General features: G+C 40.3%; 5 protein-coding genes and 2 long non-coding RNA genes across 7 annotated transcripts; 2 read left to right on the top strand and 5 right to left on the bottom strand.

Annotated features, from left to right (window-relative positions):
• The first annotated feature begins 18,478 nt into the window (after positions 1–18,478).
• Positions 18,479–19,404, top strand: LOC117184912 (uncharacterized). Its single transcript, XR_004470376.1, has 3 exons — positions 18,479–18,748; positions 18,813–19,009; positions 19,135–19,404. It is a non-coding gene; the product is annotated as an uncharacterized lncRNA (long non-coding RNA).
• An 11,738-nt stretch (positions 19,405–31,142) lies between these two features.
• On the top strand, positions 31,143–31,790 carry LOC117185022 (uncharacterized). The gene is made up of 3 exons (XM_033384470.1): positions 31,143–31,365; positions 31,425–31,584; positions 31,649–31,790. Exons 1-3 carry the CDS (start codon positions 31,144–31,146, stop codon positions 31,774–31,776), a joined length of 510 nt encoding a protein of 169 aa, XP_033240361.1. The 5' UTR covers position 31,143; the 3' UTR covers positions 31,777–31,790.
• A 2,399-nt stretch (positions 31,791–34,189) lies between these two features.
• LOC117185004 (E3 ubiquitin-protein ligase COP1-like) lies at positions 34,190–35,408 on the bottom strand. The gene is made up of 2 exons (XM_033384382.1): positions 35,238–35,408; positions 34,190–35,162 (listed from the first exon to the last, which is right to left on the bottom strand). Exon 2 carries the CDS (start codon positions 34,856–34,858, stop codon positions 34,229–34,231), a length of 630 nt encoding a protein of 209 aa, XP_033240273.1. The 5' UTR covers positions 34,859–35,162; positions 35,238–35,408; the 3' UTR covers positions 34,190–34,228.
• Positions 35,409–39,575: 4,167 nt separating this feature from the next.
• LOC6899401 (E3 ubiquitin-protein ligase COP1-like) lies at positions 39,576–40,205 on the bottom strand. The gene has a single exon (XM_002136091.1). The coding sequence runs from the start codon at positions 40,203–40,205 to the stop codon at positions 39,576–39,578; it is 630 nt and encodes a 209-aa protein (XP_002136127.1).
• Positions 40,206–44,876: 4,671 nt separating this feature from the next.
• LOC117185065 (E3 ubiquitin-protein ligase COP1-like) lies at positions 44,877–45,506 on the bottom strand. Its single transcript, XM_033384772.1, has one exon. The coding sequence runs from the start codon at positions 45,504–45,506 to the stop codon at positions 44,877–44,879; it is 630 nt and encodes a 209-aa protein (XP_033240663.1).
• Positions 45,507–50,551: 5,045 nt separating this feature from the next.
• LOC6899402 (E3 ubiquitin-protein ligase COP1-like) lies at positions 50,552–51,181 on the bottom strand. The gene has a single exon (XM_002136092.1). The coding sequence runs from the start codon at positions 51,179–51,181 to the stop codon at positions 50,552–50,554; it is 630 nt and encodes a 209-aa protein (XP_002136128.1).
• Positions 51,182–61,773: 10,592 nt separating this feature from the next.
• Positions 61,774–62,866, bottom strand: LOC117184873 (uncharacterized). The gene is made up of 3 exons (XR_004470339.1): positions 62,558–62,866; positions 62,338–62,493; positions 61,774–62,273 (listed from the first exon to the last, which is right to left on the bottom strand). It is a non-coding gene; the product is annotated as an uncharacterized lncRNA (long non-coding RNA).
• Positions 62,867–72,089: the final 9,223 nt, after the last annotated feature.

Genomic DNA, 72,089 nt, shown 5'->3' with positions numbered 1-72,089 from the left:
TTTTCGTTCTGCTTGCGTTTATTTCTTGCGTTCCTCTTTGCGGTCTTCTTCCCGCTTGAAACGTTTCTAAAGCGGCTGCCGATATGAATGCGAGAAACAACGGCAATTGGCAGTGGACTGTGCCACTAACCATACAGTATACAAAATTGCAATGCAATTTTTGCCGTTAATGGCAACCTCCCTTTCCCTCTGACCGGGAGTTCTCAGCGGCTGCTAACATATTAAGTCAAAAACGTAATAGACTTACTCCTGCGCGACTAAGTCGCATTTTGTTTTTGCAAAGCATTCACAAAACTTTTTTTAAATATTAGTTATCTTTGATCTACAATGAAATGTAAAAGACTGCTATGAAAGCATAAGCTATTTTTTGTATGTTAAATATTTTTCTTGTGTTGTTATACATAATAATAGCGCTATGAAAGCACCAGTAAAAAACACTAAAATAACATAAAATATTCGTTTAATAATCGTTTTTGTAATAATAATGTAATCATAATAATAATAATAATTTAATAATTTTATAAAAATAATTATTTCATTAAAATTTATATCACTAATTTAAACCTAAAGAAGAGATCTGTAAATTAATAAGACTGATTAATATTTGAAAAAAAGAAACAAAGTGAATCAAGCACACACCTCTTTTTTATCCGTCATTGTCTCAGTAGACATGCTGCTGCGCAGCTGCGACTGCGCAATCGTCTTATCTACTGACGTCATCGCAGGCATAACGGATACATAGGCTATTTCTACATACATAAACAGAACGCACAAGTAAAGAAAATGGCTGCACTGCGGCAGCGGTCGTCAGCGGAGCTTCGGGTATTGCGTCCACGCAAAATACATGCATGCACACATATGTAAATATGTACATATAACCACTAACGACACAGAATATATGTAGATGTGCCAGTACATACTACGAAGCGTCAAACGAAGGGTTACCAGCTTGAGCATCCCAGAGACTTCGGCTCTGGCGTTCGGGTACGGACGCGTCATCATGAGCCAAACGCATGTTCTCTCTGCAGAGAGAACATCTTTGCATGTGTTAGTACACACGCAATATGTTTCGACAAAAATATGTGATTGTATGCTTTTTTTAATTTTCTTTTAACTCTCTCAGGTCTGGTTCTGTTTTGCCTCCAGCATGTTTTAGTGTATGGGTGCACATGCATTCTCACGTACTTTGCGTGTGTGTGTTTAGTATTGCTGGCCGCTAGAACTGAAATTTGAGTTTGGTTCTTGTTTTGGGTCTTTTGATGAAGTGACCTACCACCACAAAATAAATGAAGACTGGGCAAGGGGTAGGGGTATGGTACACTAGGGCGCGGGAAATGAAATAAAAGCTGTTATTTGTTTGATTAATACCACAAAATATAAAATATTACAATAATAGAATTGCACATTTATTTCCTTATTTTAAACAGGTTAATTATAAATTATTAAAATTATGTAAACGCCGTCGGTTCTCGACTTTTTTGTTTATTATAACTAAAACAATGATTTATCTAAATATACAATATAAGAAAAAATATATATCCATATGTATACTAAAATAAATATGCATAAATATATACAGTCAAGGAAAAAAGTCAACATACAGCACCGATTTTTCAATATTTCGGGTTTTCGCAATGAAAATTAAAAAAGTTGGTATGCCATTATTTAGGACACTTAAAGTTATTATTATTTCAGAAAAAAACTTAAACAAATATTATGTATACTAAAGTTACAACGAAAAAACATAAAATGTTCACGGAAAAAAGTGTACATACAGCCTCTATGCTTTTGTATTATAGTCTCAAAGTCATCTTAATATTAATACTTTTTATACTTTTAATATTTGGTTGGTCCACCATTGGCATCTATTACAGCCTGTAGTCGTCGGGGCATCGATGCCACCAAATTTTCGGTTGTTGTGGGTGGAACTTCGGCCCAAGCTCGAATGAGGGAGGTTTTGAGGCTTTCCCGACTGCTGATGTTATACTTCCGTACCAATCTTTCTAAAATGTCCCAAAGATGTTCGATTGGGTTAAGATCTGGCGATTGGGGTGGTGAATGAAGCTGTCTTGGGGCATAATACAGCAACCAATCACGCACAACCTATGCGGTGTGCTTTGGATCGTTGTCCTGTTGGAAGATCCAACTGCTTCCCAGGCTCAATGTATCCACCGATGTTTCCAAATTTTCTTCCAATATCTTCTTATACTGGAAGCGATCCATATTCCCTTCCACAAACACCAAATGACCTACTCCAGGCGACGCCATAGCGCCCCAAACCATTACACTACCACCTCCATGCTTGACGGTGGGTATCATGTTTATAGGGTCAAGAGCGGTGTTTGCCTTTCTCCAAACTCTGGAACGGCCATCACTTCCGAAAATGTTGTATTTACTTTCAACTGTAAATAAAACGCTTTTCCAAAAGTTTGAATCCTTATTTAAGTGCGCTTTGGCGAATTCCAGGCGCAAAATCCGATTCTTTTCTGAAATAAATGGTTTCTTTCGTGGAACTCGGCTTTTGAAACCATCCTTGCGCAAAAAATTGGCAATTGTTTTTGGGTGCACAATGACTCCTGAACACTTTTCGATGTGTTCCGCCAATTTTGGAGCACTTATTTTTGGATTTTTATTGACTTCCTTGAGGATGCTTCTCTCGTCGCGACTTGATAGCTTTTTGGCCTTCCAGATCTCATCTTATTTTCCGTGGAATTGTTGTTGTTGTTGTACCGAATGATGGTCTGGACGGTGGATCGACTTAATTAAACTATATCCGAGATTTCGCCATATGATTTATTATCATTACGAAGGCTAATAATTAAATTGCGAACAGAAGACAGTATTTCCTTCCTTTTTTCCATTTTTTTCCCAAAAAAAGAGTAGCAATAATACTTTTTTCCAGCCGGTAAACACACTTGATACGCAATGAAGCTAGGCGTCAAAATAGTCGGGGATTTCCCTTTTTATATCCGATACTCAAAATGAGTATTGGGGTATATTAGATTTGTGGTAAAAGTGGATGTGTGTAACGTCCAGAAGGAATCGTTTCCGACCCCATAAAGTATATATATTCTTGATCAGCATCAATAGCCGAGTCGATTGAGCCATGTCTGTCTGTCCGTCTGTCCGTCCCCTTCAGCGCCTAGTGCTCAAAGACTGTAAGAGCTAGAGCAACGATGTTTTGGATCCAGACTTCTGTGATATGTCACTGTTACAAGAATATTTCAAAACTGTGCCCCGCCCACTTCCGCCCCCACAAAGGGCGAAAATCTGTGGCATCCACAATTCCGACGATACGAAAAAACTAAAAACGCAGAATCGTATATGATGACTATATATTCTAGAGTGCAAAGTCTGAACCAGATCGTATAATTATTATAGCCAGAATCAAGAAAACAATTTCATTCTTTCTCGCTCTGTCTCTCTCTAACACACAGGTTTCATGGTCGGTTTTGCTAATTGCAAAATATGAGTTCAAGGATCTCAGAACCTATAAGAGCCAGAGACACCAAATTTGGTATCCACACTCCTGTGATATCGGATCTTTACCATTTTGTGTCAAAATTTCGCCACCACAAAAGACGAAAATCTGTTGCATCCACAATATTGCACATTCGAGAAAACTAAAAACACAGAATCATAGATAATGATCATATCTATCAGGATGCTGAATCTGGATCAGATTGAATAATTTGTACAGCCAAAAGGAACAAATCAATTTGCAGTGGCTACGCAGCGCCCGACGTCACGCTCAGACTGATTTTCTGTCTCTCTCGCACGCACTCTTTGTCGTGTCGTTCAATATTAGCGGCGTCTGCCGGAGGAGAGCCATACTGACTTAGTATCGGGTATAAATGTAGAGTTGCGGTGTACGCAGCAACTCACAACGTTCCCCCTCGTTTTATTTTGTGTAGTAAAAAGATTAACTTAGATTAGTGAATTAAGTTTAATTTGCTTTTGTCCCTTCGACATTCCGTCCTGGGAGTATGGGAAGAATTCTTAAGTTACCCGGTCAAAATCGCCGTCTTTCAAAGAAAATCTTTCCTTAAATCCCGCTGTAAAACAAATAATCATGTTTATTATTGTTGAGAGATTATCCGCGTAGTTGTAAATCAATGTTCGTGTATATTACAAGTGCCCTATTCATATGCACATGATTGTATTGCACCGCTTAAGGAACTACTTTTACGCGCATAGCTGTGTTGTTATTGCTTGTGTCCAAAACATAGCTGTAATGTACTCACACGTATAGCTAAAGCCCGCAACTGCACACGCATACATCTATGTGTACCGTTTTGCATTAGGCCGTCGCAACGCATCATCTTTCAATTCCCTTTTGGCTCGACTTATTTTGTGGAGTGGAAGTTTTTAGGACATTTATATCGTAACATTCGGGAATTTTTAGCCACTCCTCGTTTATACACAGAATCAAATTACTTTTTCAGTTAGGGCGTCGTTTGGCCCACAAATTCTTCTATGGTTGTGAGCGGTTGGCAAGGCAGAACTACTTTGGGTTTGCGGATCTCACCACAAACCTTCGCCTTAATGGAGCCAATTTCTGAACGATGAGCCACTATTTCCGCTGTGTTTCGGTCCAGTTTATTAATCAGGATGTCCAATTTTTGGTCCAGTTTATTCATTTTTCCTATGATAGCTGTAATTAGAAATAATTTTTGAACATTTATTTGGGCAGATGAAGAAATTTTCTTACATGACTGCTGGGTGTCTGGAACATACTCATTTAGTTGTGCAATATTTCCAGAATCCATGTTAAATAAGTTGGTATAATGGTTCATCCTTTCTGGAATTAGTGAATTAATGGAAAATAAATGTGCACATCAGTATCTAATATGTGAATGATTTTTCCGGAAATTGTTTCTATTGGATGCTGCACTACACTTAAGTCGTAATTAATATTCTTTGAAGAAAATATGCCGACAAGGGTAGAGTTTATTGGGAAAATAAAAAAAAGGTTCAAGATCAACAACTAATCGGCTATGCAACGTACTATTTTGAATGTCACAAATTTTAAATATTTTGTATGAAGTGCTATCTTTAATATAGTAAAAACTATTTGATTCTTTCAAATCGAAAAATAAATCGTTGTAGGAAATTTTATTTGTGACATTTTAAAAATCTTATGTTTTCGTTTTAGGTACAACTTTCAAAATACTTCGCTCTACTATACGATTATACAATTGCTCTATTACAAAATCGGAATTTTTTACCATATTTTTTAAACAATCCTAGAAAATTTTCAAATGGAAAAGAGCTTATTGTCTCTAAAGAGCCGAAGGCTAGGGACTGTGTGCTTAAATGTGTTAGGCAATGAAAATTAAATGTAAGCATGGAAAATATATATAATGAGGGAATTTGTTTTACAAAATCATTGAGTAAACTGGAAGCAAGTGAATTTTTGGTGATAAAATATTCTTTATGAAGAAGAAGTCGTATTCCTAGGCTGAGCAATAAAAAGTGATGATAGCGGGCTGTGTCTAAAGAGTTTTTCAAAACAATGGGTCCAGTATACAACAAAAATGTTCGGAATTCTGTGGCCTTAAATCTTTCAAGATCATCAAGGGATCTTGGCTTTCTATTAAATTCTCTAGGTATAAACTTTCGAAACGATATCAATTTGGAACTTATTAAGTTGATGGTATGCCGATCCAAAGAAAATTGGTGTCCTTTAACCCTTACTAATGCCACTAGTAATGTTTTCATAATGCCAAGACAAACTACATGCATATAATCAAAGGGAAACTGATTGACCATATCAATTGGCAAGTTTTCTAAAACTAATTTCTCCTGTAAGTTGTGATGTTTTGGCTGTAAGCGATTTCTGAAACTATAATCTGTTCGAGGTACGTTCTCCGACACTTTAAAAACTATTCGCCTTTGAAAGCATTTGCCCTTTTGAGTGCATTTGTTGCAAGAATAAAATCCAGAGTGATGTTTAACACCCAAAATATATGCACGAGCCGGTGCATCGCAAACAATGGATCTAATGCTAATATGAAGCTTTCTACTTTGAAAAATTATGCCATCCTCAATCAATTCTAATAACTTGTTTACAAAATTCTTCTAAGTAAATATTGGGATCGCTGGGCTTGGAATTCCCTACATATATCCCAGCTACAAGAATTGGCTTTGTGCCATTGACATTAATTAAAATGGGCCAGGCTTGTTTAAGTGAACTTTTATATAATGGAAGTCCGTCCACATTAATATTTAAGCTAACGTTTGCAGATTCATACAAAAAACTACTAAGAAAATCAGTTAGCGCGTCTTTTACACCGTAGTGCACATAGCTTCCTGGAGCCACAGTCCTTTTAATAACCCCACGTGGCGTGCATTTCAAAGTTCGAACATCTCGTGGTAGCCCTGGAATTTTTTCGGACAAAAGCTGGAGCAAATCATTAGCTGGTCTCTTGCTAATATTATTTTCGGACATCCACTGACCTAGGCGCACATTAAAACTGGTTGATTCGAAATTCTGAACTAAAACATTTGAAAAATCATTACATGGCTCTGGAAAACTAAAGTCTGCTGCATTTTCTTCGATGTACTTTTATTGATATGCTTCGATTCGCAAATATATTTCCTGCTTTTACGCTTAAATGGCATTTTTTATTAATATTAGTACTCCCCTGTGTATAGTTCCAGTCAGTTCCAGCGAAAATTGTTATACATATTCGTTGACGCAAGTCACCTGATGCACAAGAAGATGGCTAGAAAAAAATATATGTATACACAGAATGTGTAAATTGTTGTCTTTTTGGGGTCTTATACTGCTCCCAAACTCAAATTTTGTGCACTATACTATACTATTAAATAAATAATAATTTACTTACCGATTTTTCGTTTTTTTCACTATTTTTTTGATTTTACTCCACGTTTACGTCCTTCTGCTGCGGTTTTTAATCACAAAATAACACCAAAGACTATACAATACCAATGAGCGACCAAAAAGCTGTTCCATGGCGGGTTCTAACATTAGAACCCAAAAGGCACGAGGGAGCGCGCGGGGTTTCAATTCCCTTTTCGACTGTACTTCGTCTCTACCGCGACCCCGCTGCCCTTCGGTTTCGTCTGTTCGGCAATTCTAGACTCTCGAGCCTCAGCACCGTCGAAGCGGTGGTCGCGGATCGCCAATGTCTTTGGAGCGGCACAGTGGGAAAATTCGATAGGAAAATTCTCTATTAGAATTTATCTAAAGCACTCATACAATTTTTTTACTATTTCGGCTGAGTCCCCACTGTGCCGCGCCAAAGACATCAGCGACCACGCTGCCCTACGGTTTCGGCACGCAGACGATTCATATTTTGTTTTTGTATTCTTTCTCTCGAGACACACCGACTCGACGCTGACCGGGCAGCAGTAATTTTGAAAACCCTCATGCAATATACGAATGTAATAAACTTTAATATTTACATATGTGCATATGTATGTACATAAGATATTTTATAATTGAATTAGAAAATGTATGGGTATTGTCCATGAGAGTATTCAAGGTGCGACCCGCATCTAAATTTGTACTTTGCAGATTCCCGTCGGAAAGCGCGCGATTGACAATTGATTTGAAATATATGTAAAACCAATTCCATTTATATTTATGCATATTTATTTAAGTATATATATATTTTTTCTTATATTGTATATTTAGATATGTACATCATTGTTTTAGTTATAATAAACAAAAATATAAATATAATATAATATAAATATAAATATAAACAAAACGTCGAGAACCGACGGCGTTTGCATAATTTGTATAATTTATAATCAACCTGCTTAAGATAAGGAAATAAATGTGCAATTATATTATTATATATAGTCGAGAATAAATAATCAACCTGTTTAAAATAAGGAAATAAATGTGTAATTATATTATTGTAATATTTTATATTTTGTGGTATTAATCAAACAAATAACAGCTTTTATTTCATTTCCCGCGCCCTAGTGTACCATACCCCCACCCCCTGCCCTTTCTTCATTTATTTTGTGGGGGTAAGTTCATCAAAAGACCCGAAACAAGAACCAAACTCAAATTTCAGTTCTAGCGGCCAGCAATACTAAACACACACACGCAAAGTACGTGAGAATGCATGTGCACCCATACACTAAAACATGTTGGAGGCAAAACAGAACCAGACCTGAGAGAGTTAAAAGAAAATTGAAAAAAGCATACAATCACATATTTCTGTCGAAACATATTGTGTGTGTACTAACACATGCAAAGATGTTCTCTCTGCGTTTGGCTCATGATGTCATGATGACGCGTCAGTACCCGAACGCCAGAGCCGAAGTCTTCATTGACCCCGGTAAATAAGACGAATGCGCAGTAGCAGCGACGCAGCAGAATGGCTACTGCGACTCTGCAGCCTATAAAAGACGTGCGCTTAGTTCATTTTGCGACTTTTTTCTCAAATTTTTCCAACCTTCGGATCCGAAAAGTCCATCCTCACCAGTTTTCTGGAGGCATCTGCTTAAAAATCCCGTTGAAGCGCTTCTTGCGTTGCGCATGCGCGCCTTGGACACCGTGTCGCACTTCATATTTGTCAGTTTATTAAGCCTGTACTGGTACTCATGCGAGTTGCGGTGGAATGCCTCCTAAAATCTCATCTAGAGCCCACCATGTTTTTCGTGAACCTAGGTGCGACTCGTCTGTGATTGGAACCTGTTGAACACAAGTATTCGCAAATATATGTATTTATGTATAAGGATAACTAACCACACGAATATACAAATAATGGAATGCAGTAGCTGTCACGTTGATTGCACTCCAAATAGGCAAAGCAGGCCTTTACCATCGGTATTTGATCGGTGGTGGTGTACACAATGATCGGTTCTCCTTCACAGACCGCTGGAATTCCATCAATGAATTTTTTATACAGTTTCCCCATTTTCGTGCCCAAGGCATTCGGGGGCAAGGGTAACTTATGGGTATCCAGCGAATGTTGCCTGGCCTGGTGGCTTTGCCCAAAGATGAGTTGCCCCGGATCAATTAGGGATCAACTGTACTCCGCACTGATGCCTTCCTTGAGAGAGTAACGGCAGGTGGTATACTCAGCGGGGACGTACACACTCCCAGTGTTGGCGAAATAGTTAAAGGCAACAATATTGTACTCCTGCTGCTGGAGATCAAGTACACTTTTTGCCCCAGAGATTATGCGTTCAATGTGGCGCTGCATTTCGCGTGTTTCTTCTTTCCGCGGATCGCATTTCTCCACCATGCACATAATAAGCGATGGTTTTTACCTAAAAATCATGCATTTTATAAGTGATGATTTTTTGGCTTAAATCATCGCTTATAAAATGCATGATTTTTAGGTAAAAATCATCGCTTATTATGTGCATGATATTTAGGCAAAAATCATGCATTTAATACGCGATGATTTAAGCCAAAAAATCATCACTTATTAAGTGCATGATTTTTCCCGAAAAATCATCGCTTATTAAATGCATGATTTTTCGGCAATGCTCGATGACAATGTCATCGATTATGCCCTAGGACATCTCCATGTTAATGTCATCAGCTCAGTGTATGGCCGGTCATCAACTATGTCATCGGGGGTAGTGACGCTGTCATCGACGTGTCAGCAGCTGAGTCATTAATGACCGGTACTGCAGGGTATGTACGTATGCACTTACATATGTGAATTTATGTATGTATGTTGTTGTCAGTCTCTTGGATATTCTTCACTGTTTTAATTAATTAATTATTTGTTGCCATTTTAGCTTTTTTTAAGCTAGATTTTGTTTATTTTTAAATCGAATAGCTTGAAAAGTATTTGCATTGCTTACAGCGAGATATCTAGCTTATTTCAAATTTCTTTTAGCTTATTTTAACTTAAAAAAATTTAGTACAAAACCATTTTTGTTTCTGATTTGATTGTAATATTTTTTAATTTGTATCGATAAATCGGACAAAAATCATATATGTTGTTCGTATTTTGGTATATCGTCCAATTTTGTGTATAAATGTAAGGTAATTATTACCTTATAATTACTGATAAGTTTCAATCACACTTCAGTATTGTACATGTTTGCACATTTACATACAAAAAATACGCAATTTGCCAACTGACCCCACAAAAGCGTACTGCTGTTTTTGTAAGCAACAATAGGAGCCAAGTTGAAATTACGGCAGCATGCTGTCATCCAGCATGCTTGCGTCCAATGTAAGCATGGCACAAGCTAACAAAATACCTTTTGTTAGAAAGTCTTCAAAAACAGAGGAGCAAATGCCTGCATTTTGTTTGTACATTGCTGAGCATTTGGGGTAACGGCTTTCCTTTTGTGCTGCAGCATTTGTAGTTGGACGATCAGTGGCCTCTCCAGTGACAGAGCTCGAGTTTATTAGCTTCAATCTTTTGATCCTGACACAACATTTGCGAACATCGGGTAATTTCGGTAAACGCCAGGATTTGTTGCTGTGTGGAAAAAGAACAAAACCAATACCTTCAATGGCTTGAGCTTCAGTATCCTTAGACTCCCCCCGCTGGGGGGACAGGTTTATCCGGACGAGCATCGTTAGAAGATTGCCCCAACTGCAGACCCAAGCCACGGTTTGCATTGTCCTTCTTTTTTATTCCGCGCCCGCGTCCACGAGAATGCCCAGAATTTGGTGGTAAGTCCTCCATCTTCTTCTTGCCATCCTCGTGGGTGAGCCGTTTTGTCTCCACCTTTTTTTTTTTGCTTCGTGTGCACCCATACATTCAATTATTCAAATAGCATCAGCATCAGATCTCTGAAAACGAAAGAAGCATACAAACACACTTTTTTGTCGAAACTTATTGTGTGTGTACTCGTTGTTTGGCTCATGATGACGCATCAGTACCCGAACGCCAGAGCCGAAGTCTTCATTGACGCCGGTAAATAAGACGAATGCGCAGTAGCAGCGACGCAGCGACGCAGCAGAATGGCTACTGCGACTCTGCAGCCTATAAAAGACGTGCGCTTAGTTCATTTTGCGACTTTTTTCTTAAATTTTTCCAACCTTCGGGTCTGCATCATCGGCACACTTTCTGTGCCACACTCGGAACACCAGTCTTCAGTCTCATGGCCTCGACGCATGATTCGTGGTGTCTGAAAAGTCCATCCTCACCAGTTTTCTGGGGGCATGCGCCTGGGACACCGTGTCGCACTGCATATTTGTCAGTTTATTAAGCCACTCCCTCGCGTATTGGTACTCATCCGAGTTGCGGTGGAATGCCTCCTACGGTTTGCGGCTGCGGTACGCCTATTCCTGCGATATACAACCATTTTTAAGGCTAAAAATCGATCTTTCAATTTTTTAAAGCCATTCTCTCTTTTTTTTTTGGTCAGCCATTAACTCATAATATTTGTTTCTATAATATTTCTCGTTTTGCTCTCTTTTTAAGCAATTTTCACAGAACTTGATATCAATCGATTCTTTATTTTCTAATGAAACATTATCAGGCGCTTCTGTAACGCACTGTTGCTCTAGTTCGTTTGACATTATATTATGCACATCTGCCAGTTTAATTCTCTTAGCCTGCAAAAATGTTCCTATTGGTTCATTGTCTTGTTTATTTTCTGAAAATTCGTAATCATTGCAAAGATCTGCATTGAATGCAGTTCATAAGGTATTTTCAGACAAGTTTAATGTTGGAACTGCATTCGCCTTTAATTTACACACTCCTAAATACTTAACATCAAAATGTCGGTCACAAATTCGTGCAGTTTTTTTCTTTCAGCAAATTGCTATCCAAACCACAAACCTCAACCCATTTATTAAACATTAACAAATTTTGTGGAAATTTAAATAATCTAACAGGGAAATCGGACGAACTATTTCTATACCCACTGAGACAAGAAGAAATAATGAATTTTCTACCGGTTTTTCGGTTATCTTTTTGATTAGCAAACGACATAGTATTTTATAATAATCCAACTATGTAGGTTAATAATAATATTTATAATAGTATATTAATTTTAATATAATGGCTAATATAATGCACTTCACTGCGCACTGACTTTACACACACACAAAAAAAAAATGTATGCTGTGCCCTGCACAATATTTGTAGAAGACGTAATGTCTTAATCGAGGAGGATGTTCGATTTGACGACCCTCTATACACTGAAAATGAATTCGACGACACTGAAAATAATGGATCATCTATACGCGATGAAATAGCTCAGGCCATTCCTTATTAAAATGCAAAATTTTTCATTTTTTCTTCTTTATGTCATTCGATATTCTTTATAACTAATAAAGCTAAGTTTCACAAAAAAACTAATAGGAAACTAATTATTTAGCAAATTTGTCCAAAATTTGGATAAATTTGTCTACAAGTGCCTTTTGGACCTCGAGCTTCTCCTTCTCTAACGATTCCATTCGTTCGAAATGTTCCGAAATTTTCTTGGAAATTGCCGACATTTCATCCAGCTGAGCAGCGCAGAGATCGTTGAGGTCCATGGTCTGCGCTGGTCTAGTTCGACGGTGCTTCGGCATGGGCTTCTCATTCTCTGAGGGTTCCTCCTCAATGGGGTCTTCCATCACGCACTTAACCCCAGTGTCGGCCGCCTTGGTCGTACGGGGGGGAAGTCCATACGCTAGCCCACCTACTCCTTCCACCATTTCGTAGAGGCCACATAGCTTGGCCACTTCCTCCTCCAGTTCCCCAAGCGATTTCTGAGCGAAGGGCCCTCCACCTGTAGCTCGAGTTTCTGATTTGTTTTTCGCCATCTTCTTGCGGATGTTTGTTTTCCAATCTGCCCAAACCTGAAATTGTAGAATTGAATATAGTAGTGTGCTACCTTTTGTTGTGCAACACATACCTTTTTCCAACCCAATGCGTCCTTGATTGGCGGCCCAACAGCATTGAGAGCGCCGCAAAGCTCTGCCCACTTGGCATCGACAACAACTCGGTCGCCCTTCACAAATCCTTTTGCCAAGTCCGGGTTGTCTTTCATAAAACCCACCAGGATTTCATCTTGAAGAGATGATTTATGCTTTCCCCTGGATATAAAGAACAAAGCGGTAATTTTGAAATACAAAATTAATTTGCTGCACTTACATTTTGAAGTCCGACTTCAGCCGGACTTCAGCCGATCCAGTCCCTGTATCTAAAGTTATGGCATCTATAAATTGTAAAATACAAATATAATAGGCATACAAAAAAACAAAAAAAAAAATAATCCTACCAATCAAAACTCCATAAAAGTTTTCAACATTTTTTAGCGCAGTCTTGCCCTGCACCCCGTCCACGTTATAGGCCAACACAACTTCATTGGCCAAAACAATTTTCAAATTTTTTGAGACGACGCTCGGTAGCAAAACGGTTTTTATTGCATCAATCTGTAAAAAGAACACTTTTAAAATAGGAATGAAATTGTGATTTAAAACATATTTACGTATATCTCTCTATTTGTGCTGTTTATTCGCATGTCCAGCTCTTGAAGTCCCTGCACTGTTAAAACAGGGAAACATTTTGCGACTGTTTGCCCCTGTCCTTGCTGCCTGACTGGACTTTTTAAAGTACCAGCCTGCTCTGCGACTGCTTCAACCAGCACAGGCATTTGTTGAATCGATGTATTTTGTTGATCTGAAAACCAATGTACAATTTAGTTCATAGTTCATATTTCAAGTTAAAAGAAATCATACTCCGTAAAGTGCGCATTTCAGTTAGAAGGGCAGTAATTGTTCCCTCCATGCTCTCCACAGCAGCCGTCATTGTTCCCTCCATGCGCTCCACAGCAGCCGTCACTGAGGCCTCAATGCGCTCCACAGCAGCCGTCACCAAACTAGCACAATTGCAATTTGGTTTGTTCTCTGAACTGTAAAATTTTGATAATTTCGGTGTACTTTAATTTTTAAATATATATTTAAAGACTTACCACTTGTGGTGAAAGTGAGACGTTAAATTTTTCGCGAAGGACTTTCAGACATTTTTATTTTCTGATGAAATGTGAATACAAAAAATTAAATTATGAAGGAATCTTTAAAACTCTATTTTTTTGTTTTTTTTCACACCGTTGTGAAGGGCATGCCCGATTCATGCATAGCACGAGTGCTTAGCGTGCCTACGGACTAAAAATCTCCTTTTGAAATTTTAATAGAGTTTCAAAGATCATTTTTAAACGAGGGGGAACGTTGTGAGCCGCGGCCTTTGACCCGGTACTCAGTCAGTATATACATACGTGAGCTTATGATCTACATACATGTATGTAAGTTATAAAATATATTTTATACATAAACGTCGCTCTAATTAGCTCCCAATTTAATACATTAAATTGGTACCCAGGGAACACCACGGGGAGGCCATCACGATGCAATGGGGTCAATCTAGCCAAAATATAATCTTGGGGACCTACGAGTCGACTTGAGCTGCTTTTAAAAGCATTTTTAAGCTCCATATTCCCCAAAAATTAAAAAAAGGATTCCAATCCTTTATAAAAAATATCTAAACTAACAAGAATACCTATATACATACATAGAAATGATTAATAATAAAACTATTTCAACCTAAACTTAATTAACAAAATAATAAAACGGATAAAAATGAAAAAGGTTTAACAAAGGTAAAGATTAAAGAATTAATATAATTCAGAATACGGCTAAATAATACAAAATATTAAATATTTACACTAATGCCTGATTACCAAAAAAGTTTAGTCTTCTGCCTCTCTAACATTAACTAAAATTCCACTATGATAACTATAGATAGTCTCAAAGGTGCGCGCGGTGGCCCTGCTATCGGAAATGTTTGAAAACGCCCAGTCAATATGCGTATCGCAATTGGTTGTGGACGAGTTCAAATATAACAATGACCTACAATTCCTTTCTGAAAGGAATTCATAAATTTTCTTACAGCAACCTGAAAGGGAACGAAGGCATAAATTAAAATCTCCTAACACTACGGAATTTCTATCTAAAAATGGATGCAGTTGAAATAAGACCTCAAATTCTGCTTCGAACTTTCGCAACGGATACGTGGGGGTTCTCTAAATAACAATAAAACCGACAGATTTGTACTTAAACAAAGCATACTCGAACACTGGAGATGCTAAGTTCCCGGAATCCGCATAATATCGATTACTTTCAATAATACTACAATGATTCAAAAGTTCATTCCTAACGAATATTAGAATGCCTCTTTTCGGTCTAGCTCCGCTGGCTACGGACTGGCAATCTAACCGCACTGCTGTGGAAAAGCCAGGAATATTATAAGCTTCATTAGAGTATGTGGAAGCCTCAACGAAGCACAAAATAGAAGATTTGAGCATTAGCTGATCAGAACAGACATCGATAAAATGGCAGTGCAAGCTTTCCGTATTATGGAAGAAAATATTTAATTCGGACGGATTGAGTAAACAATCGAAGTGGGTGTGAAGTAACTTAGCGGAACGCAGGTTCTCCATCTCTTTCGCGACAGGACAGTCCCGCTTGGGACTCGAAGGAATGAGTGGTCCAACGATATAAAGTCCGTTCGCACTGGTGGCCCTACTACAAGCTACATACAATGCTTCTCTTTGCATATTGGATGAAGTGTGGACGACCACTTTGCTGTATGTTGCTCCCTGACTCTTATGAATAGTTATAGCTTCAGCAGCTACAATCGGAAACTGTTTTCGGTCAATAGTAACTTGTTCGTTTTGATGGTATTGAAAACTTTTTGTAGTTTTCTGAACTGGGGTCCAAGAAGATTCGTTACTATGGCTGCGCTTTGACCGTGCGTTAACTCCTACGCTTTCCTCGAGAAAATGTATCCAAAGAAGTTCGGGAGTATTGGATGAGCTGAGATCTATCTGCATTAAAACACCAGTGGCTCCGTTAACAAGACCATCTGATGTATCTACATTGACTGTCATCATATATTTAGCCGTGGTTTTGAGAACCAATGAAGTGCACAAGCCTTGTGTATTCGAAGTTTTGAAACTCTTAACAGAGTCCAGATATTTTGTTTTGATGTCTGGGTTAAGATGCTCGGCTTTGATGGAGTCTAAAGCTATTGAAGTATATTCTGCAGTCATAATCGATGATAGCTTCTCCTTATTGTACTTATCTGTCTCGCTATTGCTATAAAATAAGTGGATCGCATCTCTTGGTGCTTCACTGCCGTGAACTATTCGGTTCCTAAGCAATTGAATATCTTCTGACGTCATTACGGCCGATGCCATGTTATTTAGTGCGGTTGCAAAAGGTTGGTCATCTCGCTGTCGCATTATCTCTGTAAGTTCGAAAAACTTGAAGCCATCCCAGAGACTAGAGCCAACTATCGCACTGTATGGATTATGCGCTCCTGATGAGGATTTGAATATCCAACGATCACCTACTGGACATAACTGCCTTAGATCGCCAAACACGATAACAGAAATGCCACCGAAAGGACTCTCGGGCCTTGAAAATATTTGTTTTAGACGCATATCCAAATATGAAAACATTTTTTCGTCAATTATAAGAATTTTAAGATCAATAAATCTTGAACGCAAGGTATTTAACAAATCTGGACCCAATTGTTTAAAAGCATGGTTGGATTGATTGAGAGGTAAAGAAAACATTGAGTGAAGTGTGGCACCTCCAATACCAAATGCAGCTTTTCCTGTGGGAGCACACAGCAGAACTTTAACAGTTTCTGGGTTAGATCCTGGTCTACGATTAAACTCCTGGGAAATGGTCTGAAAAATGGTAGATATGGTTCTACTCTTGCCGACGCCTGCGCCGCCACCTACAAACTCATAAAAAAGTGCCTTATTTCTCACATTATGCAGAACATGGGTGAGATAGGTTTTTTGCTTCAAATTAAGCGATCTAATCAAATTAGCTAAAATATTAAGGGAAACAATAGGAGGAAGCTTAATTAATCGAATACTTCTATCTTGATCCGCTGCCTGGTCATTCAAGTTCAAAACATTTATCTGGGAACTTATTTCTGGAATCGCTAAAGCCCTAAACTCCTCAGCAATTGCCTCATCAACTACCTCTTCACCTTCCTCCCTATTCTCTTGGGCTTCCATGGCCCTCCTAAGCGCGTCTTCCAAATCTCCTAATGCATTGAATTTTTGGAAATTTGAATTTACCAACTCCTGATGATTATTATAAAGATCCTCGCAATTTACGCTCACTAAATCTTTCTCTTCATCTCTCCACGGATAAAACAGCATAGCTAATGCTCTAAAATAGTTTGACCTATCTGTATTTATATTAAACCTCATATATTTTAAAATGGACGGCTTAGTTCTTTCCCTAATAAAACCACTATTATCGCGGAGAGGGATAAAAACTTCTACTTGTGCCTCATTTTCTTCGTCCTCTTCATCATCTCTATTTTGGCAGGTTCTTTTCCCGTTTTTAGAAAATTCATAATTTGCTGCAAAATCGGCTAGACACAGGCCCTCAAGATCAGTTGGTCTTTGTTCATACCGCTCCAGCAATCCTTTGACGAATATGTCAGTGGACTCCTGATGCATATTTTGTAGGATGCTTGTGGATTTTAGCATTCGAACTCGTTGCTCTGGAGGGAAAGTATTTACTTGAACACATTTGTTGCTAGTTCCGGACAACGGAATTCCTAGACAGCAATATACGGCTTCCTGAGCAGATATCTCAGTGCCAGAAATAAATTTGTGACCAATATGCTGTAGCTTTTGTCTAATCGTGTAATTGCCCCCTTGAACTTCTTTTGCCGCCTCGCGCATAAGCTTTGAAATACCCCTTTGGGTTTTATTTATATAATTTATTATATAGCTACAGCATGCATAAGGGTCCAAAATGTATTGGATATCCATATTGGCCCTTTGCATTGAAATGATGTGTTTATTATAAGCATTAATGCAAATTTCAGCAAATGACCTTTTTAGAAAAATGTGTGGTTTCTTTAAACCAGAAGAAATTGCATATTTGTAGTCCTCGTAATTGAGGCTCACTTGTTCGTGCGAAAGAAAGTTCTCAAATATGCTCAAGTGATCAATCATATCAGAGGATTGATCAGAATTCAGTAGGTCTTGAATTTTCTTAAAATTTCCTTGGTGAAAATCAAGGTTTGGAGTTTCCTCCGGCAGTGGACTCAATATCTCCGTTTGGGGCATTGGAGGGTATGGAATACCGAATCTACAAACTTTTTTTCCACTTTTATTGGCTTTTTTAAGACATGACATGTCCTTATGCCGATGCTTTTGGTATTCAACATACGGAGCTAATTCAGAGTCTGTGGCATCTACTGTAATATGTTTGTTAATGAAGGCTATAACTGTTGAAATTGACTCTGTCAGTCCACTGCTGGGGCATCTTTCAGCCAAAACATGCCGTGAATATGGGGGGAACCTCTTTGTTGGAATTCAACACGCCAATAATATTTGATGACGAAGTTTTCCCCGAAAATGCCCTCCCGATTCCTCATAACTTTTAAAATCTCGCGATACCTATAATCGAAATACCTAGCACAAGTAACTGGATCTGCCCTGATAAGACGCTCCTTTTCGGTGTAGGGTAGATTCACTGCTTCTTCTTCGCTAATGATCTCCCTATCTACGTTTTTTTTGAGCAAAACAAGCAACTCTGGCCACCGCGTTTCAGCAGCAGACAGAGTAATGAAAAAAGTCGGCAGGCCGAACTGACGAATCATGGCCATAACCTTCTTCTTTTCATCCTCCCAGTGAGCCGGAGACGATCGAATATCGCGAAGAACCCTATATCCCTCATCGTGGTTAATAAGCCCCCCTATGAAATTCTCATTAAGAGCGTTAGCTGCCGTTACTGCACTGGAAGTGCTCCGCTTACGTAAGCAGATTGAAATATTATTTCGAATCTTAATGAGTTCTAACTTCTTATAATTGAAGAATAGTTTGTCAGTTCTACAACCTCTCCTATCTACATTTCGAAGCTCTGATCTAACAATGGTTGTAAAACTTTGCGAAGATTGTCTTTTGACGCCTGCATAAATTGTGGGAAAGGATAACTCTTCCGAGTCAATGTCTAGAATCATGTCGAGAGGTCGTTGGCCTTGACCTGGTGCGATTTTGATAATCCTATCATCAAATGGTATGTTGTTTTCAAGCAGAGTTTCCTGACCTCCAGGGTTGAGCTCTTCGGCTTCTACTTCCTCGTCGGGATGGGCCGGCTCCGTATCTACATTCCTATCTCTATTTTGCATACTTTCTAAAAAGGCTGCGTCTGCTTGAGATGCTACGAATGGAACAATATCGGATGTGAAACCAGAGATCCATTGCTCGTTAACTACAACATTATGCTTTTTATACAAATCTGTGGTAACTAAATAACGAAGTGCTTCAAAAATTTTGGAAGGTCTAATGGTTTCAGCCATGAAAGCATGAAGATACTCTTTTCTGCGTTTGAGGTGGAGCTGAATTACCTGTGCTTCATGGAAAGCTCGTGGAAGCTCCTTCACGATATCGCTTACCGAAATAGGGAGGTTTACCACTGCCCCTTTAATGGCATTTTGACCTCGCCCCCCAGGCAATATAGGCTTAATTATCATAAATGGAAGTCGAGGAGAAATCAGTCGTTCCTCTAATGGAGTAAGCCCCTTTAAGCAATCGGGCAGCATGGGGAAATCTAATTCATTGAAGAAAAGCTTAGGCTTTATACGCCTTTTAATGTTGCTATGACATGTTCTGCAGAATTTTAATGTTGGGCAATCAGAAGGGAATTCTAAAAGGCTTTCAAGAGCGAAAATTTCACCACTAAACTCGCAATCACTTTCTAAAAGGACGCGAGGAATCTTACAAATTTGTTTGGGGAACCACAGGCCTTTGCAAGAAAGGCAAACCTGATCAGGACCCAGCTTTACATTCCTGTTAGAAACTACTTTCAGAGCTTCTAGGCCACTAAGCCTGATTCTGGGTTCTATCTGAGCCCTATCTTCCTGGGAGATATTTGCTCGTTCCTGCTGCATTCGGGAGGCGTTTCTTAAATTTTGCTCAACTCTATTGCTGCTATCGCTCCTATATTGGCTAACTCTTTGACTAGCCGTTCTGGCAGCGTCAATTTCTAACTGTCGTGCTGCGGCACGAGCAGCTTGGCGTGCCAGAGTGTCTCGCGCTCGCGAGATACGCCTACGATCTACTAAGGTCCTTTCTTGTACCCTGCGAACTCTATCCTGCTCTCTTTCTAACATACGTCTCCTTTCATTATTTAAACGTATGCGTTGTCGCCTTTCTGTATTCCGTTCTTTCTCTCTTGTCCTATAGTCCAAGTCCTGTCGACGTCTGGACCGACGCACAGTATCGGCCACTTGCTCCTCGTGTCTAATCTGTGCGTCTGTTCTTCTAACTATATTTGTCTACAGTGTTCTGTTCCTGCTCTCTTGTCCTATAGTCAGGGTCCTGTCTCCGTCTGGACCGACGCACAGTATCGGCCACTTGCTCCTCGTGTCTAATCTGTGCGTCTGTTCTTCTAACTATATGTTCTACAGTGTTCTGCTCCTGCTCTCTTGTCCTATAGTCAGGGTCCTCTCTCCGTCTGGACCGACGCACAGTATCGGCCACTTGCTCCTCGTGTCTAATCTGTACGTCTGTTCTTCTAACTATATGTTCTACAGTGTTCTGTTCCTGCTCTCTTGTCCTATAGTCAGGGTCCTGTCTCCGTCTGGACCGACGCACAGTATCGGCCACTTGCTCCTCGTGTCTAATCTGTGCGTCTGTTCTTCTAACTATATGTTCTACAGTGTTCTGTTCCTGCTCTCTTGTCCTATAGTCCAAGTCCTGTCTACGTCTGGACCGACGCACAGTATTGACCACTTGCTCCTCATGTCTAATCTGTACGTCTGTTCTTCTAACTATATGTTCTACAGTGTTCTGTTCCTGCTCTCTTGTCCTATAGTCAGGGTCTTGTCTCCGTCTGGACCGACGCACAGTATCGGCCACTTGCTCCTCGTGTCTAATCTGTGCGTCTGTTCTTCTAACTATATGTTCTACAGTGTTCTGTTCCTGCTCTCTTGTCCTATAGTCAGGGTCCTGTCTCCGTCTGGACCGACGCACAGTATCGGCCACTTGCTCCTCGTGTCTAATCTGTGCGTCTGTTCTTCTAACTATATGTTCTACAGTGCTCTGTTCCTGCTCTCTTGTCCTGTAGTCCAAGTCCTGTCTACGTCTGGACCGACGCACAGTATTGACCACTTGCTCCTCGTGTCTAATCTGTGCGTCTGTTCTTCTAACTATATGTTCTACAGTGTTCTGTTCCTGCTCTCTTGTCCTATAGTCAGGGTCCTGTCTCCGTCTGGACCGACGCACAGTATCGGCCACTTGCTCCTCGTGTCTAATCTGTGCGTCTGTTCTTCTAACTATATGTTCTACAGTATTCTGCTCCTGCTCTCTTGTCCTATAGTCAGGGTCCTGTCTCCGTCTGGACCGACGCACAGTATCGGCCACTTGCTCCTCGTGTCTAATCTGTGCGTCTGTTCTTCTAACTATATGCTCTCCTGTATTGTGTTCTTGCTCACGCGCCCTATAGCCCGAGTCTTGTCTTCGTCTAGACCGACGAGCAGTATCGGCCACTTGCTCCTGACGTCTAATGCTAGAGTCTGTTCGTCTCAGTACATGTTCTGCGGTATTTTGTGCTTGCTCTGTAGCCCTATACCTTTGGCTCCTTCTGCGTTTGAACCGACGCTCAGTGTTGACCTCTTGCCCCTGTCGTGTTCTCAATTCTACTCTTTCTTCTATATTCTCTACATGTTGGTTCCGTAAACGTACGGACTGACGCACGGACACTTGTCGTTTATTCTGTTCATTTATGCCATCACTATTGCCTACAGTATTCTCTACCTGTTCACCAGGGATGGCTGCCTGCTCTTCATGACCTACACCGGAAACCTGCCAAGCAGTCTCTTGATTTGGTCCCTCCGTCTCTAGCTCTTGGTTTCTAACTGGTTCAACAAACTCAGGGTCTGCATCTATTACATTTTCAACAATTTCTAAATTTTCTAAATTTTCTGAATTTCTATCTCTATTAGATCTGTATCTTAATTTGCGTCTCTGAGACAGCTGCAAAGCAGATATCTTATTCTTACGAGGCATGATGAAAGGTATGTAAAATATAATTAAATAAAAAAAATAAGAAAAACTATATAGTAAATATATAATATATATATGTATATAATAATAATAATAATTATAATAATATATAATATAATATAAAATAATATATAATATATATATATATATATAGTTAGTTTGAATATAATATATATATATATATAAGAGAGTATGTAATATATTGTTATATTATATTATATATACAATATAGAAAATAATAATAATATAACTAATAATGAAATATAATAAATAATATTAATTAATAATATATATATATATTATATAATATTATTTATAATTAATGTAAATTAACTTTTAACTTCCCAAAGCGTCAGCAATCGGTGGCAGCGACGTCCCCTGGCGAGAGCAGCAGCGACGTCCGTCCTCAGCCGCTATGCAGGCAGCGACGTCCGGCCTCAGCCTCCAGTGACGCCAGCAGAGGCACCGAAAAGCGCGCGAAGCAACGACGAAAGTTAGAAACTTTTATTAGTTTCTAACTAACGATCGGCGCAGAAAAACTAAGGTCCTATACCTTAATAAGCAAGCACTACTTTTATTTAATAAGTTAAAAGCTAAACTAGTTTGAATGGGTTTAATTCGAAATCGATAATCGGTAAAAAGTCTATCGCTCTGCCTGGCTCGATATCAACTGGTCCCACCGAAAAACGGCCTATTGAGATTTCGCGGTCTTTTTACGAGTGAGTCACTCAAGAAAGAGAGAACGGAGTCAAAGCATGCGGAAAGAGTCTTACATGGTGAATGCACGAATAAGGTGGCGTATGATAATCGCCGAAAGACAGCAAGTGTGGTTATGACGTCATCTTGTTAATTAAGACACTTGCATCCATATGTAAATGTGTAAGGATGTGAACAGACAGTTGAGAGAACTCTTTTCCGAGTGGGGCAGAGAAGCATGCGGAACAAACGGACAATTCAATTGATGTTTTCCAAATAGACATACGGGCATATGGGCGGGGCGAAGTTTTGAAATATTTTTGGAGCAGTGACATATCACAGAAGTCTGGATCCAGAACATCTGGATCCAACAAAACATTTTTGTAGCAGTGATTTTTTTGTTTCGTTTGGGGTGGGAAACGATTCCTTCTGGACGTTACACACATCCACTTTTACCACAAATCTAATATACCCCTATACTCTTCGAGTACCGGGTATAATTAGAGAATTTGTCAATGCTTCCAACGCAGAACTAGATAGGCGTCAGATTGCCCAAGGGATGGCAGTTGGTTCTCAAAACATCCAACAATGAAGATTCTTCAGCTAAATATTCAAAGTCTGACGCACAACAACAAAAACAGCTCCTCTCAATGTTCCTAGACAAGAACGCAATAGATATTGCCATCCTCTCAGAGATTTGGGTGTTGAACAACGCGGACTGCAGCATTTTAGACTATAACTTTTTCTGCAGGCCCAGAGAGGACGGCTACGGCGGGGTTGGCATCCTCGCCAGGAAAAACATTCAATTCAGCATTTTAAAAATAGAGAACGACTTGGAAACTTTAGGAATAAAAACATTAAACCTCAAGAGCAATTTCAATATTTTTAGCATATATGCACCGCCATCAACAACAGTTTCACAGTTTAAATCGGGCACAAAAAAAGTTTTTCGAATTCGCGGCTTCGCTTGACATACCCTCAATAGTGGGCGGGGACTTCAACGCTAGGTCTTCTATCTGGGGAAGTCCGATCTGTCATCGCAAGCGTCGCAGCATTGAGAATTCCACCCGGGAGGCCGGATTTATCTGCCTAAACGACGGTTCGCCAACCTTCTCCAGGAGCCCATCTCAATTCTCCGTTCCTGACCTTTCTTTTTCGAACTACAGAAATGGAACTATTAACTGGCAAGTCCTCAAAACAAAAATTACGAACAGCAACCACTTCCCAATTGTATTATCAGTGCAAGGCCTAAATGTCCCCCTCCAAGGCAAGAAGATCCTTCACAACAGAATAGCCCGGATTCTGGGTGCAAGTGATTTCTCAAATCTGGAGGAGCTCAACGAAAAAGTGAAATCCCTGACCTTAAAAAACACGGTCACATTCCCAAGCAAGAACAAGTACGTTGCTAAGAAATGGTGGAACGAGGAAACGGAAAAACTTTTTCGCGTGAGAAACGCTTGCAGGCAAAAATTCTACCTCACCAAAAAATGGGCTGATGCCAGAGCAACCTTAGAAGCTGACAAAAATCTACAAAATCACGTAAAAAATCTTAGAAAGCGCAACTTTTCCAAGTTTATAGAAGAGGTCTCCGCATCGCCCTCTATGTGGAGCAGGGTGAAGAACATCAAAAAATTCGGTCATATTAAAAATGTAGGGAACAAATGGACGAACGAAGATGACAAAAACTTTCTCAATATGGTTAAAGCAACCCCATCCACGTCAAACAGTAGGCCCCCTAAGAAAATTCCTGCCCCTTTGTTAGGACCAGACGACCCGGAACCCCTGGAACTGGAAGAATTCCTGGCCTTCCTAAAAACCAGGAACCCCAATTCGGCTAGAGGCCCTGATGGCATCTCGTTCAGGATGCTTCAAAAGCTACCAAGTGGGAAAAAACAAGACATTTTTGGAATTATAAATAAAGTATGGCTGAGTGGCGTCATCCCTGAAGTCTGGCGCAGGATAAAAGTGGTACCCATCCCCAAGAAGAATGCAGACCCTACTTCCTTCCAAAACCATAGGCCGATTTGTTTGATTAACACGCTGTTCAAATCCATAGAGGGGTTGATAAAGTTGAAGCTGGACGAGCACATAGCAAACTGTGACCTGCTGCCGAACAGGTCCTATGCCTTCAGGAGAAACAGGTCCACGGCTCTTTGCATCAACGACCTTATCAACAAAGTTCTGGCGCTGAAGGCGAGGGGTTATCAGGTTGTCGCAGCCTGCCTGGATTTACAAAGAGCGTTCGACTGCGTAAGAGTGGACACACTCGAGCACAGGATGAGGGATATGCGGTTCAATACAAGCCTCACGGCTTGGATCTCCAGCTTCCTTAACAAACGAATCCTCATAAAGGGCACAAGCGAGGTAGAGGTGAACAGAGGTGTTTGCCAGGGTAGCTGTCTCAGCGCAACCCTTTTTAACCTTTACACAGCCGAACTACATGATATTAACAGTCATAACTGCTTACTGTTTCAGTATGCTGATGACTTTTTCATAGTTTGTTTCCATAAAGACGTATCCATTGCGAAACGGGTGCTGGAAGACAGTATAGATAAGTTCGAGGAAAAATGCAATAGGCAAAACCTGTCATTCAATCCGGCGAAGTCTAAAGTGATTTACTTCAACAATCGTAGAACTGCGCTAAATATCTCGCATCAGGGAGCTGAAATCAGACAAGTAGAGCAGATCAAATATCTAGGCAGGACTATCTCAGCAAACAACTCAGCCTCTGGTCACATTGATCTGGCCATCTCGGAATCGAACAGAAATTGTGCGTTTCTCAGATTACTCAGCGGGTGTCACTATGGTATCAGCCCCAAAAGAGGGCTTATATTTTACAAGGCATTCAGAAGTAGTCAGAAGTAGGCTAGAGTACGCGTGCTCATCATTCTGCAACCTGTCCAAATCTGCCTTGGCCAAAATCAAATCCCACTGCAACCATCACCTCAGAAAGTCGCTGGGTCTGATAATCTGCACTCCCGTTCCTATCATATATCACATGGCAGGAGAACTTCCCCCGGACTACAGGATGAGATTCCTGGCGGCGAAAGAGTTGGTTAAGGTGTTTGCATTTAATCTCCCAGCAAGTGAAACAGTGTCAGCAAATAGGGATTTAAACACGGGCTACGCTAAGGCATATGGGGAGTTTGGCAGCATTATAGATAGAGTTGAGGTTTTCGAGAACACAGCTTCATTTTTCAATAAAATTAGCTCCGACTTAGAATTTTTCAAGGGCTCTGCACCCAACAAGCACGCTATAGACCAGGCAGGTATCATGCTGCTCCACGGGGAAAAGAAGTCAGCTGACAAAGGGGGGTTTTGAAATCTATTACACGGATGGGTCAGTCGCAGATGGGCATTCCAGCGCCGCTTTCCTGCACAATAGGACAGGTTTTTTAGATAGCTATTACACGCACAAAACCCTTTCCTCGTTGTCCGCCGAGCTCCTTGCTATCGAGAAGGCATTGGACCATGCTATTTTGTACAATTTTCCTCGTGTGGCGCTCCTGACAGACAGCAGAAACGGGGCCCTCATTCTGGCGAAGATCATTCAGGATAACTCTATCGCCTACAAAATCAGAGAAAAGATCCAAAAAAATCCACATCTAAGAACTGTAGAGGTTCACTACATTCCCGGACACGCTAACATCCCTCAGAACACTTCAGTCGACGCAGCAGCCAAAGAAGCCCACAGACGAGGAAAATACACAGTGGTTAAATGGAACCTTAAAGACGCTATGTGCGAAATACACAGAATCTTAAAAGCAGAATGGGAGAGAGAATACGCCGAGTTTGCTAGTATCAAGCACCGAGGTTACTGCTCGCTTTTCCCCTCAACATCATCCAAACCGTGGTTCCTAAAAACAAAACTGATGTAAAGCTATAAACAGTACTCCAACATCTTCTATTCTTTGACTTGGCAATTTCCACCTTCAAAAGGCGGGCGGCCAAATAATCCCACGCTACTCACGGGTAGTTTGGTAACTTAAATCCCAAAAAAAAAAAAAAAAAAAGAAAAAAAAAAAAACATTCACAGCTGCGATTGGTTTTCATTCCACCATTGAAAAACATTGAAGTCGTCTTTCATAAGTATACTCGTATATTGGATTACGCCACTATTTCCCTTGTCAAGACTTCTTCGTCGGACTGTCCTGAAAGTGGTTCGATAAAATCAGCTAAAAACTCCTCGCATTTATTTGAACAAGTCGCCGACAGGTCTATGTTCTCCTTGTCATCAGCGAAAAACGATAACATCATATCCTTACACTCTTCAATAGTGAGAGTTCTATCCACTTGTATCAATTGATTTGTTAGAAGTGTGGCGCAGTTCTTCGTTTAGTTTTTATTAACTTCTTTATTTCAAGTCTTTTCTCTCTTCTTGTCGATCTTCCAAATCCTCCTCCGACTTATCGCAGTATCATATCGCAGAATAATATCGCATAAAACTTATCGCAGTATATTTTCGGGATCGGTTAGGGTTAGTATCGGTAAGGGCTAATATGGGGTTGGTTAGGGTTAATATGTATTGCCTTACAGAAGGCATAAAAGCAACGCAATTCATTTATAATTCGTTGAGAACTTTAAAAGAGTACTGAGTCGATATGCATGCTCAAGGACCAGTTCTTGACCACTTTTTGTTCAATATCTTTGTCTGAAATAGAGTCTTTGATGAACTTTTGAAATAGTCGAATATTTTTCCGACTTCAAGAATTATTGAAAAATATACATATACAAGGCACGCAGCCTCTTGTCACTAACCATACAGTATATAGATGTGCCAGTTCATACAACGAAAGTGTCACCACTAACCATACAGTATATAGATGTGCCAGTTCATACAACGAAATTGTCACACACCGACTTGCGCTATCCGTACCCCAGAGTGACGTCATCATGAGAGATAGAGCGCAGAGAGAACATCTTTGCATGTGTTAGTACACACGCAATATGTTTCGACAAAAATATGTGATTGTATGTTTTTTCAGATTTTTTGAACTCTCTCAGGTCTGATCTGTTTTGCCACCAGCATGTTTTAGTGTATGGGTGCACATGCATTCTCACGTACTTTGCGTGTGTGTGTTTAGTATTGCTGGCCACTAGAACTGAAATTTGAGTTTGGTTCTTGTTTCGGGTCTTTCGATGGACTGACCTACCGCCACAAAATAAACGAAGAATGGGCAGGGGGTGGGGGTATGGTACACTAGGGCGCGGGAAACAAAATAAAAGCTGTTATTTGTTTGATTTATACCACAAAATATAAAATATTACAATAATATAATTACACATTTATTTCCTTATTTTAAACAGGTTGATTATTTATTCTCGACTATATATGTATAATAATATAATTGCACATTTATTTCCTTATCTTAAGCAGGTTGATTATAAATTATACAAATTATGCAAACGCCGTCGGTTCTCGACGTTTTGTTTATATTTATATTATATTATATTTATATTTTTGTTTATTATAACTAAAACAATGATGTACATATCTAAATATACAATATAAGAAAATATATATATATACTTAAATAAATATGCATAAATATAAATGGAATTGGTTTTACATATATTTCAAATCAATTGTCAATCGCGCGCTTTCCGACGGGAATCTGCAAAGTACAAATTTAGATGCGGGTCGCACCTTGAATACTCTCATGGACAATACCCATACATTTTCTAATTCAATTATAAAATATCTTATGTACATACATATGCACATAAATAGTAAAGTTTATTACATTCGTATATTGCATGAGGGTTTTCAAAATTACTGCTGCCCGGTCAGCGTCGAGTCGGTGTGTCTCGAGAGAAAGAATACAAAAACAAAATATGAATCGTCTGCGTGCCGAAACCGTAGGGCAGCGTGGTCGGTGATGTCTTTGGCGCGGCACAGTGGGGACTCAGCCGAAATAGTAAAAAAATTGTATGAGTGCGACCACCGCTTTGACGGTGCTGAGGCTCGAGAGTCTAGAATTGCCGAACAGACGAAACCGATGGGCAGCGGGGTCGCGGTAGAGACGAAGTACAGTCGAAAAGGGAATTGAAACCCCGCGCGCTCCCTCGTGCCTTTTGGGTTCTAATGTTAGAACCCGCCATGGAACAGCTTTTTGGTCGCTCATTGGTATTGTATAGTCTTTGGTGTTATTTTGTGATTAAAAACCGCAGCAGAAGGACGTAAACGTGGAGTAAAATCAAAAAAATTGTGAAAAAAACGAAAAATCGGTAAGTAAATTATTATTTATTTAATAGTATAGTGCACAAAATTTGAGTTTGGGAGCAGTATAAGACCCCAAAAAGACAACAATCTACACATTCTGTGTATACATACATATATTTTTTTCTAGCCATCTTCTTGTGCATCAGGTGACTTGCGTCAACGAATATGTATAACAATTTTCGCTGGAACTGACTGGAACTATACACAGGGGAGTACTAATATTAATAAAAAATGCCATTTAAGCGTAAAAGCAGGAAATATATTTGCGAATCGAAGCATATCAATAAAAGTACATCGAACATTAATATTATTGAAGAAAATGCAGCAGACTTTAGTTTTCCAGAGCCATGTAATGATTTTTCAAATGTTTTAGTTCAGAATTTCGAATCAACCAGTTTTAATGTGCGCCTAGGTCAGTGGATGTCCGAAAATAATATTAGCAAGAGACCAGCTAATGATTTGCTCCAGCTTTTGTCCGAAAAAATTCCAGGGCTACCACGAGATGTTCGAACTTTGAAATGCATGCCACGTGGGGTTATTAAAAGGACTGTGGCTCCAGGAAGCTGTGTGCACTACGGTGTAAAAGACGCGCTAACTGATTTTCTTAGTAGTTTTTTGTATGAATCTGCAAACGTTAGCTTAAATATGTGGACGGACTTCCATTATATAAAAGTTCACTTAAACAAGCCTGGCCCATTTTAATTAATGTCAATGGCACAAAGCCAATTCTTGTAGCTGGGATATATGTAGGGAATTCCAAGCCCAGCGATCCCAATATTTACTTAGAAGAATTTGTAAACGAGTTATTAGAATTGATTGAGGATGGCATAATTTTTCAAAGTAGAAAGCTTCATATTAGCATTAGATCCATTGTTTGCGATGCACCGGCTCGTGCATATATTTTGGGTGTTAAACATCACTCTGGATTTTATTCTTGCAACAAATGCACTCAAAAGGGCGAATGCTTTCAAAGGCGAATAGTTTTTAAAGTGTCGGAGAACGTACCTCGAACAGATTATAGTTTCAGAAATCGCTTACAGCCAAAACATCACAACTTACAGGAGAAATTAGTTTTAGAAAACTTGCCAATTGATATGGTCAATCAGTTTCCCTTTGATTATATGCATGTAGTTTGTCTTGGCATTATGAAAACATTACTAGTGGCATTAGTAAGGGTTAAAGGACACCAATTTTCTTTGGATCGGCATACTATCAACTTAATAAGTTCCAAATTGATATCGTTTCGAAAGTTTATACCTAGAGAACTTAATAGAAAGCCAAGATCCCTTGATGATCTTGAAAGATTTAAGGCCACAGAATTCCGAACATTTTTGTTGTATACTGGACCCATTGTTTTGAAAAACTCTTTAGACACAGCCCGCTATCATCACTTTTTATTGCTCAGCCTAGGAATACGACTTCTTCTTCATAAAGAATATTTTATCACCAAAAATTCACTTGCTTCCAGTTTACTCAATGATTTTGTAAAACAAATTCCCTCATTATATATATTTTCCATGCTTACATTTAATTTTCATTGCCTAACACATTTAAGCACACAGTCCCTAGCCTTCGGCTCTTTAGAGACAATAAGCTCTTTTCCATTTGAAAATTTTCTAGGATTGTTGAAAAATATGGTAAAAAATTCCGATTTTGTAATAGAGCAATTGTATAATCGTATAGTAGAGCGAAGTATTTTGAAAGTTGTACCTAAAACGAAAACATTAGATTTTAAAAATGTCACAAATAAAATTTCCTACAACGATTTATTTTTCGATTTGAAAGAATCAAATAGTTTTTACTATATTAAAGATAGCACTTCATACAAAATATTTAAAATTTGTGACATTCAAAATAGTACGTTGCATAGCCGATTAGTTGTTGATCTTGAACCTTTTTTTTATTTTCCCAATAGACTCTACCCTTGTCGGCATATTTTCTTCAAAGAATATTAATTACGACTTAAATGTAGTGCAGCATCCAATAGAAACAATTTCCGGAAAAATCATTCACATATTAGATACTGATGTGCACATTTATTTTCCATTAATTCACTAATTCCAGAAAGGATGAACCATTATACCAACTTATTTAACATGGATTCTGGAAATATTGCACAACTAAATGAGTATGTTCCAGACACCCAGCAGTCATGTAAGAAAATTTCTTCATCTGCCCAAATAAATGTTCAAAAATTATTTCTAATTACAGCTATCATAGGAAAAATGAATAAACTGGACCAAAAATTGGACATCCTGATTAATAAACTGGACCGAAACACAGCGGAAATAGTGGCTCATCGTTCAGAAATTGGCTCCATTAAGGCGAAGGTTTGTGGTGAGATCCGCAAACCCAAAGTAGTTCTGCCTTGCCAACCGCTCAAAACCATAGAAGAATTGGATCATTTCGAGCATAACTTGCAGGAAGAAAGTTTCTTCAAAAATGTGGTAAGTGTTTTGCGTGAAACTCACGAGCTAAAAATATATTCAAAAATAATTCTGTACAGATCGCAGAGTTAATGATGTCGGGCGAGAAAGCATTCGACAAATGGATTCGGAGTTCTTGGCGCACAATTGTGTCCGACGAGGTCGCACGACAGTGCTCTTGGCGGGGCACAGAGGAGAAAAAGTGCATTAGGGGCTTGCGGGTTACTCTAGCCATCCGTAGTAAGTATTATTTTCAAATTAATATGTATATTGTAATATAATAAACATGATTATTTGTTTACAGCGGGATTTAAGGAAAGATTTTCATTAGAAGACGCCGATTTCGACCGAGTAACGCAAAAACTTTTACAGTACGCCCAGGACAGAGTGTCGAAGGAGAAAAAACAAATTAATTTGAATTCACAAATATAATTTTTTAATCTATTTATGTACAACCAAAATTAAAAATTAAAATTAATTAAAATTAAATTAAAAATTATAAAAAACAAAAAAAAATTGTGCGTTCCTTTTCATATTACTTTCCGTTCGCAAAAGATATCATAAAGGGCTCGCAAACGATATTGCAAAAGGCTCGCAAGAGATTTCATAAACGGCTCGCAAAAGACCCGCAAGAGATATCATAAACGGCTCGCAAAAGGCCCGCAAGAGATATCATAAAAGGCTCGCAAAAGATCCGCTTTTGAGCTACCGAAAATGAAACTTTCACTGCCAAAAACTGAGCGACTAGTGATTCATTTTCGTATCGTTTTCGGATCTCAATTCGATAGTTTTACACGGCTAAGTTCCGCTTAAGCGGTACTAGAGGTCAGCAATACTAGAACAAACACACGCAAAGTACGTGAGAATGCGTGTGCACCCATACATTCAAATATTCAAATAGCATCAGCATCAGATCTCTGAAAACGAAAGAAGCATACAAACACACATTTTTGTCGAAACTTATTGTGTGTGTACTCGTTGTTTGGCTCATGATGACGCATCAGTACCCGAACGCCAGAGCCGAAGTCTTTATTGACGCTAGTAAATAAGACGAATGCGCAGTCGCAGCGACGCAGCGACGCAGCAGAATGGCTACTGCGACTCTGCAGCCTATAAAAGACGTGCGCTTAGTTCATTTTGCGACTTATTTCTCAAATTTTTCCAACCTTCGGGTCTGCATCATCGGCACACTCTGAACACCAGTCTTCAGTCTCATGGCCTCGAGGCCAAACTATAGCCTCGACGCATGATTCGTGGTGTCTGAAAAGTCCAAAAGTTAAAACAGGGAAACATTTTGCGACTGACTGGACTTTTTAAAGTACCAGCCTGCTCTGCGACTGCTTCAACCAGCACAGGCATTTGTTGAATCGATGTATTTTGTTGATCTGAAAACCAATGTACAATTTAGTTCATAGTTCATATTTCAAGTTAAAAGAAATCATACTCCGTAAAGTGCGCATTTCAGTTAGAAGGGCAGTCATTGTTCCCTCCATGCGCTCCGCAGCAGCCGTCACTGAGGCCTTCATGCGCTCCACAGCAGCCGTCACCAAACTAGCACAATTACAATTTGGTTTGTTCTCTGAAATGTAAAATTTTGATGATTTCGGTCTACTTTAAATATATATTTAAAAATTAAAGACTTACCACTTGTGGTGAAAGTGAGACGTTTAATTTTTCGCGAAGGACTTTCAGACATTTTTATTTTCTGATGAAATGTGAATACAAAAAATTAAATTATGAAGGAATCTTTAAAATTCTATTTTTTTGTTTTTTTTTCACACCGTTGTGAAGGGCATGCCCGATTCATGCATAGCACGAGTGCTTAGCGTGCCTACGGACTAAAAACCTCCTTTTGAAATTTTAATAGAGTTTCAAAGATAATTTTTAAACGAGGGGGAGCGTTGTGAGCCGCGGCAAAGGCCGCGGCTCTACGTTATACCCGGTACTCAGTCAGTATATACGTGAGCTTATGATCTACATACATGTATGTAAGTTATAAAATATATTTTATACATAAACGCCGCTCGAATTAGCTCCCAATTTAATACATTAAATTGGTACCCAGGGAACACCACGGGGAGGCCATCACGATGCAATGGGGTCACTCTAGCCAAAATATCTTGGGGACCTACGAGTCGACTTGAGCTGCTTTTAAAAGCATTTTTAAGCTCCATATTCCCCAAAAATTAAAAAAAGGATTCCAATCCTTTATAAAAAATATCTAAACTAACAAGAATACCTATATACATACATAGAAATGATTAATAATAAAACTATTTCAACCTAAACTTAATTAACAAAATAATAAAACGGATAAAAATGAAAAAGGTTTAACAAAGGTAAAGATTAAAGAATTAATATAATTCAGAATACGGCTAAATAATACAAAATATTAAATATTTACACTAATGCCTGATTACCAAAAAAGTTTAGTCTTCTGCCTCTCTAACATTAACTAAAATTCCACTATGATAACTATAGATAGTCTCAAAGGTGCGCGCGGTGGCCCTGCTATCGGAAATGTTTGAAAACGCCCAGTCAATATGCGTATCGCAATTGCTTGTGGACGAGTTCAAATCTAACAATGACCTACAATTCCTTTCTGAAAGGAATTCATAAATTTTCTTACAGCAACCTGAAAGGGAACGAAGGCATAAATTAAAATCTCCTAACACTACGGAATTTCTATCTAAAAATGGATGCCGTTGAAATAAGACCTCAAATTCTGCTTTTGGACGATCAGTGGCCTCTCCAGTGACAGAGCTCGAGTTTATTAGCTTCAATCTTTTGATCCTGACACAACATTTGCGAACTTCGGGTAATTTCGGTAAACGCCAGGATTTGTTGCTGTAGGGAGGATCTTGGGATGACTTGAAGGACAGGTCTACATAGTAATAGATTTAAGCTGCCTCAGGGTCGAGCGCATCCTGCACACGGGACACTTGTGAAAGCGGCGTATGACAGTGCGAATGCATTGGCGGCAGAAAACGTGTCCGCATTTGGTGGCCACTGGATCTCGGCTCGATACGCTCTCGAAACAAATGGGGCAATTGTAGGTTTCTTCCAAGGACTCGTTTGAGTCGGTGCGCTGGCGCTTCGGTCTCGACGGACCGCTGACTTCGGCATCCGATGCAGTGGGACCTGTGGTAGCGGTATTGGTGCTGGCGTGGCGGCGACGCCGACTGGTAGATGGGGCCCTAATCCTGTCTATTGAGAGGGAGTTGGGAGTGCGCAAGCCAATCGCCGCCTCTGGAGCACGATTCGATGTTGAATCGGAGCGATTATTACGGGGCACCACCATTGGTATCCGGACTAGTATCTCAAGGTACGCAGACCTAATTCCCGAAACGATGCGATTTAGAATTCCTCCAGCAGTCACCATGGGGGGAGCAGCCCTTGAGCCCGAGTTCTCTCCATCGGATATGTTGCTGGAGACTGAAGCATTCGGGGTAGATTGCGAAGATTGTGTGCTGGTTCCGGTGCTAGAGCTAACCTGCAAATTCTCGCTGCTCATACTGTCTATATTAATATTTACATTTAAATTGCGATGTCCAAAATCAAGGGTCACCGAAATAGAGCGTGGAGTGTCTGACACGCAATGGGTCGTAATGTGCAATGAAATCGGACTTATGGCACAACAATTCGAATATTCACATAATTCAGAAAAATTTTACCAGGAACAATCGATAGCAAAACTATTATTACAACCCTGAAAAATACCAGAACGGAGTCCGGCCAACACAAAATACCTCACTCAAAATAAAGTTTAAGCCGCTCAAAACGCCAGCTGGCTTGAGAATCGATTTCATTGGTGTTATCTGTAAGTGAAACATTAAAATATAAAGATAAGACAGAGAAAAAAGTCATAAAATTTAGAGTTTAGATATACTTACATAAATGTCCCTATTTAATTTTATTTTTTCTTCCAGTTCAACAAGCTCTTCCTCACGTTTTATAGGGAACTGTCCCCGAATGGGATTCAATTCCCCCTTCTCCTTTACCAGCTGCTTTATTAAAACAGTTTGATCCGCTAAAATTTGGATCACTGCATTCCATTGATCTAAAAACAATGTTGTTAATTAATTTGATTATAAAAATATTTTTCTATTAATCTTTATTAGTCTTACCACGAATAACTGCATTCTTCTGTTGCAGAGTTTCTAAAAGTATCTAAATAGTTATTTAGATGTTTTCATTCCACTATTCATTGGAAACAAAGTTTCTATTTACCCGTCGTTTTTTTGAGCTCCTCTAAAACGTCGGAGCAGGTTTTACCTTTCTCATTTTCTGGAAAAATCGTATTAGCTTTTTTGTTTATTAAGAAATATTTTAAAATATACTTACCATTGCTTTGCATAGAATAGCGTAAAATTTTTCGCGGTGATGCCATCCTTCTAAAATAAGTGATTTACAATATTTTTGTCTAAAATCTGCACAGATATATATGTACATATATATATAGTTTTTTTGCCCGATTCATGTTGAAAAACACGCCTACGGACTAAACACCCCCAGTAAAATCTGCTAATTTTAGGTAGTGAATATATATTAAATTTTAAATACAATGATGAAGCAATGGAATGACTAAAATAATTCCCTCATAAGGTAAACCTACGGCTGTACTTTGCAAATCTAGAAATTGAAATCTCTCCTCTAATTCTATGAATTCATTATCTACTAAAACAATTCCTAATCCGATTGAGGTTATAGGTTCCTCATAGAAGCTCCTAATATTTGAAAGCCTTTGCCCTATAATTGCCCCTCCCTCTTCTTCAGAAAACCCTTTCACCATAATTGGAATATTTCCGTTAATATAAAAAAAAATTATCTGGTTCCTTTACTGACAAAAAAATTATTAAAATAACACTTACTACCCACTATCTTACGATTTCTGTGAACTTTTTTTTCTATCCTGTCTTCAAAAATTTTTCTAAATATTTGTTCAAGAATTTTACTAGGCTTTTACTAGACACGCTGTTTTCACCGAATACAATTGGAAAATTGTGCACAAAGAGATCTAAAATTCGTTGACAATTTTCTTTATTGTATTCACGAATTTTAGAGCTGCAAAGCATTCTATATGTGCAATGTAATAAAAGGAATTTATAATAAAGGTCATCACTGACTTCGTTTTTGAAGGCAATAATTCCCGTGTACAGCAAAAATTGTCTAAACTCCGTGGCCTTCCAATTACACAATTCATCTAAAGACCTAGGCTTACGCGCAAACTCTCGCGGAATGAACTTTTTTAGGAACACTAGCTTATCTGAAATGCGTTTCTTTGATTCTGTCGAACTTTTTACGACCAGCTTATTATTTACAAACCTTAACAAAATCTTACGCATCACTCCTAACTCTACCAAATGCATACAATCTAATGGAATCTGTGTCACCATGGAAATATCAATTTCTTCTAATATTGACCTACAATTTAAATATTGGCTGCTATGGTGACAAGGATATCGTCTAAGCGCAAAATCTTCATTAGTAATTAAAGCTCCTGAGGTAGTACTATAAGTCAAAATTCGGTCTACCTTTCTAGCTATTTGTGTACATTTTGCACAGCCATGACGAGATGTGTGTCCTGGCGTGCCGCTTATAAACGCTCTTGCTGGAGCATCGCAAACTACTGCCCTAATAACTATATTTATATCTCTGCCACAAATGGTGAGCCTGCCATTCCTTAACGCTTTAAATTCTAGACAAAATTTTGCTAAAAACTCTTCACAGCTATGGGGCTTACTTTTCCCTAAAAATATACCGACTGGAAATACTTTTCCGCTTTCAAAATACCTACTAAATCAAGTGCACATTCACGCGTTGGCCTATGCTTCATAGACCACTGCCTAAGTTTGTCATTTAATGACGATTCATTTGGCTGAGTTTTGCGATTCTCATAGATGAATTCCTCCTCTTCTATCAGAATTTCTTTTTCTTCCACGTTTTCTGCCACTTTTTCTGCCTCTTTCAGAGATATCTCTGAAAACGAAAGAAGCATACAAACACACATTTTTGTCGAAACATATTGTGTGTGTACTAACACATGCAAAGATGTTCTCTCTGCGTTTGGCTCATGATGACGCGTCAGTACCCGAACGCCAGAGCCGAAGTCTTCATTGACGCCGGTAAATAAGACGACCAGCTGGTACTAGAGGGCAGCAATACTAGAACAAACACACGCAAAGTACGTGAGAATGCGTGTGCACCCATACATTCAAATATTCAAATAGCATCAGCATCAGATCTCTGAAAACGAAAGAAGCATACAAACACACATTTTTGTCGAAACTTATTGTGTGTGTACTCGTTGTTTGGCTCATGATGACGCATCAGTACCCGAACGCCAGAGCCGAAGTCTTTATTGACGCTAGTAAATAAGATGAATGCGCAGTCGCAGCGACGCAGCGACGCAGCAGAATGGCTACTGCGACTCTGCAGCCTATAAAAGACGTGCGCTTAGTTCATTTTGCGACTTTTTTCTCAAATTTTTCCAACCTTCGGGTCTGCATCATCGGCACACTTTCTGTGCCACACTCGGAACACCAGTCTTCAGTCTCATGGCCTCGAGGCCAAACTATAGCCTCGACGCATGATTCGTGGTGTCTGAAAAGTCCAAAAGTTAAAACAGGGAAACATTTTGCGACTGACTGGACTTTTTAAAGTACCAGCCTGCTCTGCGACTGCTTCAACCAGCACAGGCATTTGTTGAATCGATGTATTTTGTTGATCTGAAAACCAATGTACAATTTAGTTCATAGTTCATATTTCAAGTTAAAAGAAATCATACTCCGTAAAGTGCGCATTTCAGTTAGAAGGGCAGTCATTGTTCCCTCCATGCTCTCCACAGCAGCCGTCATTGTTCCCTCCATGCGCTCCACAGCAGCCGTCACCAAACTAGCACAATTACAATTTGGTTTGTTCTCTGAAATGTAAAATTTTGATAATTTCGGTGTACTTTAATTTTTAAATATATATTTAGAGACTTACCACTTGTGGTGAAAGTGAGACGTTTAATTTTTCGCGAAGGACTTTCAGACATTTTTATTTTCTGATGAAATGTGAATACAAAAAATTAAATTATGAAGGAATCTTTAAAACTCTATTTTTTTGTTTTTTTTTTCACACCGTTGTGAAGGGCATGCCCGATTCATGCATAGCACGAGTGCTTAGCGTGCCTACGGACTAAAAACCTCCTTTTGAAATTTTAATAGAGTTTCAAAGATAATTTTTAAACGAGGGGGAACGTTGTGAGCCGCGGCAAAGGCCGCGGCTCTACTTTATACCCGGTACTCAGTCAGTATATACGTGAGCTTATGATCTACATACATGTATGTAAGTTATAAAATATATTTTATACATAAACGCCGCTCGAATTAGCTCCCAATTTAATACATTAAATTGGTACCCAGGGAACACCACGGGGAGGCCATCACGATGCAATGGGGTCACTCTAGCCAAAATATAATCTTGGGGACCTACGAGTCGACTTGAGCTGCTTTTAAAAGCATTTTTAAGCTCCATATTCCCCAAAAATTAAAAAAAGGATTCCAATCCTTTATAAAAAATATCTAAACTAACAAGAATACCTATATACATACATAGAAATGATTAATAATAAAACTATTTCAACCTAAACTTAATTAACAAAATAATAAAACGGATAAAAATGAAAAAGGTTTAACAAAGGTAAAGATTAAAGAATTAATATAATTCAGAATACGGCTAAATAATACAAAATATTAAATATTTACACTAATGCCTGATTACCAAAAAAGTTTAGTCTTCTGCCTCTCTAACATTAACTAAAATTCCACTATGATAACTATAGATAGTCTCAAAGGTGCGCGCGGTGGCCCTGCTATCGGAAATGTTTGAAAACGCCCAGTCAATATGCGTATCGCAATTGGTTGTGGACGAGTTCAAATCTAACAATGACCTACAATTCCTTTCTGAAAGGAATTCATAAATTTTCTTACAGCAACCTGAAAGGGAACGAAGGCATAAATTAAAATCTCCTAACACTACGGAATTTCTATCTAAAAATGGATGCCGTTGAAATAAGACCTACAATTCTGCTTTTGGACGATCAGTGGCCTCTCCAGAGACAGAGCTCGAGTTTATTAGCTTCAATCTTTTGATTCTGACACAACATTTGCGAACTTCGGGTAATTTCGGTAAACGCCAGGATTTGTTGCTGTAGGGAGGATCTTGGGATGACTTGAAGGACAGGTCTACATAGTAATAGATTTAAGCTGCCTCAGGGTCGAGCGCATCCTGCACACGGGACACTTGTGAAAGCGGCGTATGACAGTGCGAATGCATTGGCGGCAGAAAACGTGTCCGCATTTGGTGGCCACTGGATCTCGGCTCGATACGCTCTCGAAACAAATGGGGCAATTGTAGGTTTCTTCCAAGGACTCGTTTGAGTCGGTGCGCTGGCGCTTCGGTCTCGACGGACCGCTGACTTCGGCATCCGATGCAGTGGGACCTGTGGTAGCGGTATTGGTGCTGGCGTGGCGGCGACGCCGACTGGTAGATGGGGCCCTAATCCTGTCTGTTGAGAGGGAGTTGGGAGTGCGCAAGCCAATCGCCGCCTCTGGAGCACGATTCGATGTTGAATCGGAGCGATTATTACGGGGCACCACCATTGGTATCCGGACTAGTATCTCAAGGTACGCAGACCTAATTCCCGAAACGATGCGATTTAGAATTCCTCCAGCAGTCACCATGGGGGGAGCAGCCCTTGAGCCCGAGTTCTCTCCATCGGATATGTTGCTGGAGACTGAAGCATTCGGGGTAGATTGCGAAGATTGTGTGCTGGTTCCGGTGCTAGAGCTAACCTGCAAATTCTCGCTGCTCATACTGTCTATATTAATATTTACATTTAAATTGCGATGTCCAAAATCAAGGGTCACCGAAATAGAGCGTGGAGTGTCTGACACGCAATGGGTCGTAATGTGCAATGAAATCGGACTTATGGCACAACAATTCGAATATTCACATAATTCAGAAAAATTTTACCAGGAACAATCGATAGCAAAACTATTATTACAACCCTGAAAAATACCAGAACGGAGTCCGGCCAACACAAAATACCTCACTCAAAATAAAGTTTAAGCCGCTCAAAACGCCAGCTGGCTTGAGAATCGATTTCATTGGTGTTATCTGTAAGTGAAACATTAAAATATAAAGATAAGACAGAGAAAAAAGTCATAAAATTTAGAGTTTAGATATACTTACATAAATGTCCCTATTTAATTTTATTTTTTCTTCCAGTTCAACAAGCTCTTCCTCACGTTTTATAGGGAATTCCCCCTTCTCCTTTTCCAGCTGCTTTATTAAAACAGTTTGATCCGCTAAAATTTGGATCACTGCATTCCATTGATCTAAAAACAATGTTGTTAATTAATTTGATTATAAAAATATTTTTCTATTAATCTTTATTAGTCTTACCACGAATAACTGCATTCTTCTGTTGCAGAGTTTCTAAAAGTATCTAAATAGTTATTTAGATGTTTTCATTCCACTATTCATTGGAAACAAAGTTTCTATTTACCCGTCGTTTTTTTGAGCTCCTCTAAAACGTCGGAGCAGGTTTTACCTTTCTCATTTTCTGGAAAAATCGTATTAGCTTTTTTGTTTATTAAGAAATATTTTAAAATATACTTACCATTGCTTTGCATAGAATAGCGTAAAATTTTTCGCGGTGATGCCATCCTTCTAAAATAAGTGATTTACAATATTTTTGTCTAAAATCTGCACAGATATATATGTACATATATATATAGTTTTTTTGCCCGATTCATGTTGAAAAACACGCCTACGGACTAAACACCCCCAGTAAAATCTGCTAATTTTAGGTAGTGAATATATATTAAATTTTAAATACAATGATGAAGCAATGGAATGACTAAAATAATTCCCTCATAAGGTAAACCTACGGCTGTACTTTGCAAATCTAGAAATTGAAATCTCTCCTCTAATTCTATGAATTCATTATCTACTAAAACAATTCCTAATCCGATTGAGGTTATAGGTTCCTCATAGAAGCTCCTAATATTTGAAAGCCTTTGCCCTATAATTGCCCCTCCCTCTTCTTCAGAAAACCCTTTCACCATAATTGGAATATTTCCGTTAATATAAAAAAAATTATCTGGTTCCTTTACTGACAAAATAACACTTAACATAACACTTACTACCCACTATCTTAGGATTTCTGTGAACTTTTTTTTCTATCCTGTCTTCAAAAATTTTTCTAAATATTTGTTCAAGAATTTTACTAGGCTTTTACTAGACACGCTGTTTTCACCGAATACAATTGGAAAATTGTGCACAAAGAGATCTAAAATTCGTTGACAATTTTCTTTATTGTATTCACGAATTTTAGAGCTGCAAAGCATTCTATATGTGCAATGCAATAAAAGGAATTTATAATAAAGGTCATCACTGACTTCGTTTTTGAAGGCAATAATTCCCGTGTACAGCAAAAATTGTCTAAACTCCGTGGCCTTCCAATTACACAATTCATCTAAAGACCTAGGCTTACGCGCAAACTCTCTCGGAATGAACTTTTTTAGCAACACTAGCTTATCTGAAATGCGTTTCTTTGATTCTGTCGAACTTTTTACGACCAGCTTATTATTTACAAACCTTAACAAAATCTTACGCATCACTCCTAACTCTACCAAATGCATACAATCTAATCAAATCTGTGTCACCATGGAAATATCAATTTCTTCTAATATTGACCTACAATTTAAATATTGGCTGCTATGGTGACAAGGATATCGTCTAAGCGCAAAATCTTCATTAGTAATTAAAGCTCCTGAGGTAGTACTATAAGTCAAAATTCGGTCTACCTTTCTAGCTATTTGTGTACATTTTGCACAGCCATGATGAGATGTGTGTCCTGGCGTGCCGCTAATAAACGCTCTTGCTGGAGCATCGCAAACTACTGCCCTAATAACTATATTTATATCTCTGCCACAAATGGTGAGCCTGCCATTCCTTAACGCTTTAAATTCTAGACAAAATTTTGCTAAAAACTCTTCACAGCTATGGGGCTTACTTTTCCCTAAAAATATACCGACTGGAAATACTTTTCCGCTTTCAAAATACCTACTAAATCAAGTGCACATTCACGCGTTGGCCTATGCTTCATAGACCACTGCCTAAGTTTGTCATTTAATGACGATTCATTTGGCTGAGTTTTGCGATTCTCATAGATGAATTCCTCCTCTTCTATCAGAATTTCTTTTTCTTCCACGTTTTCTGCCACTTTTTCTGCCTCTTTCAGAGATATCTCTGAAAACGAAAGAAGCATACAAACACACATTTTTGTCGAAACATATTGTGTGTGTACTAACACATGCAAAGATGTTCTCTCTGCGTTTGGCTCATGATGACGCGTCAGTACCCGAACGCCAGAGCCGAAGTCTTCATTGACGCCGGTAAATAAGACGACCAGCTGGTACTAGAGGGCAGCAATACTAGAACAAACACACGCAAAGTACGTGAGAATGCGTGTGCACCCATACATTCAAATATTCAAATAGCATCAGCATCAGATCTCTGAAAACGAAAGAAGCATACAAACACACATTTTTGTCGAAACTTATTGTGTGTGTACTCGTTGTTTGGCTCATGATGACGCATCAGTACCCGAACGCCAGAGCCGAAGTCTTTATTGACGCCAGTAAATAAGACGAATGCGCAGTCGCAGCGACGCAGCAGAATGGCTACTGCGACTCTGCAGCCTATAAAAGACGTGCGCTTAGTTCATTTTGCGACTTATTTCTCAAATTTTTCCAACCTTCGGGTCTGCATCATCGGCACACTTTCTGTGCCACACTCGGAACACCAGTCTTCAGTCTCATGGCCTCGAGGCCAAACTATAGCCTCGACGCATGATTCGTGGTGTCTGAAAAGTCCAAAAGTTAAAACAGGGAAACATTTTGCGACTGACTGGACTTTTTAAAGTACCAGCCTGCTCTGCGACTGCTTCAACCAGCACAGGCATTTGTTGAATCGATGTATTTTGTTGATCTGAAAACCAATGTACAATTTAGTTCATAGTTCATATTTCAAGTTAAAAGAAATCATACTCCGTAAAGTGCGCATTTCAGTTAGAAGGGCAGTCATTGTTCCCTCCATGCTCTCCACAGCAGCTGTCATTGTTCCCTCCATGCGCTCCACAGCAGCCGTCACCAAACTAGCACAATTACAATTTGGTTTGTTCTCTGAAATGTAAAATTTTGATAATTTCGGTGTACTTTAATTTTTAAATATATATTTAGAGACTTACCACTTGTGGTGAAAGTGAGACGTTTAATTTTTCGCGAAGGACTTTCAGACATTTTTATTTTCTGATGAAATGTGAATACAAAAAATTAAATTATGAAGGAATCTTTAAAACTCTATTTTTTTGTTTTTTTTCACACCGTTGTGAAGGGCATGCCCGATTCATGCATAGCACGAGTGCTTAGCGTGCCTACGGACTAAAAACCTCCTTTTGAAATTTTAATAGAGTTTCAAAGATAATTTTTAAACGAGGGGGAACGTTGTGAGCCGCGGCAAAGGCCGCGGCTCTACGTTATACCCGGTACTCAGTCAGTATATACGTGAGCTTATGATCTACATACATGTATGTAAGTTATAAAATATATTTTATACATAAACGCCGCTCGAATTAGCTCCCAATTTAATACATTAAATTGGTACCCAGGGAACACCACGGGGAGGCCATCACGATGCAATGGGGTCACTCTAGCCAAAATATAATCTTGGGGACCTACGAGTCGACTTGAGCTGCTTTTAAAAGCATTTTTAAGCTCCATATTCCCCAAAAATTAAAAAAAGGATTCCAATCCTTTATAAAAAATATCTAAACTAACAAGAATACCTATATACATACATAGAAATGATTAATAATAAAACTATTTCAACCTAAACTTAATTAACAAAATAATAAAACGGATAAAAATGAAAAAGGTTTAACAAAGGTAAAGATTAAAGAATTAATATAATTCAGAATACGGCTAAATAATACAAAATATTATGCCTGATTACCAAAAAAGTTTAGTCTTCTGCCTCTCTAACATAAACTAAAATTCCACTATGATAACTATAGATAGTCTCAAAGGTGCGCGCGGTGGCCCTGCTATCGGAAATGTTTGAAAACGCCCAGTCAATATGCGTATCGCAATTGGTTGTGGACGAGTTCAAATCTAACAATGACCTACAATTCCTTTCTGAAAGGAATTCATAAATTTTCTTACAGCAACCTGAAAGGGAACGAAGGCATAAATTAAAATCTCCTAACACTACGGAATTTCTATCTAAAAATGGATGCCGTTGAAATAAGACCTACAATTCTGCTTTTGGACGATCAGTGGCCTCTCCAGAGACAGAGCTCGAGTTTATTAGCTTCAATCTTTTGATTCTGACACAACATTTGCGAACTTCGGGTAATTTCGGTAAACGCCAGGATTTGTTGCTGTAGGGAGGATCTTGGGATGACTTGAAGGACAGGTCTACATAGTAATAGATTTAAGCTGCCTCAGGGTCGAGCGCATCCTGCACACGGGACACTTGTGAAAGCGGCGTATGACAGTGCGAATGCATTGGCAGCAGAAAACGTGTCCGCATTTGGTGGCCACTGGATCTCGGCTCGATACGCTCTCGAAACAAATGGGGCAATTGTAGGTTTCTTCCAAGGACTCGTTTGAGTCGGTGCGCTGGCGCTTCGGTCTCGACGGACCGCTGACTTCGGCATCCGATGCAGTGGGACCTGTGGTAGCGGTATTGGTGCTGGCGTGGCGGCGACGCCGACTGGTAGATGGGGCCCTAATCCTGTCTATTGAGAGGGAGTTGGGAGTGCGCAAGCCAATCGCCGCCTCTGGAGCACGATTCGATGTTGAATCGGAGCGATTATTACGGGGCACCACCATTGGTATCCGGACTAGTATCTCAAGGTACGCAGACCTAATTCCCGAAACGATGCGATTTAGAATTCCTCCAGCAGTCACCATGGGAGGAGCAGCCCTTGAGCCCGAGTTCTCTCCATCGGATATGTTGCTGGAGACTGAAGCATTCGGGGTAGATTGCGAAGATTGTGTGCTGGTTCCGGTGCTAGAGCTAACCTGCAAATTCTCGCTGCTCATACTGTCTATATTAATATTTACATTTAAATTGCGATGTCCAAAATCAAGGGTCACCGAAATAGAGCGTGGAGTGTCTGACACGCAATGGGTCGTAATGTGCAATGAAATCGGACTTATGGCACAACAATTCGAATATTCACATAATTCAGAAAAATTTTACCAGGAACAATCGATAGCAAAACTATTATTACAACCCTGAAAAATACCAGAACGGAGTCCGGCCAACACAAAATACCTCACTCAAAATAAAGTTTAAGCCGCTCAAAACGCCAGCTGGCTTGAGAATCGATTTCATTGGTGTTATCTGTAAGTGAAACATTAAAATATAAAGATAAGACAGAGAAAAAAGTCATAAAATTTAGAGTTTAGATATACTTACATAAATGTCCCTATTTAATTTTATTTTTTCTTCCAGTTCAACAAGCTCTTCCTCACGTTTTATAGGGAATTCCCCCTTCTCCTTTTCCAGCTGCTTTATTAAAACAGTTTGATCCGCTAAAATTTGGATCACTGCATTCCATTGATCTAAAAACAATGTTGTTAATTAATTTGATTATAAAAATATTTTTCTATTAATCTTTATTAGTCTTACCACGAATAACTGCATTCTTCTGTTGCAGAGTTTCTAAAAGTATCTAAATAGTTATTTAGATGTTTTCATTCCACTATTCATTGGAAACAAAGTTTCTATTTACCCGTCGTTTTTTTGAGCTCCTCTAAAACGTCGGAGCAGGTTTTACCTTTCTCATTTTCTGGAAAAATCGTATTAGCTTTTTTGTTTATTAAGAAATATTTTAAAATATACTTACCATTGCTTTGCATAGAATAGCGTAAAATTTTTCGCGGTGATGCCATCCTTCTAAAATAAGTGATTTACAATATTTTTGTCTAAAATCTGCACAGATATATATGTACATATATATATAGTTTTTTTGCCCGATTCATGTTGAAAAACACGCCTACGGACTAAACACCCCCAGTAAAATCTGCTAATTTTAGGTAGTGAATATATATTAAATTTTAAATACAATGATGAAGCAATGGAATGACTAAAATAATTCCCTCATAAGGTAAACCTACGGCTGTACTTTGCAAATCTAGAAATTGAAATCTCTCCTCTAATTCTATGAATTCATTATCTACTAAAACAATTCCTAATCCGATTGAGGTTATAGGTTCCTCATAGAAGCTCCTAATATTTGAAAGCCTTTGCCCTATAATTGCCCCTCCCTCTTCTTCAGAAAACCCTTTCACCATAATTGGAATATTTCCGTTAATATAAAAAAAAATTATCTGGTTCCTTTACTGACAAAATAACACTTAACATAACACTTACTACCCACTATCTTAGGATTTCTGTGAACTTTTTTTTCTATCCTGTCTTCAAAAATTTTTCTAAATATTTGTTCAAGAATTTTACTAGGCTTTTACTAGACACGCTGTTTTCACCGAATACAATTGGAAAATTGTGCACAAAGAGATCTAAAATTCGTTGACAATTTTCTTTATTGTATTCACGAATTTTAGAGCTGCAAAGCATTCTATATGTGCAATGTAATAAAAGGAATTTATAATAAAGGTCATCACTGACTTCGTTTTTGAAGGCAATAATTCCCGTGTACAGCAAAAATTGTCTAAACTCCGTGGCCTTCCAATTACACAATTCATCTAAAGACCTAGGCTTACGCGCAAACTCTCGCGGAATGAACTTTTTTAGGAACACTAGCTTATCTGAAATGCGTTTCTTTGATTCTGTCGAACTTTTTACGACCAGCTTATTATTTACAAACCTTAACAAAATCTTACGCATCACTCCTAACTCTACCAAATGCATACAATCTAATGGAATCTGTGTCACCATGGAAATATCAATTTCTTCTAATATTGACCTACAATTTAAATATTGGCTGCTATGGTGACAAGGATATCGTCTAAGCGCAAAATCTTCATTAGTAATTAAAGCTCCTGAGGTAGTACTATAAGTCAAAATTCGGTCTACCTTTCTAGCTATTTGTGTACATTTTGCACAGCCATGACGAGATGTGTGTCCTGGCGTGCCGCTAATAAACGCTCTTGCTGGAGCATCGCAAACTACTGCCCTAATAACTATATTTATATCTCTGCCACAAATGGTGAGCCTGCCATTCCTTAACGCTTTAAATTCTAGACAAAATTTTGCTAAAAACTCTTCACAGCTATGGGGCTTACTTTTCCCTAAAAATATACCGACTGGAAATACTTTTCCGCTTTCAAAATACCTACTAAATCAAGTGCACATTCACGCGTTGGCCTATGCTTCATAGACCACTGCCTAAGTTTGTCATTTAATGACGATTCATTTGGCTGAGTTTTGCGATTCTCATAGATGAATTCCTCCTCTTCTATCAGAATTTCTTTTTCTTCCACGTTTTCTGCCACTTTTTCTGCCTCTTTCAGAGATATCTCTGAAAACGAAAGAAGCATACAAACACACATTTTTGTCGAAACATATTGTGTGTGTACTAACACATGCAAAGATGTTCTCTCTGCGTTTGGCTCATGATGACGCGTCAGTACCCGAACGCCAGAGCCGAAGTCTTCATTGACGCCGGTAAATAAGACGACCAGCTGGTACTAGAGGGCAGCAATACTAGAACAAACACACGCAAAGTACGTGAGAATGCGTGTGCACCCATACATTCAAATATTCAAATAGCATCAGCATCAGATCTCTGAAAACGAAAGAAGCATACAAACACACATTTTTGTCGAAACTTATTGTGTGTGTACTCGTTGTTTGGCTCATGATGACGCATCAGTACCCGAACGCCAGAGCCGAAGTCTTTATTGACGCCAGTAAATAAGACGAATGCGCAGTCGCAGCGACGCAGCAGAATGGCTACTGCGACTCTGCAGCCTATAAAAGACGTGCGCTTAGTTCATTTTGCGACTTATTTCTCAAATTTTTCCAACCTTCGGGTCTGCATCATCGGCACACTTTCTGTGCCACACTCGGAACACCAGTCTTCAGTCTCATGGCCTCGAGGCCAAACTATAGCCTCGACGCATGATTCGTGGTGTCTGAAAAGTCCAAAAGTTAAAACAGGGAAACATTTTGCGACTGACTGGACTTTTTAAAGTACCAGCCTGCTCTGCGACTGCTTCAACCAGCACAGGCATTTGTTGAATCGATGTATTTTGTTGATCTGAAAACCAATGTACAATTTAGTTCATAGTTCATATTTCAAGTTAAAAGAAATCATACTCCGTAAAGTGCGCATTTCAGTTAGAAGGGCAGTCATTGTTCCCTCCATGCGCTCCGCAGCAGCCGTCACTGAGGCCTTCATGCGCTCCACAGCAGCCGTCACCAATCTAGCACAATTACAATTTGGTTTGTTCTCTGAAATGTAAAATTTTGATAATTTCGGTGTACTTTAATTTTTAAATATATATTTAGAGACTTACCACTTGTGGTGAAAGTGAGACGTTTAATTTTTCGCGAAGGACTTTCAGACATTTTTATTTTCTGATGAAATGTGAATACAAAAAATTAAATTATGAACGAATCTTTAAAACTCTATTTTTTTGTTTTTTTTTCACACCGCTGTGAAGGGCATGCCCGATTCATGCATAGCACGAGTGCTTAGCGTGCCTACGGACTAAAAACCTCCTTTTGAAATTTTAATAGAGTTTCAAAGATAATTTTTAAACGAGGGGGAACGTTGTGAGCCGCGGCAAAGGCCGCGGCTCTACGTTATACCCGGTACTCAGTCAGTATATACGTGAGCTTATGATCTACATACATGTATGTAAGTTATAAAATATATTTTATACATAAACGCCGCTCGAATTAGCTCCCAATTTAATACATTAAATTGGTACCCAGGGAACACCACGGGGAGGCCATCACGATGCAATGGGGTCACTCTAGCCAAAATATAATCTTGGGGACCTACGAGTCGACTTGAGCTGCTTTTAAAAGCATTTTTAAGCTCCATATTCCCCAAAAATTAAAAAAAGGATTCCAATCCTTTATAAAAAATATCTAAACTAACAAGAATACCTATATACATACATAGAAATGATTAATAATAAAACTATTTCAACCTAAACTTAATTAACAAAATAATAAAACGGATAAAAATGAAAAAGGTTTAACAAAGGTAAAGATTAAAGAATTAATATAATTCAGAATACGGCTAAATAATACAAAATATTAAATATTTACACTAATGCCTGATTACCAAAAAAGTTTAGTCTTCTGCCTCTCTAACATTAACTAAAATTCCACTATGATAACTATAGATAGTCTCAAAGGTGCGCGCGGTGGCCCTGCTATCGGAAATGTTTGAAAACGCCCAGTCAATATGCGTATCGCAATTGGTTGTGGACGAGTTCAAATCTAACAATGACCTAAAATTCCTTTCTGAAAGGAATTCATAAATTTTCTTACAGCAACCTGAAAGGGAACGAAGGCATAAATTAAAATCTCCTAACACTACGGAATTTCTATCTAAAAATGGATGCCGTTGAAATAAGACCTCAAATTCTGCTTTTGGACGGTCAGTGGCCTCTCCAGTGACAGAGCTCGAGTTTATTAGCTTCAATCTTTTGATCCTGACACAACATTTGCGAACTTCGGGTAATTTCGGTAAACGCCAGGATTTGTTGCTGTGTGGAAAAAGAACAAAACCAATACCTTCAATGGCTTGAGCTTCAGTATCCTTAGACTTGGGTACGATCTGCGACGTTTTTAACGCGTCCGCTGGGGGGACAGGTTTATCCGGACGAGCCTCGTTAGAAGATTGCCCCAACTGCAGACCCAAGCCACGGTTTGCATTGTCCTTCTTTTTTATTCCGCGCCCGCGTCCACGAGAATGCCCAGAATTTGGTGGTAAATCATTCATTTTCCGTTGAATAAGTTCCGTCGTCCACCGTCAAAGTTTTAAAATTACCCTCCGTCGTCGCCATTCCTGCCGCGGAGGTCGTGCGAACTTCGGGTAATTTCGGTAAACGCCAGGATTTGTTGCTGTAGGGAGGATCTTGGGATGACTTGAAGGACAGGTCTACATAGTAATAGATTTAAGCTGCCTCAGGGTCGAGCGCATCCTGCACACGGGACACTTGTGAAAGCGGCGTATGACAGTGCGAATGCATTGGCGGCAGAAAACGTGTCCGCATTTGGTGGCCACTGGATCTCGGCTCGATACGCTCTCGAAACAAATGGGGCAATTGTAGGTTTCTTCCAAGGACTCGTTTGAGTCGGTGCGCTGGCGCTTCGGTCTCGACGGACCGCTGACTTCGGCATCCGATGCAGTGGGACCTGTGGTAGCGGTATTGGTGCTGGCGTGGCGGCGACGCCGACTGGTAGATGGGGCCCTAATCCTGTCTGTTGAGAGGGAGTTGGGAGTGCGCAAGCCAATCGCCGCCTCTGGAGCACGATTCGATGTTGAATCGGAGCGATTATTACGGGGCACCACCATTGGTATCCGGACTAGTATCTCAAGGTACGCAGACCTAATTCCCGAAACGATGCGATTTAGAATTCCTCCAGCAGTCACCATGGGGGGAGCAGCCCTTGAGCCCGAGTTCTCTCCATCGGATATGTTGCTGGAGACTGAAGCATTCGGGGTAGATTGCGAAGATTGTGTGCTGGTTCCGGTGCTAGAGCTAACCTGCAAATTCTCGCTGCTCATACTGTCTATATTAATATTTACATTTAAATTGCGATGTCCAAAATCAAGGGTCACCGAAATAGAGCGTGGAGTGTCTGACACGCAATGGGTCGTAATGTGCAATGAAATTGGACTTATGGCACAACAATTTGAATATTCACATAATTCAGAAAAATTTTACCAGGAACAATCGATAGCAAAACTATTATTACAACCCTGAAAAATACCAGAACGGAGTCCGGCCAACACAAAATACCTCACTCAAAATAAAGTTTAAGCCGCTCAAAACGCCAGCTGGCTTGAGAATCGATTTCATTGGTGTTATCTGTAAGTGAAACATTAAAATATAAAGATAAGACAGAGAAAAAAGTCATAAAATTTAGAGTTTAGATATACTTACAAAAATGTCCCTATTTAATTTTATTTTTTCTTACAGTTCAACAAGCTCTTCCTCACGTTTTATAGGGAACTGTCCCCGAATGGGATTCAATTCCCCCTTCTCCTTTACCAGCTGCTTTATTAAAACAGTTTGATCCGCTAAAATTTGGATCACTGCATTCCATTGATCTAAAAACAATGTTGTTAATTAATTTGATTATAAAAATATTTTTCTATTAATCTTTATTAGTCTTACCACGAATAACTGCATTCTTCTGTTGCAGAGTTTCTAAAAGTATCTAAATAGTTATTTAGATGTTTTCATTCCACTATTCATTGGAAACAAAGTTTCTATTTACCCGTCGTTTTTTTGAGCTCCTCTAAAACGTCGGAGCAGGTTTTACCTTTCTCATTTTCTGGAAAAATCGTATTAGCTTTTTTGTTTATTAAGAAATATTTTAAAATATACTTACCATTGCTTTGCATAGAATAGCGTAAAATTTTTCGCGGTGATGCCATCCTTCTAAAATAAGTGATTTACAATATTTTTGTCTAAAATCTGCACAGATATATATGTACATATATATATAGTTTTTTTGCCCGATTCATGTTGAAAAACACGCCTACGGACTAAACACCCCCAGTAAAATCTGCTAATTTTAGGTAGTGAATATATATTAAATTTTAAATACAATGATGAAGCAATGGAATGACTAAAATAATTCCCTCATAAGGTAAACCTACGGCTGTACTTTGCAAATCTAGAAATTGAAATCTCTCCTCTAATTCTATGAATTCATTATCTACTAAAACAATTCCTAATCCGATTGAGGTTATAGGTTCCTCATAGAAGCTCCTAATATTTGAAAGCCTTTGCCCTATAATTGCCCCTCCCTCTTCTTCGAAAAACCCTTTCACCATAATTGGAATATTTCCGTTAATATAAAAAAAAATTATCTGGTTCCTTTACTGACAAAATAACACTTAACATAACACTTACTACCCACTATCTTAGGATTTCTGTGAACTTTTTATACCCGATACTCAAAATGAGTATTGGGGTATATTAGATTTGTGGTGAAAGTGGATGTGTGTAACGTCCAGAAGGAATCGTTTCCGACCCTATAAAGTATATATATTCTTGATCAGCATCAATAGCCGAGTCGATTGAGCCCTGTCTGTCTGTCCGTCCGTCCGTCTGTCCGTCTGTCCGTCCGTCCGTCTGTCCGTCTGTCCGTCTGTCCGTCCCCTTCAGCGCCTAATGCTCAAAGACTATAAGAGCTAGAGCAACGATGTTTTGGATCCAGACTTCTGTGATATGTCACTGCTACAAAAATATTTAAAAACTTTGCCCCGCCCACTTCCGCCCCCACAAAGGGCGAAAATCTGTGGCATCCACAATTTTAAAGATACGAGAAAACTAAAAACGCAGCATCGTAGAAGATCACTATATCTTACAGAGTGCAAAATCTGAACCAGATCGTATAATTATTATAGCCAGAATCACGAAAACAATTTCACTCTTTCTCGCTCTGTCTCACTCTAACACACAGGTTTCATGGTCGGTTTTGCCAATTGCAAAATATGAGTTCAAGGATCTGAGAACCCATAAGAGCTAGAGCAACCAAATTTGGTATCCACACTCCTGTGATATCGGACCTTGACCGTTTCCTGTCCAAATTTCGCCACACCCCCTTCCGCCCCCGCAAAGGACGAAAATCTGAGGCAACCACAAATCTCAGAGACTATTAAGGCTAGAGTAACCAAATTTGGTACACACACTCCTTTAAGATGTCACTATAAAACGTATATCTCAGAATTTCTCAGAATTTTCAATCTAATGGAATCTGTGTCACCATGGAAATATCAATTTCTTCTAATATTGACCTACAATTTAAATATTGGCTGCTATGGTGACAAGGATATCGTCTAAGCGCAAAATCTTCATTAGTAATTAAAGCTCCTGAGGTAGTACTATAAGTCAAAATTCGGTCTACCTTTCTAGCTATTTGTGTACATTTTGCACAGCCATGACGAGATGTGTGTCCTGGCGTGCCGCTTATAAACGCTCTTGCTGGAGCATCGCAAACTACTGCCCTAATAACTATATTTATATCTCTGCCACAAATGGTGAGCCTGCCATTCCTTAACGCTTTAAATTCTAGACAAAATTTTGCTAAAAACTCTTCACAGCTATGGGGCTTACTTTTCCCTAAAAATATACCGACTGGAAATACTTTTCCGCTTTCAAAATACCTACTAAATCAAGTGCACATTCACGCGTTGGCCTATGCTTCATAGACCACTGCCTAAGTTTGTCATTTAATGACGATTCATTTGGCTGAGTTTTGCGATTCTCATAGATGAATTCCTCCTCTTCTATCAGAATTTCTTTTTCTTCCACGTTTTCTGCCACTTTTTCTGCCTCTTTCAGAGATATCTCTGAAAACGAAAGAAGCATACAAACACACATTTTTGTCGAAACATATTGTGTGTGTACTAACACATGCAAAGATGTTCTCTCTGCGTTTGGCTCATGATGACGCGTCAGTACCCGAACGCCAGAGCCGAAGTCTTCATTGACGCCGGTAAATAAGACGACCAGCTGGTACTAGAGGGCAGCAATACTAGAACAAACACACGCAAAGTACGTGAGAATGCGTGTGCACCCATACATTCAAATATTCAAATAGCATCAGCATCAGATCTCTGAAAACGAAAGAAGCATACAAACACACATTTTTGTCGAAACTTATTGTGTGTGTACTCGTTGTTTGGCTCATGATGACGCATCAGTACCCGAACGCCAGAGCCGAAGTCTTTATTGACGCCAGTAAATAAGACGAATGCGCAGTCGCAGCGACGCAGCAGAATGGCTACTGCGACTCTGCAGCCTATAAAAGACGTGCGCTTAGTTCATTTTGCGACTTATTTCTCAAATTTTTCCAACCTTCGGGTCTGCATCATCGGCACACTTTCTGTGCCACACTCGGAACACCAGTCTTCAGTCTCATGGCCTCGAGGCCAAACTATAGCCTCGACGCATGATTCGTGGTGTCTGAAAAGTCCAAAAGTTAAAACAGGGAAACATTTTGCGACTGACTGGACTTTTTAAAGTACCAGCCTGCTCTGCGACTGCTTCAACCAGCACAGGCATTTGTTGAATCGATGTATTTTGTTGATCTGAAAACCAATGTACAATTTAGTTCATAGTTCATATTTCAAGTTAAAAGAAATCATACTCCGTAAAGTGCGCATTTCAGTTAGAAGGGCAGTCATTGTTCCCTCCATGCGCTCCGCAGCAGCCGTCACTGAGGCCTTCATGCGCTCCACAGCAGCCGTCACCAATCTAGCACAATTACAATTTGGTTTGTTCTCTGAAATGTAAAATTTTGATAATTTCGGTGTACTTTAATTTTTAAATATATATTTAGAGACTTACCACTTGTGGTGAAAGTGAGACGTTTAATTTTTCGCGAAGGACTTTCAGACATTTTTATTTTCTGATGAAATGTGAATACAAAAAATTAAATTATGAAGGAATCTTTAAAACTCTATTTTTTTGTTTTTTTTTCACACCGTTGTGAAGGGCATGCCCGATTCATGCATAGCACGAGTGCTTAGCGTGCCTACGGACTAAAAACCTCCTTTTGAAATTTTAATAGAGTTTCAAAGATAATTTTTAAACGAGGGGGAACGTTGTGAGCCGCGGCAAAGGCCGCGGCTCTACGTTATACCCGGTACTCAGTCAGTATATACGTGAGCTTATGATCTACATACATGTATGTAAGTTATAAAATATATTTTATACATAAACGCCGCTCGAATTAGCTCCCAATTTAATACATTAAATTGGTACCCAGGGAACACCACGGGGAGGCCATCACGATGCAATGGGGTCACTCTAGCCAAAATATAATCTTGGGGACCTACGAGTCGACTTGAGCTGCTTTTAAAATCATTTTTAAGCTCCATATTCCCCAAAAATTAAAAAAAGGATTCCAATCCTTTATAAAAAATATCTAAACTAACAAGAATACCTATATACATACATAGAAATGATTAATAATAAAACTATTTCAACCTAAACTTAATTAACAAAATAATAAAACGGATAAAAATGAAAAAGGTTTAAAAAGGTAAAGATTAAAGAATTAATATAATTCAGAATACGGCTAAATAATACAAAATATTAAATATTTACACTAATGCCTGATTACCAAAAAAGTTTAGTCTTCTGCCTCTCTAACATTAACTAAAATTCCACTATGATAACTATAGATAGTCTCAAAGGTGCGCGCGGTGGCCCTGCTATCGGAAATGTTTGAAAACGCCCAGTCAATATGCGTATCGCAATTGGTTGTGGACGAGTTCAAATCTAACAATGACCTAAAATTCCTTTCTGAAAGGAATTCATAAATTTTCTTACAGCAACCTGAAAGGGAACGAAGGCATAAATTAAAATCTCCTAACACTACGGAATTTCTATCTAAAAATGGATGCCGTTGAAATAAGACCTCAAATTCTGCTTTTGGACGGTCAGTGGCCTCTCCAGTGACAGAGCTCGAGTTTATTAGCTTCAATCTTTTGATCCTGACACAACATTTGCGAACTTCGGGTAATTTCGGTAAACGCCAGGATTTGTTGCTGTGTGGAAAAAGAACAAAACCAATACCTTCAATGGCTTGAGCTTCAGTATCCTTAGACTTGGGTACGATCTGCGACGTTTTTAACGCGTCCGCTGGGGGGACAGGTTTATCCGGACGAGCCTCGTTAGAAGATTGCCCCAACTGCAGACCCAAGCCACGGTTTGCATTGTCCTTCTTTTTTATTCCGCGCCCGCGTCCACGAGAATGCCCAGAATTTGGTGGTAAATCATTCATTTTCCGTTGAATAAGTTCCGTCGTCCACCGTCAAAGTTTTAAAATTACCCGCCGTCGCTGCCTCCGTCGTCGCCATTCCTGCCGCGGAGGTCGTGGGGGCGGGTCTGGGGTTTCTCCTCCGCGGGTCCCTGTCATTACGGCCGAGTGGACTTTCTTCCCACACGTGAAGACGACACCAACGGCGAGGCCAGCAGCTGGAGGGACTGGGAGCCATCGCACCAATCCTCCTCGTCGCCACGCGAGAGCAAGGACGCCCGTCGCTGACGAGAAGCATCGGCGCGATAGCCCCCTTCTCCTACTATCGCCTGTTGCTCCTCCAGGAAGGCCCTCAAGTCCTCCATCTTCTTCTTGCCATCCTCGTGGGTGAGCCGTTTTGTCTCCATCTTTTTATACCCGATACTCAAAATGAGTATTGGGGTATATTAGATTTGTGGTGAAAGTGGATGTGTGTAACGTCCAGAAGGAATCGTTTCCGACCCCATAAAGTATATATATTCTTGATCAGCATCAATAGCCGAGTCGATTGAGCCATGTCTGTCTGTCCGTCTGTCCGTCCGTCCGTCTGTCCGTCTGTCCGTCCCCTTCAGCGCCTAATGCTCAAAGACTATAAGAGCTAGAGCAACGATGTTTTGGATCCAGACTTCTGTGATATGTCACTGCTCCAAAAATATTTCAAAACTTTGCCCCGCCCACTTTCGCCCCCACAAAGGGCGAAAATCTGTGGCATCCACAATTTTAAAGATACGAGAAAACCAAAAACGCAGAATCGTAGAAGATGCCTATATCTTCTAGAGTGCAAAATCTGAACCAGATCGTATAATTATTACAGCCAGAATCACGAAAACAATTTCACACTTTCTCGCTCTGTCTCACTCTAACACACAGGTTTCATGGTCGGTTTCGCCAATTGCAAAATATGAGTTCAAGGATCTCAGAACCTATAAAAGCCAGAGCAACCAAATTTGGTATCCACACTCCTGTGATATCGGACCTTGACCGTTTCCTGTCCAAATTTCGCCACACCCCCTTCCGCCCCCGCAAAGGACGCAAAACTGAGGCAACCACAAATCTCAGAGACTATTAAGGCTAGAGTAACCAAATTTGGTACACACACTCCTTTAAGATGTCACTATAAAACGTATATCTCAGAATTTCGCCCCACCCCCTTCCGCCCCCACAAAGGACGAAAATCTGTTGCATCCACAATATTGCAGATTTGAGAAAACTAAAAACGCAGAGTCATAGATAATGACCATATCTATCAGATTGCTGAATCTGGATCAGATCAGATCATTTTTATAGCCAAAAGGAACAAATCAATTTGCAGTGGCTACGCAGCGCCCGACGTCACGCTCAGACTGATTTTCTGTCTCTCTCGCACGCACTCTTTGTCGTGTCGTTAAATATTAGCGGCGTCTGCCGGAGGAGAGCCATACTGACTTAGTATCGGGTATAACCGTAGAGTTGCGGTGTCCGCAGCAACTCACAACGTTCCACCTCGTTTTTTTTTGCTTCGTGTGCACCCGTACATTCAATTCATCAAATAGCATCAGCATCAGATCTCTGAAAACGAAAGAAGCATACAAACACACTTTTTTGTCGAAACTTATTGTGTGTGTACTCGTTGTTTGGCTCATGATGACGCATCAGTACCCGAACGCCAGAGCCGAAGTATTTTTTGACGCTAGTAAATAAGACGAATGCGCAGTCGCAGCGACGCAGCAGAATGGCTACTGCGACTCTGCAGCCTATAAAAGACGTGCGCTTAGTTCATTTTGCGACTTATTTCTCAAATTTTTCCAACCTTCGGGTCTGCATCATCGGCACACTTTCTGTGCCACACTCGGAACACCAGTCTTCAGTCTCATGGCCTCGACGCATGATTCGTGGTGTCTGAAAAGTCCATCCTCACCAGTTTTCTGGGGGCATGCGCCTGGGACACCGTGTCGCACTGCATATTTGTCAGTTTATTAAGCCACTCCCTCGCGTATTGGTACTCATCCGAGTTGCGGTGGAATGCCTCCTACGGTTTGCGGCTGCGGTAACGCCTATTCCTGCGATATACAACGTTTCAGCATCTCAATGAAGCCACTAAAGGTTCTCATCTGGAATGCTAACGGCATTTCGCGGAAAGCAAAAGAGGTTGAGCTCTTCGCGCACAAGAATAGCGTTGACATTCTTCTTTTGACGGAGATCAGAATTAAAAGAGGGGCAGCTGTTAAAATACATGGATATGCCTTCTATCCAGCCTTCAAGCCATCGCGGAATAATAATAGCGTTGGTGGTGTTGCGGTTTTAGTTAAGACTTCGCTTCGTCATTTTCCACAAAGGGTCATTGAGACACGCAGCATGCAAATGTCAGCAGTAAAAGTAGCCACAGGACTGGGCGATGTGGAGTTCAGCGCCATTTACTGCCCTCCCAGAGTCAGGATTGAGGAAAGACATTACATTGATGCACTCCGTGCTTGCGGGCAAAGGTATTTGGTTGGTGGTGACTGGAATGCCCGACACTGGCTGTGGGGAGACACTTACAATTCCCCTAGGGGGCGAGAGCTAGCGGAAGCCATCTCTGCTACTGGCGCTAGGATCCTTGCAACTGGATCACCAGCCCGGTACCCATATGTACTCAATCACACGCCGTCCTGCATAGACTTCGCAGTACACCATGGTATTCCGGATTCTCGAGCAACAATAAGTCAGAGCTGGGATCTGGACTCCGACCATCTGGCCTTAGTCATCAGCATTAAAACAGATGGCATTATAGAAAATCCAAGCCCTCATCTAGTCACCAAGCACACTGACCTGCTCGCATTTAGGCAACATTTGGAGAGGTCTATTCAACTGAACGTCTCGCTAAACTCTGAGGAAGATATCGAGATGGCTGTAGATAACATCACAGAGAGTATACACATGGCTGCAGCTGCCTCAACGCCCTCGCATCCTCCGACAAGCGCCGCCTATGGAATAGTCCTTACAAGAGAGGCCAGAGAGCTTTTGTTACAAAAAAGGAGACTTCGAAGACGCGCAATCCGATCTCAAGACCCATGGGACCGAATTCTATGGAACCGGACTGCCAAGCAACTTCGAAACACCCTGAGAGAACTTCGAAGCAACTTCTTTGAACAAAAGCTTGCTTCCATGGATTACACCGTGGATGCTGGATATTCGCTTTGGAAGACCACTAAGTCTCTTAAGAGACAACCGTTCAGACAGATTCCCATCCGGTGTCCCAACGGTGAACTTGCTAGAAACGAAGAAGAGCAGGCCAATTCGTTTGCACATCATTTAGGGGACAGGTTCACCCATTACCAATTCGCCACGGAGGCGCAGTACAAAGAGACAAAAGATAGTCTGCAAACACCTCTACAAATGGCCTTACCCATTAAACCAGCCAGGGCTGAGGAGATTGTTGAAGTCATCAAGTCCCTACCGAGGAAGAAGGCTCCTGGCATTGACAGAGTGTGCAATTCCACACTGAAAGCATTGCCTACTCGGGCGATACTCTACATAGTGCTCATCTTTAACGCCATGTTAAGGATGCAGTTTTTCCCTAAGCAGTGGAAGATAGCAACAATCCTGATGATCCATAAGCCTGGAAAACCGGAGGACGACCCTGAGTCGTATCGGCCAATAAGTCTCTTGTCTTCCCTATCGAAGGTCTGGGAAAGGCTTCTTGCCAATCGGCTTGGTGGGATCATCAAGGAACGCGGTATCTTGCCGGATCATCAGTTTGGCTTTCGGGAGGGACACGGCACAGTGGAGCAAGTCCACAGATTGGCAGGACACATCCTACAGGCCTATGATGATCTAGAATACTGCAATGCAGTCTTTATTGATATGCAGCAAGCCTTCGATAGAGTTTGGCATATCGGCCTACTGAGCAAAATTAAAAAACTGTTCCCAGCACCATACTACGGTGTCCTACGATCATACTTGGAAGGACGTCAGTTTATGGTCAGGTTCAGGAACACACATTCAATACCTTGCCAAATGAGAGCTGGAGTTCCACAGGGCAGCGTCCTTGGCCCGCTGCTTTACTCTATCTATACTGCAGATCTACCCTCCCCAAGCGAGCAACATATGGAGGCCCCCCGTAAGGCTCTGCTTGCTACCTATGCGGACGATATAGCACTGCTCTACAGCTCCAAGTGCCGCCTTGAGGCAGCAGATGGTCTCCAAGAGTACCTCTACTCTCTGGCAGCTTGGTGCAAAAGATGGAATTTAAAAGTCAACCCACTGAAGACCACCAATCCATGCTTCACCCTGAAAGCGCTCATAGACCACACCCCACCCATAAAGCTTGAAGGCGTAACTTTGGACCAACCAAAGCAAGCAAAGTATTTCGGTATCACCCTTGATAAGCGTCTTACTTTTGGTCCACACTTGAAAGCTACGGCTCGTAAATGTGGGCAAAGAATGCAGCAATTGCGGTGGCTGATTAACAGAAGAAGCACCATGTCACTGAGAGCCAAAAGAGCAGTTTATGTACACTGTGTAGCCCCGATCTGGCTATACGGTGTGCAGATTTGGGGTATAGCTGCCAAATCGAACTATAAACGGATACAGGTCTTGCAGAATCGCGCCATGAGGCAAATAACGAACTGCCCTTGGTACGTGCGCGGCTCCACCCTACATCGGGACTTGAATCTGCATACAGTAGAGGAGCAGATTGGAAGGCATTCCAGCAGATACAGTGACAGGCTAATTAGACACCATAGTATGCTCGCCAGACGATTACTACCTGCCAGGCCTTTGAGGCGGTTGAAGAGATTGGGTTTTGCCAAAACTATTGGCCAACTCTAAGTTTCCCTCCCAATATTATAATATTACTTTTTTTTTATTATTACTATATACTATACTATATTATATCTCTATAAGTCCTCTTGCATAAAGCAATAGGTTTGGTCTCCTTAATACTATTTACCTGTGTTGTTAAGATACGATATATGCAATGTACGGATTCAACGCTTAATAACAAAAAAAAAAAAAAAAAAAAGGAATCTTTAAAACTCTATTTTTTTGTTTTTTTGTTTTTTTTCACACCGTTGTGAAGGGCATGCCCGATTCATGCATAGCACGAGTGCTTAGCGTGCCTACGGACTAAAAACCTCCTTTTGAAATTTTAATAGAGATTTTTAAAGATCATTTTTAAAAAAGTAAAACAAAGCAACTTAATTTTGTACGTGATGTAGCAATGGCATCACTATTAGCTCGCCTAAATATGGCATCACTATAGCCTTATATTCAATTTGACTTAACGCAAATATTTCTTCTGTCTGAGAGGGTTATGTCTCCAGTAAATAAATTCCTAAGCTGGATGAAGGAATGGGCTCATCATAAAAGTTCCTCAAATTATTCAGCCGTCGTCCTACCACTGTTCTGTCAAAATCTTCTCAAATTTATACAGTAAATATAGGTATACAACCTTCTACATAACAGTAGTTGTTTGGTGCATGTTCTGTCAATTTGCATCCCTTAAAAGCATAGCTCGCAAACGGTCAACACTTTTTCCCATTGATGTCTCGTCACTGACAAAACCGAAAAAGACCACTCAGAAATGGTCTTTCACTGAGCAGAACACTTTTTGTCTCTTCGCTTATGTTATGTGTTTCGGGTTTTCGATTGAGCCCACAATAACAACTTAGTGTCTTTAGATATAAAAAGTAATACATTCAATTGTTTATTTTTCCAACTATTTTTATTTATTAAAAATTATTATTCATTATTGTCTACGGATACTTTGTATTTTGTATCCCTTGCGCCCTTTTGAAAATAGCTATTCTTAATATTATGAATAGCCTTCCTTATTACTTTATCTGCTGGCTCGTTGTGTATTTTCATGTTCACCGCCGCTGAAATAATATGGATATGTTAATTAATTAATTATTATGTATTTGTAAAGTTTTTTAAACCTACATTCCAGGACATTTAAAATGATTTAAAATTTTTCAAAGAACTCTTCCCCGACGTACCGTCCACGTTGTAATCGAAAATTAGCTTATCATCCAGCACATGTTTTAAACTGGATGCCATCGATGAGCTCGTCCCCAATAAGCTCCTTATTTTGTTGATCTAATAAAATAAAATAATGAAAAAAAAACAACTAGCTGTCATAGAAGGATAGACTACCACTCACATAAAAATCGGTAAGCTCTGGAGTTATAATAGAGTTGAAATGCTCCAACTCCATCGTCGACTCTATCGGAAATTTTATGAAATTTTGTACCTCTGGCTCTTTTTATATCCGATACTCAAAATGCGCAATCGTCTTATTTACTGACGTCAACGCAGGCATAACGGATACATAGGCTATTTCTACATACATAAACAGAACGCACAAGTAAAGAAAATGGCTGCTCTGCGGCAGCGGTCGTCAGCGGAGCGTCGGGTATTCGCCATATTATATGTACACATAACCACTAACGAAGCGTCAAACGAAGGGTTACCAGCTTGAGCACCCCAGAGACTTCGGCTCTGGCGTTCGGGTACTGACGCGTCATCATGAGCCAAACACAGATACACACACAATATGATTCGACAAAAATGTGTGTTTGTATGCTTCTTTCGTTTTCAGAGATCTGATGGTGATGCTAATTATACCCGATACTCAAAATGAGTATTGGGGTAAGTATATTAGATTTGTGGTGAAAATGGCAGTGTGGGGGGGTTCGTTTGACCGCGTCTCGACTCCTACTACATAAACTTTAAAATGTTAGAATCCCGTGACTCTACAGGGAGCGAACTCCGAAAACAACACTATGCCTTTTCCGAGCATAACGGACATTACATGGCACAATCATAGGGCGTACCCGAAAGTACCAGGGGCTTTCGTCGGCGTGTTCCAAACTCTCGCGGGCGTGAGGTCTTGCGATGGAAGTCGACCCACACGATTCTATACCCACCCTTCCATGATTTCCAGTGGTACGAAGGTTCTGGAAATCCCTATAATTCTTACCCTACCCCATTAGGTCACCCTGTCCCTAGGAAATTATAAGTCTACTCCATGTTCATTGCTAATACAATTCAATATATTTCGTTGTACTTCATCATAGACATGTTGCTTCAATCAAAAACTAGCAAACCAAGTTTCACTTCTTAACATAACACAAGTCTTGCACTACAATCAGCAGGCAACTCAAGAAAAAAAATGAATGGAATGAAAAAAAATAGGAGGCTTAATCCCTAAAAAAAAAATTTTATAGATATAGGTATATATAAATGGTGGAGTATAATTAGATAAGATAGGAATATAATATAAGATATTATGTATGTATAAAGGAAAAAAAATAAAAATAAAAAAAACGAGGTGGAACGTTGTGAGTTGCTGCGGACACCGCAACTCTACGGTTATACCCGATACTAAGTCAGTATGGCTCTCCTCCGGCAGACGCCGCTCATATTTAACGACACGACAAAGAGTGCGTGCGAGAGAGACAGAAAATCAGTCTGAGCGTGACGTCGGGCGCTGCGTAGCCACTGCAAATTGATTTATTCCTTTTGGCTATAAAAATGATCTGATCTGATCCAGATTCAGCAATCTGATGGATATGGTCATTATCTATGACTCTGCGTTTTTAGTTTTCTCAAATCTGCAATATTGTGGATGCAACAGATTTTCGTTCTTTGTGGGGGCGGAAGGGGGTGGGGCGAAATTCTGAGATATACGTTTTATAGTGACATCTTAAAGGAGTGTGTGTACCAAATTTGGTTACTCTAGCCTTAATAGTCTCTGAGATTTGTGATTGCCTCAGATTTTCGTCCTTTGCGGGGGCGGAAGGGGGTGTGGCGAAATTTGGACAGGAAACGGTCAAGGTCCGATATCACAGGAGTGTGGATACCAAATTTGGTTGCTCTGGCTTTTATAGGTTCTGAGATCCTTGAACTCATATTTTGCAATTGGCAAAACCGACCATGAAACCTGTGTGTTAGAGTGAGACAGAGCGAGAAAGAGTGAAATTGTTTTCGTGATTCTGGCTGTAATAATTATACGATCTGGTTCAGATTTTACACTCTAGAAGATATAGGCATCTTCTACGATTCTGCGTTTTTAGTTTTCTCGTATCGTTGAAATTGTGGATGCCACAGATTTTCGCCTTTTGTGGGGGCGGAAGTGGGCGGGGCAAAGTTTTGAAATATTTTTGGAGCAGTGACATATCACAGAAGTCTGGATCCAAAACATCGTTGCTCTAGCTCTTATAGTCTTTGAGCATTAGGCGCTGAAGGGGACGGACAGACGGACAGACGGACAGACGGACGGACGGACAGACGGACAGACAGACATGGCTCAATCGACTCGGCTATTGATGCTGATCAAGAATATATATACTTTATGGGTCGGAAACGATTCCTTCTGGACGTTACACACATCCACTTTTACCACAAATCTAATATACCCCAATACTCATTTTGAGTATCGGGTATAAAAATTCACAAGCAGCAGGGGTCATACCAGCGATCAGCAATGGTGAGCCAAAACGAAATTTAATTTAACATTATAAATTTATTTAATTTTTTTTTTTTTGGGTTGAGGAGATTTTTTTTTCTATGTTTCCATGCATTAAAAGAATGCAGGGAATGCGAGCAATGCAAGCTTAGCAGAATTGGCACCGAAGAGACCGAAAAGCTTCGAGCGTGTGGAACGCAAGCGTTGCGCTCTCTTATCAGCAGCGGCTGGCCGCTGCGCATGCGTTTTAGATTTGAACGAAGACAGGCGCAAAGGAGAAAATTGAAAAATGAAAAAGGTTTTTTTTTTGTAGTCTGTTATTTTATTATTAAATCTTTCGGTCTCCAACCCGCAAAAATTAATTCCGTTTTGGGAACTGGCACATTCACGCCTAGCGAGGTAGGACTGTGCCTCAGAGTTAAAGAGGCCCCACACCAAGGTCGACTCCGAAGAGTACTCCCGTCAAGGGTGGGAAATTGGTGTGGGTGGGGGCAGAACTTTGGTAGAGCCGGGTGGCTACCGCTCGGTGCCAGGGCCCTATGGGCGAAACAGAACCAAAACCACGAGGGCTTAGAAAAAAAATCTACATTTTCCCTACAGGGCACTTTTACATACCGGTTTTTTTCGGACTTTTCCACGGAGACACGAGTGTAGGGTTCTCCTGGCCGAGCTGTGGGACGCACGGGTTTGCACCAAGAACAACACTTGCTGGCGAGGCGAGGCAAATATGCACTTTTCGCCAGGGTAGTTTCTTGCCAGTTTTCTCGGCGCACGGTTATTAATTTTCGCCCGATTTTTGCGGCGCGCCCACCGTGTGGGACTTTCCCCGTTCCGTTTTATTTCTTTTCGGTTTGTCTTTCTGGCACTTATTTGGGTTTTATTTTCTTACTTTTCTTTTCTTTTGGGATTACACGTGGTCGATTTAGTTATATATTTTTTTACCGAAGCGGAGATAGCCACCGGCTGCACAGATTCAAATTTTCGAAAGAGAACGTTCTGGTGCTTTTGCACTGCTTAAATACGAGCTTACCGATCTTAAAGCTCGGCTTCGAAAGCTCCGTTGCGATGCGCTGCACAGCACTTACGGCAGCTCAGCTCAGCTGTTCCCTACCTCGAGCTTGCTTGCACCCACCCCAACTATACTGTGCCCTGCAGCGATAATTGGCCGCAGGTTATTGCATGCGATATCCGAGCACCATAGCGATAACCTATTTTGAATCGGTATTGCCCAACCGCAACCGTTACATATAAAACGTATATCTCAGAATTTCGCCCCACCCCCTTCCGCCCCCACAAAGGACGAAAATCTGTTGCATCCACAATATTGCAGATTCGAGAAAACTAACAACGCAGAATCATAGATAATGTAAAGTGCCCTGTAGCTTTGCGGAAATTCGCTCGGGGAATAGGATAGCTTCTCGGCAGACCAATATTCAGGTACATCTGTGCGTCCTAACAGCACTGGGGGTGGAAGAAAAAGAAAAATAAACGCGCCACCTATAGGTCAAGGATCGTATCTGAGGAAAGAGTAATGGAAGTTGACAGTTGAAGGGTCGAACAGAGAAAGTAGGGTCCGAGTGTCGAGGCAGAATAGCATTCGCTCTTTTTCGTCTTGGACACTGAGCCAACTGGTAGCTTCTAGTGAAGCTCAGCAAGTAGGTAGGTTGATCAACCTAGCGGTTTGAAGTGAAGTGTGAAGAGTGAAGGAAATTTTTTTTTTTGCTTAGATTCGGAAAAGTGCGCGAGCTTGCTAAAAAGAGAAAGAAAAGCAGTCAGCAAAGAAATTCCACTGCTAAATTGGGGCAGATCCGCGGTCGGAACTTTTGCTACCCCTTAGGTTTGGCGCCCCAGCCTTAGTTAAATCTCATGGCAAAGAGCACCGCTTCAACATAAATCCACCTGGCAAGGGAAAGGCACAGCAGAGGGGAACCCTAAACAAGGGGAACCTAGAGCACAGCAGAGGCGATAATAATTCGGCTAAGGCTGGCCTAACTAGCTGAGGAAAGAGACAGTTGCCGTTGGGAAGCAGCACGTCGCGTATCGCGAGCAGATCAAAAGAAAACGAAAACCAATTTTCGATCAAACTTTTTTTTGTAAACGGAAGAGCCCTTCGTCTCAGTGCCGCAGTGTCATAGAACTCCAGTGGTTGAACCGAAACCGAAAAGCCAGAGCGAGTTAGCGGGATCGGCTCAAATTTTCGGTCGAACGCAGAAGGAGAGAGAGTGCGAGTGGACGGGAAAGGAGAAAAGAATAGGAAGAGGAAGTAGAGCAAATGAGTAAAATAATGAATTTATAATAAGCTAAAGAAAAAAAACCATACCTATGAATTCCACTGCAAAGGGGTAAGGGGGATTTCGTTGTGCTCTTCTAGGGCGAGTGTGAGTGAAAGTGCCAGTTTACACACACAGGTACAAACAAAAAACAAAAAAATTAATAAATGAAAAACTCTTGAAGAAGATTTATCAGCTGGCATCGAGAAAGCGCTTTCGCCGATGGACCGCAACACAACAAAAGAAACAGTGAGTAAAGCGAAGTCACTTTAATAATCGGTTCTGCCAATGATGACAATTGGCTAAATCACACTTGTTCTATTGGGGAGAAACGAAAAAGAAATGCGGTTACTTTGTAAGTCTGTCGAGCCGTCAATCGAGCGTTTAAGTTTGAGAGAGAGGATCAGCTGCTGACGCAGCAAGGCCAATCTTTGAGTTTCGAAGAATAAAAATAAAAACCAAGTATAGGCGCAAGGGAGTTAAGTTAAGGGAAATTGAAAATATTTGGAGAGGGTAAACTAAGTGCTAGTAATGTATTTAAATTTTAGTTGTTAATGAATAAACTTACTTATAATGTCTCCTTAAACGTTGATCTTGATTTCCGATACCCAGCCCCTGTAGTAGCGAGCCCTAAAGAATAGAGGAAGATTGCAGAATATGACCAAGGAAGGGTGGGCGTGGTCCTTCATTACAGCTGAGGACGACTTTTGATCCGTTCGTGTCGCGTCCGTGTGCAAGTGAAGTCTAACGGCCAAAAGTTTTGTTTCTCTCCGGTTCTGGAATTGTACTTGTACATGTCGTTAAGTTTCTTGCACGCTCTTTTAATATAAAAACAAATATCGTAGGTCTCAGAATAGACAAACAAAAAGAACACCACCATTTTGCCGACGAGACAGTAGCCGGAATGATAGCGTGCTGGTCGACTTCTGAGGAAAACATCAGTCCTACTAACCGTTTTCCACTACAATAACGACCATATCTATCAGATTGCTGAATCTGGATCAGATCAGATCTGCCTCTCTCGCACGCATTCTTTGTCGTGACGTTCAATAGTAGCGGCGTCTGCCGGAGGAGAGCCATACTGACTAAGTATCGGGTATAACTGTAGAGTTGCGGTGTACGCAGCAACTCACAACGTTCCCCCTCGTTTTCATTTGCACTGATCGTTTGAATTTTATGCAGTAAAAAATTCATATTAAAAACGCAACGTTTTGCATGGGTTAGTATAACACACACAATATGTTCGGTCGGTGGGCTCGCTGCAACAATATTTGTATGTTACCCCGACGACAAGTAAGAAGGCACGGGTTGGGTTTTGTACTGGTATGACAATATGCTTTATTGGTATCTTAAATCTATCTTACGCTATTCCGACTCCGGTGCTGGTTCTCCTCTGTGTTTTGATGAGCGTGTCGCACCCTGGACCGCCCACGGCGTCGCCAAGCGTAGCACCGCCGGCTCTACTGACTGGGGCTAGCGATTCTTAGCACGTGGCCCAAATCCGCCGCCGATGCCGCCTGGCGCTAACGGCACTTTCCGCCATGCGGTGCCCGTATTTTTCCATCGGCGTTCCTTCATTCCCTTGTCGCTTTCCAACGGGACCTGGCTGGTGGCGTGATCTCATGACCATATTTGGTCATGCGCTGGGCCACTGCCGGCCCGATCCCGTCATCCCGCTGCTCTCTCGCCATGGGTCCTCCTGTTACGAACCTTTGTTTTCTTCGGGGCAAGGACGGCTAGCCAGTCATTCCAGGGCTGGGTACTTCCCAAGCCCTCAGGTCGCACAATATACCAACTAATTGGACATCTCACACAAATTCAAACAACAAAAGTAACCGACGAAAAAAAAACTGCAAACGGACTCTACTCGACAAACAACATTACAGTAACTTCTTTCAACACAGACGTGGACCAGGTCGAGGTGTCGATGTTTTTACCCCTGACGTACCCACCCTACCTAAGATCCGAATCACGACGTTCTGGATCTCCCTGCCATGTGCAGCAGCCATATCCTCTCGTTGCTGTGGCTCCTCTTCCCCCCATATGAAACGCTTAGCAATTCATTTCCTTCGTTATAATTTTCACTTCAATTTCCTGCTTTTACACGTTATCATCGCTACACTAAGCCTGCCTATTCATTCCCCCTCATCTTACGGGCGGTTAATAAATAAATAGATAAATAGAAATAATTAATACAATAAATATAAATAAATTACATATAGATATAATATGGGCGGACTTAACTTAGGGGATTAACATATACATATAAATGGAGACGTCTAACAAAAATAAATAATGGGAGTAAATAAGTTAATTGAGGCTTTTTTCCTCTCCCAAAATGAGCGAGGGACCCGCACAACGTGGCCAGGATAATTCCTTCGAGACCAGCAAAACCAAGCCAGGATGGCGGAGCTGTGGCCTATTCCCTATGGATTTGCCAACAAAAATAATAAATTTGGGGTTCCTTTACTCCCCCTTTGGAGCGGACTCACTCTTGTGCTTTTTGGGTCTACTTTCCGTCCCGCTGGATAGCTCTAAAGTTCCTGGTGTTTCACTGATCTCGATCACCTGGAATCACAGATTTATTTATCTTTTATCGGGTGATGGCCACTACTCCATCCTCATCCCACTCACTTTTTCTTTCAAACTAAAATCACTAGATCACTATGTCCGGCGCGCATGCTCCTCCGTTGCGCGAATTTCTTTCTCTGAACCCCCTCTTGGCTTAGCTGCTATGTTTAATGCTTTCGGGCCGCTGATCCCCATCGCTCTCTCTTCTATCGCCCTTGAACTAGGTTCAAGGGCATGGCCTGATTCGGGCTGCTGGCGGCTCTCTTTTCTTTGGGGTATGGGTGAGTTGGCTTCGGGACTCCGTTATGGGATGAGGTCGGAAATCTTCTCTCATAACGGCTCCGGAGAGCGCGCGGAACTCTCACTCTCCAGGACCAGGTGGCGCCACTCTTGCTAACCTTTTCCCCTTAAATTTTGGCCTTGCCACTATGTTCGAACTTCCTTCCTCCTCACCGCTTCTATGGGATATCACCTATCGATATCTTCGCATGCAACACTCCCCTCTCGTCTTGGGTCCCCGGAAGAGCTCTCCTCGGGAATTCGCCGCCTCCGGATATCCCCCGATAACGGCCGTTAGCGCTTAACCCTATACCGCCCCCTACGTGTGGGAATACCTTTCCACACACTTCCCTTTTTCTTTTATTGGTTTGGGATGCTTCAAAACCCCGCGCAACCGGCGCGCGCGTGCTTTGTTCTCGACCCGGGTGCACAATGGCGCCCTCTTTCGTCCTCGCTCCGTGCGGTGCTGCCGTATCTCTGGCATGAGATACGGATTTGTGCAAGTCGTGGATTTTTTCTCCGTTGTGTTTATTAGATAATGCACTTGCTTAATCTTGTCACTGTATAAGTGTATTGCGCAACGAGTACGCTCGCTGGATGAACGTCGACGCCCAACGGAACAAAGCGCTTACCCTCCCGATAAGAGAAAGATCCGAGTATCACCGACGAGAGCACGATTCTTAAGACTATGAAGCCTTTAATAAGGGACGTCAAGCCGCAACTAATGGCAGCAAATGAAAAGAAGCCATCGGAGAAAACTGATGGTTATGAATTAGTGGACTGTATAATCGTTTATATCTTGAGCTTATTTATTATTTATTGATTATTTAATATTGGTGGTTATAGTACAATTATATTACAAGAATAGCGGGGGGTTCGATTCTGCGGCGGTACAAACTATGTGTGCGGGCGGCTTCGTCTAGAAGTTTCTACTGCATCAACTTCGCGAAAAGAAGTCGAGCAAAAGGGAATTGAAAGATCACGCGATAAGACTCGACGCGACGGTTTCAATGCAAAACAACGGAACGCATCGCTGTGTGCGTGTGCAGCTGCGGGTCTGGCCATGCGTGTGAGAACATTACAGCTATGCTCTGGACCCGAGTAAACAACAACACAGCTATGCGCGTAAGAATAGTTACTTAGGCGGTGTACTACAATCATGAGCGTGTAAAAAGGTCAATCGCAATATACATGAACATTGAATTAAAAACTACGAGGCTCATTTCTCACCAACTGAGAACAAGCCATCGAACATTTCCACAATAAAAAAGAAGTCCGAGAAGAATGAGAATGGCAAACGGAGCAAGGAACCAAAGGACTTCAGCTGTTCAGCTTCGGGGGACCCCCTCAAGACAATGGAATGTGTCCGAATAATTGTGCGTAAAAAAGTGGCCTTTTTAATACTTTTAATTTTTTTTGATTCGCCAAAGAAGGTTTTTTTTTGTTTTTAGATTTAAAATTAGTATTAGTAATATCCCATGTTCAAAATGAAATAAAAATTTTTTGTCAAACTTAAATACTTTTCAAGTTATTTATAAAGAAAGTTGACATAGACGAGTGTCCGAATAAATGTTGTGCTGACTGTAACTAATATTACAAAAAAGTACTTTTTGTGAATGCTTTGCAAAAACAAAATGCGACTTACTCGCGCAGGAGTAAGTCTATTACGTTTTTGACTTAATATTTAAGCAGCCGCTGAGAGCTCCCGGTCAGAGGGAAGGGAGGTTGCCATTAACGGCAAAAATTGCATTGCAATTTTGTATACTGTATGGTTAGTGGCACAGTCCACTGCCAATTGCCGTTGTTTCTCGCATTCATATCGGCAGCCGCTTTAGAAACGTTTCAAGCGGGAAGAAGACCGCAAAGAGGAACGCAAGAAATAAACGCAAGCAGAACGAAAAGTAGACGAAGCGAGCACCGTTTCTGCTGCTTGTGCAAAAAAGAAAAAATGAACCGTGGTTCCAAATGATTTTCTTTTAAACGACAGAAATTTAGTTTTTTGTGATATATGTATGTAATTGTTTAATGCGCTTCTTAAGCAACGTGTATTGCGATCGATTTTTTAATGTCGACGATTGTTGGATGACAGATTGAGAGAGCGATAG

Source organism: Drosophila pseudoobscura, chromosome X, assembly GCF_009870125.1.
Source record: "Drosophila pseudoobscura strain MV-25-SWS-2005 chromosome X, UCI_Dpse_MV25, whole genome shotgun sequence".
Taxonomy (NCBI): Eukaryota; Metazoa; Arthropoda; class Insecta; order Diptera; family Drosophilidae; genus Drosophila; species Drosophila pseudoobscura.
The sequence above is the reverse complement of the archived record's forward strand: the minus strand, read 5'-3'. Positions and strand labels throughout refer to the sequence as shown.

Bases quoted from the DNA above. Each gene is read 5' to 3' on its own strand.
- LOC117185022 (XM_033384470.1), top strand. From the start codon at position 31,144: ATGAATAAACTGGACCAAAAATTGGACATCCTGATTAATAAACTGGAC. The intron at 31,366-31,424 runs GTAAGTGTTTTG...AATTCTGTACAG, and splicing joins AAAGTTTCTTCAAAAATGTG to ATCGCAGAGTTAATGATGTC. The intron at 31,585-31,648 runs GTAAGTATTATT...ATTTGTTTACAG, and splicing joins GGTTACTCTAGCCATCCGTA to CGGGATTTAAGGAAAGATTT.
- LOC117185004 (XM_033384382.1), bottom strand. From the start codon at position 34,858: ATGAGCAGCGAGAATTTGCAGGTTAGCTCTAGCACCGGAACCAGCACA.
- LOC6899401 (XM_002136091.1), bottom strand. From the start codon at position 40,205: ATGAGCAGCGAGAATTTGCAGGTTAGCTCTAGCACCGGAACCAGCACA.
- LOC117185065 (XM_033384772.1), bottom strand. From the start codon at position 45,506: ATGAGCAGCGAGAATTTGCAGGTTAGCTCTAGCACCGGAACCAGCACA.
- LOC6899402 (XM_002136092.1), bottom strand. From the start codon at position 51,181: ATGAGCAGCGAGAATTTGCAGGTTAGCTCTAGCACCGGAACCAGCACA.